At 40.8% G+C, this 72,089-nt stretch overlaps 2 protein-coding genes across 5 annotated transcripts in view; one reads left to right on the top strand and one right to left on the bottom strand.

Annotated features, from left to right (window-relative positions):
* Positions 1–222: 222 nt before the first annotated feature.
* Positions 223–29,580, bottom strand: gabra4 (gamma-aminobutyric acid type A receptor subunit alpha4). Of its 2 annotated transcripts, none has more exons than XM_031280204.2 (10): positions 29,461–29,580; positions 29,078–29,256; positions 28,802–28,920; positions 27,288–27,355; positions 25,919–26,139; positions 25,075–25,157; positions 20,129–20,272; positions 19,385–19,537; positions 6,427–6,683; positions 223–2,226 (listed from the first exon to the last, which is right to left on the bottom strand). In XM_031280204.2, exons 2-10 carry the CDS (start codon positions 29,164–29,166, stop codon positions 1,693–1,695), a joined length of 1,668 nt encoding a protein of 555 aa, XP_031136064.1. In that variant the 5' UTR covers positions 29,167–29,256; positions 29,461–29,580; the 3' UTR covers positions 223–1,692. The 2 variants fall into 2 exon arrangements, with proteins under 2 accessions (XP_031136064.1, XP_031136063.1); XM_031280203.2 differs by having other exon boundaries at positions 223–2,229.
* A 31,102-nt stretch (positions 29,581–60,682) lies between these two features.
* LOC116036481 (cilia- and flagella-associated protein 100) overlaps positions 60,683–72,089 on the top strand; it is a 14,893-nt gene continuing 3,486 nt past the window's right edge. Inside the window, exons 1-12 of one of the 3 annotated variants that reach the window (XM_036005731.1) lie at positions 60,757–60,838; positions 64,105–64,176; positions 64,296–64,328; positions 64,430–64,533; positions 66,553–66,793; positions 66,875–66,939; positions 68,279–68,442; positions 68,527–68,607; positions 68,783–68,967; positions 70,477–70,561; positions 71,420–71,462; positions 71,549–71,703. In XM_036005731.1, coding sequence (XP_035861624.1) covers positions 64,137–64,176; positions 64,296–64,328; positions 64,430–64,533; positions 66,553–66,793; positions 66,875–66,939; positions 68,279–68,442; positions 68,527–68,607; positions 68,783–68,967; positions 70,477–70,561; positions 71,420–71,462; positions 71,549–71,703 — 1,196 coding nt within the window. In that variant the 5' untranslated portion in view covers positions 60,757–60,838; positions 64,105–64,136. Of the gene's footprint in view, positions 60,839–64,104; positions 64,329–64,429; positions 64,534–66,552; positions 66,794–66,874; positions 66,940–68,278; positions 68,443–68,526; positions 68,608–68,782; positions 68,968–70,476; positions 70,562–71,419; positions 71,463–71,548; positions 71,704–72,089 lie in introns of those variants that run through there. The other 2 variants (XM_036005728.1, XM_036005733.1) reach the window with 2 other exon arrangements.

The raw sequence follows: 72,089 nt of genomic DNA on the forward strand, positions 1-72,089 counted from the left end.
ACTTCATTTTATACAGTATATGTAGTAGGGGGTCCCTGCTCTGACTCTCTTTTAGTTAAGGGGTCCTTGGCTTCAAAAACGTTGAACACCCCCTGATTTAGCATACAGATATGAGAGTGGTATCCATGTTCACATCTAACTCTCAGCAAAAATGGAAAAAAAACTGTATTTTCTAAAATGATGTCTTAAAGACGATCTGAACAGAGAGAGCAGGGCTGGAGGCAGTGCTGCACTCAGAGGTCTATTAGGGTTGTTTTTTTCTTGGTAATGTAGTGTAGCTACAGTTATCATCCCATTACCCTAATTCGAGCTGTAACAATTAACAGTAGCCGAATGAATGATTGAAAAACAAAACTCAACAGGCTGTCCTACTTTAGGCCTTTAACAAAAAGCCAGCCTTTTTCTTTTGCTTAACCTTAAAAATGGGGTGTGATCGGGGCTCCCCTGCAGCTTTATGAAACAACACTACTTGGGGCTCTGCTCCGTAGACCTTATCCAGTCACCCATGAGAATGTTACCATGATTAACACCATGAAATGCAGTGAAAATAATGTAATATGTGTTAAAACTGAAAGGGTATAGAACCACCTAAAGGAAGGATGACAGCAGTCAGCTCCTGAGCAGCTGTTGAACACTCACACAGTCACATCCCTTTATTGTACATGCCAACGTGTCCCTAAACAAGCAACCAACTCCCTATTTTATTGCTGCAGTGATCTGCTGACGAACAGCTTCCTCGATTTAGCTTCGTGCTATGACTGTATTTTAATCACTTGAACAATCTTTGTCTACTATTGGGCAACCCATTGTGGCAGGAAGATACGCTTAAATCCTACTGTTACATGAATTAATAACTTGTGTTTATTATTTTCTACCCGACTGATCCCCAAATTTCATCCTCGGTATTTCAATGTTTTCAGATTAGTTAATCCATCTCGTGTAAGAAAGTTGCTTAAGGGCTTTTCCAGGCTGATCGGTCCTGGCCAAAGCTCCTCTCAGCCTGGTTTGAGGACTATCTCATTTTAGTTTGTCCATCATCTGGCCTGTATTCAGTCATTTTCAGTCAAATTTGAAATTCAAGAAAAACAACAACGGAGCCCCTTTATTCTCTCATATAATTTGACTTTGCCTCATCTAGCCCGCTGGCACCAAAGCAACAAGTCCTAATATTCAAATGGAAGTACACTGTAATCATTAAATATATAAATCTGTTATCCTAATAAATTCATATATTTACATAGCGTTGGTGCAGTTCATTTCGGGACGTAGGTACACAGATCCGAAAAATCTTGCCAGGTGCAGGGATACAAAAATAGGAAAATGAAAAAATCCCATGCTTTATCTTGACAGAAGGCCAAAAGGGATCATGAGGCAGTTGAAGCCAATGCAGACTTTTACAGTCAGACATAGCCATTACAAAGAGGACCGTAGCATATTCCAGTGTGCAGGTGTTCCTTCTTATGTTGAGTCAGATATTTCTAATTTGGTTGATTTGTTCCCATGCTTGCTGTTGAGGAAGAAAAAAAAAACAACTGTGTTCTCCGAGATACGGAAGTGCTCGGCGAGCACATTTTCTTTATCTGTTTGGCGAGAACAATAGTTTCCTCTTATTGTTCCCAAAGTCCCATAATCCTTATTCGTTTCCCCATCTGTTGAAAGAAATGACTTCACTCTTCTCTGCCAGAGCAAAGCCTAGCCACCTTTAGCCACCACCGTGTCCTTCGTTAAGTAAACCACCCAGTAGACCATATTAAAAGCCCCGAAGGACACTGGGAACAGGATCCGCGCGTACTTGTCAATTTTGCTGGTTCCACCCATGCCAGCAGTGGTGGGCTGGGAGCAAGGTGTCTGCTTTAGCTCCGGTTTGATCCCCATCATCTGGATGCGCTCCAGCTTGGGCCCCAGCAGATGCTGCAGAGACGAGGAGCTGGCGTTCTGCTTGCACGGCGTCGCCGCCATCACGTCTGGTGTGGAAGCTGCAGCCTGGGGCGCAGTCTTCACCAGCTGGGCAGAGGAGGAGGCCACGCTCAGCAGGCTCTCAGATTTGGGGCTGGAGCGGGACAGGGTGGAGGAGCTGCCGTTGACGCCGCTGGCTAAAGGACGAAGCGCTCTCGCTCTCCCCACTCCCGAAATGTTGGTGGTGGACTGGGCTCTCCGGTGACTGATGGCCTCTTGTTGGGAAATATAATTCATCCGCTTTCTCAGGTTACCGTTGCTATCAGGATTCTGCTGAGACAGAAAAAAAACCAATAATGATATATCTATGTTGACCGATATTGGCATTTCTTTTTTAAAACATGTTCCTTGGATTTAAGCTCCGCCTCCTATAGATATTAAAGCTTTAGTGCGTAACATTTTTTTATAATAATGAACGTCTGTTACATTCAAGCCGTTGCCAAATGAGTTGATACAAAGTTAATTAAGACTATCAGCTCCACACAACTCTCTCTGTATTTCTCAGTATGGTTATGTTTAGAAAATGGTGTCACACGGCGACTTTCGCTTGTATCATGTGGACGCGCCGACAGTGTTGTTGTCATTACTTAGAATTGGGGGAGACAGAAACTACACACTATAGCTTTAAAATAGCCGCCCAAAATATTTAACAAGCTGATACATTTACCTTTTTACTAAGTGATACTATTATGCATATCAAGTTGAAGTTGTGGTCTGAGTTGAGTCATTAAATAGGTAAAGTTGTTTAGTTAAAATGTGGACCTACGTTTGGGAGAAAACGAGACCTATCTTAAAGTGCTCATATTATGCTTTTTGGCTTTTCCCCTTTCCTTTATTGTGTTATATATCTTTTTTGTGCATGTTATAGGTTTATAAAGTGAAAAAGCCCAAAGTCCACCCCAAAGGGACTTACCATCTCCAACAGAAAACACTGTTCACAAACTGCTCCAAACAGCTCTATTGTAGTCCAGCCTTTACTTCAGAGACAAACGTGGTCACTTTGGAACACACGTTATAATGCTCGCCTAGCTGGTAGCATGGCACGCCCTCATACTCTGCAACTGACAAGCTAGCAGTGCTTAACTAGCTACTGAGCATGTGCGACTCCCAACAAAGATGGAACAGAAGTGAGATGTCTCACTCTGTAGATAAAACAGAGAGCTCAACACACAGGGTGAAAAGAGGAGCTGCAGCAATGTGCAGTACAACAAAAATATGATGTTTTTTGAAAATTAAACCATGTAAACCTATTCTGATATAACCTCTAAATACAATCATGAACCTGAAAATGAGCATAATATGAGCACTTTAAAATTGCATTTTAGAAAGAAAAAAAAATGCATTTGAGTCCCATTTGATACTAAATTAAACTACGTAACTTGCGGCCAAATGTGGGAAACTGGGAGTAAAGTAACATGACAAATATCCATGATTTTAACCCAAACCACAATCGTTTTCTAAACTTAAGTAGTTTTGGTGCCTAAACCAAACTGTGAAACGACGTGTATAAAACCGCAACCAATACGTTCTGTGGTTTAGATACGAGGATGGAAAGCACTCCTGTGGGTCGTTTTAGAGGGCAGGAATAAACAACCTGTATCGTTGTATGGTTTGGAGAACTTGTTGGAAAAAACAGTATGAGGCTTCGTAGTGTGAATAATCACATTCCTCCTGTGTGCGTCACGTTTAAGGCGTTTGCAGGCAAGGCAAAGCTCACTTGCTTTTCCCTTCCTGAAAAGCGGGCCGGGCACAGTAAACCTTGTCATATTGATCTGATTACAGTCCTTCTGGCACAGATGGCCTTCATCTGGAAGCAGACGATTGAGTGCGTGCAATACAGATGTCACTTACCAAGGATTTCGCTCATTTCACACAAGCTTAAGACACAAAGTAGGTAGCACTTCATCGGGGCGGTAATGCAGTGTAGCTTCAAAGGAGCTTATCCTTTTAGAGTTGATGTTTTCAAGCAGGGAGACTGTGATGCTGGTACTAAGGCATTTGCAGGAATAATCCACCCCCCACCACCACCACCAACCCCCCCTTGAAACTGAAAGAATGCAGTGTTAGTGTGTCCCATGTGCAGCAGAGGAAGAGTGTGCGTGGATAGCGGGGTTTGATTTCCATCATGGCGGAGGTTAGGGGCCCGTGAACGCACCGTGCCCCTCATGCCAAGCCCTTTGGTTAGCGCCAACAGGATCTCCTCTCAAGGAAATGTGTATTCATTCTTTCCCCCAGTGCCAGAGCCTTTCTGAAACCTGTACAGATGTACCCGGGCTGCGTTGCCTTGGCAACCTACTAATCCACTGAAGTGCTGTTGTCACTATACCGCATTCAGGCATGATTACGCCACACTGGGATTTGGACTGGAGGGGGCAACTTAAAGTAGTTAGTGTAAAACTGACGTATGCATTGCTGGGTTATGTCAGCTCCAATGATCAGTTGAACTGAACAGAAGGCCTATATGTTAGCTCCTTAGAAGAACATCAAGTGTAAGAACGTATCCTTTCTTTTCACATCCCATCTGTAAAACAGTGTTTATACAGCACCGTAAATACATTGCTACCGTTACATGGACAGTGGTTTGTAACACATACTGTATGTCACATCTCACTAGGAGCTCTAAAATAGCTTGATGGCATATTCATGAATTCTGATTCAATCCATATGTCAGTTGCCATGGTGTCAATGTAATTTGTTTCAACTAGTGGTGCAGAAATAGGAGATTATGTCAATGTATTCATGTAGGATTTGTAAAATCAAGGTTCCACAGCAAACACCATCATTGAGAATCACCTCGATTAGCCATACAAATCTGTGCTGTGAAGCTGTTTCAGATCCTGTTTTCATTTTCCATTTTTCCATCTGCTTTCAAGTCTAAATTTAAGGTTGAATGAAAGCCACATTAGGTTGGTTTGGTGTAACGTAATGTATTAAGTGTGTCATTTTATTGTCCACCTCATTTAACAAGCAGTTGTTTCAACATTTCGAGCTGCGGTGGACAGAGCAATTATCTGTAAACAGGTAAAGAAACAGGTAGAATTCATGTTTTGACTTTTTCCAGAAACAGTGATAGTCCCAGACAAATTGTTGGGGGGTGGGGGAGGGAATTATTTTCTGAGAAAAACCCCAGAATTTCCTAGATGAAGGAACAAAACCTTGTATATTCTCTGTGATTAATGTCACAAATTTACAAGGAATGCGTCACTTTGCAACCTCATCACACCACAGACGCACATACAAGTTTGCCGTGTATTATGCCTTTAGTGTATGATCTGGCCTATTGTACGTCGTATTAACAAAAAAAATTTGACTTTATAGCCTCAGAGAATATACAACTTTTTCCTCGTAAATTTACAACTTTAATTTGGGAACAAAAAATGTCTCTGAATATTACCCCCTCCCCCTGGCTCCGTAATTATTTTCTTCTACCTAAAATGCATACACAAAAAAGTTTGGGATTTAAAGTGCTCATATTATGCTTTTTGGCTTTTTCCTTTTCCTTTATTGTGTTATATATCTTTTTGTGCACATTATAGGTTTATAAAGTGAAAAAGCCCAAAGTCCACCCCAAAGGGACTTACCATCTCCAACAGAAAACACTGTTCACAAACTGCTCCAAACAGCTCTATTGTAGTCCAGCCTTTAGTTCAGAGACAAACGTGGTCACTCTGTTACACGTTATAATGCTCGCCTAGCTGCTAGCGTGGCACGTCCTCATACTCTGCTTCTGACTGGCTAGTAGTCCTTACCTAGCTACTGCGCATGTGCGACTCCCAACAAAGATGGAACAGAAGTGAGATGTCTCACTCTGTAGCTAAAACAGAGAGCTCAACACACAGGGTGAAAAGAGGAGCTGCAGCAATGTGCAGTACAACAAAAAGATGGTGTTTTAAAAAAAAAAATTAAACCATGTAAACCTATTCTGATATAAGCTCTAAATACAATTATGAACCTGAAAATGAGCATAATATGAGCACTTTAAGTATAGAAGTTTCAGATTTGTGGTGCTTAAAATGATATTTAATTATGTGTTTTGTTAATGTATGTTTTGTGAAAGAGGGGCAGATTATATAAGATTAATCTTCTTTCTGCTCCTTTTCATTCAGGATTTGGGAATCTGGTATTTTCATTAAGTTGTCTATTTGTTTGATGGATGAAATAAACTTATATAAATCAAATAAATAAATAAATTAATATTTCATTTCATTTCAATTCAACTGGCAGATACAGAACAAGCAGGCTGTGGTGACATATGGAAGTCTAAACTCACATCCTGGGATCAGATTTCTCCTGTTTTTCTCTCTATTTCAGATCCCCATTGCAGGCCCACTCCTGGCCGTTCAAACGTCTAGGCTAAAGGCCAGGAGCAGTAAGCACATAATAGGGGACATGCTGTGTAAGTGCTCCTTGAAGTGAAGTGCTACCAGACTATTTGCCGCAGCCACTTTGAGGGGAAACAAAAAAAATCACCTGCAGCACTTCCTCTGTGTCCTTCACCTTGACAGGCGTGGTTTGGGGCACCGGAGGACATTTGGCCGGCTTCTTTTTGGCCCGCTCCATCTGCGCGTTGGTGAAGTAGTTCACAGCAGCGAACTCGATGAGGGCAGAGAAGACGAAGGCGAAGCAGACAGCGATGAACCAGTCCATCGCCGTGGCGTAGGAGACCTTGGGAAGGGAGTGGCGAGCGCTGATACTGAGTGTCGTCATGGTCAGGACAGTGGTGATGCCTTCAGTGGAATCAGAAAAACAGAACAATATCAAACATGTGGCCCAGTGAGATCTGTGTTGGAGCTCACTGCAGTTCCACTTAAAGTGCTCATATTATGCTCATTTTCAGGTTCATAATAGTATTTAGAGGTTGTACCAGAATAGGTTTATGTGGTTTAATTTTCAAAAAACACCATATTTTTGTTGTACTGCACTACTGCTAGGTAAGCACTACTAGCCAGTCAGAATTGGAGTATGAGGGCGTGCTACGCTAGCAGCTAGGCCAGCATTATTAGTTTGTCTCTGAAGTAAAGGCTGGACTACAACAGAGCTGTTTGGAGCAGTTTGTGAACAGTGTTTTCTGTTGGAGATGGTAATTCCCTTTGGGGGGGACTTTGGGCTTTTTCACTTTGTAAACCTATAACGTGCACAAAAAAGATATATAACACAATAAAGGAAAGGGGAAAAGCCAAAAAGCATGATATGAGCACTTTAAGTCCTAATATAACATATGTCATTTGTAATTAAATGATTTACAATTAAGACTACATATCTATCTGCCTATGAAACTCAGTGGTGGAATGTAACTAAGTACATTTACTCCAGTACTGTACTTAAGTACCAATATGAGGTACTTGTACTTTACTTGAGAATTTTCTTTTCATGCCACTTTCTACTTCTACTCCACTACATTTCAGAGAGAAATATTGTACTTCTTACTACATTCATCTGACATCTTTAGTTACTTTACAGTAAGTAATTACTAATATTGCACACAAAACACATGTAGTTTATAAAATATGTTTTATTATACATTGAGCTGCACAACAATATATAGGCCCATAAGTACATCTGAAATGATAAGCTGATTAAACACTTAGTTGATTGACAGAACTGTTTTGATCGTTTCCACTTTCTAAAATGTGAGGATTTTACTGCATTGATTACTTTCCTGATGACATACCTTTTATTTAAGTAACATTTTCAATGCAGGACTTTTACTTGTAATAGAGTATTTTTACAGTGTGGTATTAGTACTTTTACTTGAGTAAAGGATCTGAATACTTCTTCCACCACTACTGTTTTCCCCACAGATCAGAATGCATTGCATCAAACACAATCTCATTGTAGAAAACAGATTGAAACAGCCTTTTCTTCATGTCATTGCTAAATAAATGAGGATAGAGAAGAATCATGAAAATCATTTGCATAGTGTTCAATAGCCCATGTTGCTCTCCATCAGCATATTTCATTAGCTGAACGCGGGGGATAATGAACCAAATATAGTTGGCCCTTTGAAATGGGAGACATGTACAAAAAGAACCACAGTATAAATTTACACATGCATGAATAGGTTTTTTCTGGTCACTTGGGGGCAGCGCAACAAGCTGCAAACACAACACTAACATATTATCACCTTATAAAGTTGATATGCGTTAGGCTCCATGACATTACTGCAGATAGCTCCTCTCTTTTTTCTTGCCTCTTTAACTGGGATTCAGTTAAATGCATTTCATTTCCGTATAAAGGTCCAATGTGTGGGAATTTCTCCCATCTAGCGTTGAGATTATATTTCGCAATCAACTCTCTCGCGCCACACAGTTCAAAGTACGTATTACAGCTACAGTAGCCTTCATACTTTTTTCTGATGATGCCGGTCTCTTGCTCTTTTCAATATCCTTTTGCTTTTTCTGGGCGAAGAAGAAGAAGACTCCTGTTCCTGAAATTTGGATTTTGAATACATGTGGTCCTCCATGTTTCTAACTTGCCGGGGCCGGGAAGTGACGATACCCATTAGCAGCATTAGCATCACCTGTGAGTTTATCAAGTGACAGCGAAAACGCGAAAAGCGGAGCAGTATGTCCTGTATGTCCCTTACCTGCTAACGTATTTCAAGATGGTGCATGAATATGGAGCGTCTACTCCAGTTCATGCAAATGCAAATGTAAAATTTCAAGCCAATAGGAATACTTGTAATTGATGGTGGTGGTAGATATTCATGAAAAAGGACAAGTTTGTGAACAGGCAACACAGATTTTGATAATGAACAACTAAAAACGTTACACACTGGACCTTTAACTCCACCAATAGGATTATTTCTATTCTACAAGCTCTCCCTCCAAACGGTGTTTGTACAACTACAGTTCTGATGCGCATCAAAAGATATTACACCACCAAGAGAGCTTACAGTCGCCCTAATGTATACTGCATCTCCTACAACAGCAACCGTGGACTCTCTAACTTCCCTCTTGGCAGTACTAAGAGATATACCATGAAAATGGCCAGCACACAAGGTCTCACGTGTCACCTACAACAACAGAAGGTTACAGTATAAGCCTGTAGCACATCACTCGTCCTTGGTATTATTAACCAATAGCAATAATGTGATTTAGAGAAAATCCCCTTTACGTTGGAGACCTGGAACAATCTGTGCTGCAGAGTCCTTGCCCAACATAAATGCATGCATCCCCTGCGCCCGCACGTGACCGCCGTATAATTACCTGTCAATCAAATGCAGCAGGGTGACATTGACAGGTGAACTGCGGCTCGAGGCCACAGACTGAGGATATTGACCTCTGATATAACAAAAAAATGAGATGCTTCATCGATACACTGGAATATGTAAAAGCTTTCATGTCTTTTTCTTTTTCTTCAGTGCTGTATGTATCAATCAAATCACAGGAATTATATGGAAACCATCTTTTCACTGTATTTAAGCTAGAATTTGGGTGTAAAAGTTGAGTAAAAATGTCACTTTTACTGCCAGCATGTTGTTGACTGTAGTGCTACGGTTGAGATCTTTACACCAACTGTTTAATTTTCACCTCCGCACATTGACAGGGTTGCAGCCTGCAGCAGATATTTTGGTACTTTAGCTTCCTCTGAGAATAGAAAAAACAGATGCCAAATACCAGCTGCAGTTTAAAGGATACAAACACAAATCCAGTTCCTCCCATCTCTAAAATAAATATGTCAACATTTTGGGAAATACATACATTCAATTTCTTTCCAATATACAGTAGTTAGATGAGAATTTGATACGAATCTCATGTCTATACGTTAAGTACGGAGCTAGAGCCAGGAGGCGATTAGCTTAGCTTAGCATAAAGACTGGACACAGCATGAAACAGCTAACCTTACTAAATCCAAAGTTAGAAATATATCTCTACCGACACCTCTAAACAGCTCTTTATCCAGCCGATCAGTACCTCTGCAAAGTGTCTGATGTAATGCTGTTTTCATGGCAAGCTCAATGTGAAAACACAACTCTGGGAAGTCAATGCGCTTTGCTTTTGTTGGCCAAAATAGTAAGCTACAGCACATAAATCACAAATTGTCATTTTTATATAAGTGTATATATATATATATATATATATATATATATATATATATATATATATATATATATATATATATGCAGTTATATACTGTATAATATGTATATATATATATATATGTATATACAATACAAACTGGATACATTGTGTTAATTAGTATAGGGATGCACCGATATCACTTTTTTTAAGATCAAGTACAAGTACTTACATTTGGGTACTTGCCGATACAGAGTATCGATACAAGTACTTAAAGTGACCATATGCTCATTTTCAGGTTCATAATTGTAATTTGAGATTGTATCAGAATAGGTTTACATGGGTTAATTTTCAAAAAACACCATATTTTTGTTGTACTGCACATTGCTGCAGCTCCTCTTTTCACCCTGTGTTCAGGTCTCTGTTTTAGCTACAGAGTGAGACCTCTCAACTTCTGTAACCTCTTTGTTGTCAATCGCACATGCTCAGTAGCTAGGTAAGGATTACATGAGCTAGCTAGCTGTTTCTCCAACTTCGGCCTGTACAAGGCAGGATTAGCCGGGAGACTTCTTCTAAACAAGGGCGCACTACCAACTTTATACCTGCAGAACAGAGACATGTAAGTAGTTCTATACAATTTATTTTGTAGAGAAAAAGAAAAAATCCAAGGCACTCTTCTTCAAAATTACTTAAAAAGCCTTTATTTTACTGGCTATTTCATGATAGAAAATTTAAAAGACATTGGGAGAAGCAACCCACGCATAGCGGCACTGACAGCCTTCTTTTGTAGATTAGGGTGAATTTGTGTGTGTTGTAGCAGTGTTTTGCCATTGAGAACAAGCTAGCATGCTAGCCCTAGCATGCTAACTAGGCCCCTCGTTTTGGCTAGTGACGTAGAAAGAATTTTGACCAGCTCACCTGGAGACTGAAGGCAGGATACATTCAGAAACTGTATCTTACTCAAAACAGCATGGATGTTTTTTTTTTCAAAGTTTGTATGCGTGTGGAAGCACCAGAGACACAAAATAACACCCCAAATTCCAGAAAAAGTGATTTTTTCATAACATGGGCACTTTAATAATCCGTCTGGGGTCCGAGGGTGTTTTCAGACACACAGATGATTTTGGCCTTCTCTGATGTTGTTGTCAATTAGAACAAAGCAGTATTTTCAAAGTACCATGCCTTTTTTCTATTCAAAGCTCAGCGCCTGGGTCTAGATATTTCCCCGGGCTAGTGTCATAAATAAATCATATAATTCCTGATATCAAACTACTGAGTGAAGTTTAGAAAGAATAAATAACGCAAAGTCCGATGACGTCATTCACGTGCATATTAAGTACCCATGTGGATTTACTGATCCAGCGGAGAGGATGGTTTGTTTACGCCAGCAGCTAGGTTCACAAGATTTTGTCCAAATTTAAAGACTTGTGGCAAACTAGGGCTGGGCGATCAAAATCAGATATCACAATATCCTTGACCAAATACCTCAATATTGATATTGTGGCAATATTCTAGGTTTGACAATTGGTGCTTTAACAAAATATCTTCACACTTAGATTTTAGATAAATAATAATAAGTGGGTAAAGGCAAATAATAGAACAGCTAGAACAGTCTGGTAAGTTCAGAAAATGACATCACTTTATTGTAATGCAGCCTTTAAAACCAGGAAAAGACAACACTTATGTCATACAAGATATTACGATATCCAAACTCTGAGACAAAATCTAATCTCTTATCACGATATCAATATAATATCGATATATTGCCCAGCCCTATGGCAAACTATAACATTTAAAACAGTTAGACTACACACCGAGAACTTTTGTTTTAGCCTGTTTGTGAAAAAAAAAAACGCTATATACAGAGTAGCACTGTGGTTGTTAAAACAGCGCTGTGTAGAAACCGCATGCAGACAGAGCAGCTTGAAATATCGCGGGTTAGGTTTACGGGCAACAGGCTGCTGATGTGCTTTTTCTGTGATGCTGTGACGGATCTCTCGGCTCCAGTACACTGAGAAGACGTCGAAACCCAGTAAAGTAGGGCTGCACAACTAATCTCAATTTTATCGAAATTGCAATATGGACTAGTGCAATATCTAAATCGCAGGGGGGAAGCAATATTTGTTAAAGGCAAAATATGTGTCTAACCAATCTGGGCCTACAAATCCTATCCCACAGACTAAAGGAAAACATCTTTGTTTGGTACAGATTCTTGCAAAAATCACACTACATGACTATAGTACATTTTTATTTGTGTTTCAATAAAAATGAGAATGATAATCCAAAAAATTGATCATTCCCTCCAATATCGTGAACCATCACAACATCAGTCAAAATAGTCGCAATTTGACATTTTCCCCATATCGTGCAGCCCTATCGTCAATTGCAATCATGCATTGGACAAGAGCCTAGTTATTTTTTTACAGCCAAAAATCTCCAAGCGGCTGGCATTGCTCCTCTTCCGTCGCATATACCTGCTTGACGGAGAAGTTATTGTCACATTGCTATGAGCTGGTATCGGGTGTGGTAGTATTGGAGTAATTTTATGACTACAAGTATGAGTACATGCGCACGGTATCAGACAGATGCCCGATACTGGCATCGTTATCAGTGCATCCATAATTAGTATGCTTCAGAAGAGAGCCAGGGTAGCTGTTTCCCCTTGCTTCAAGACTTTATGCTAAGCTACACCAATCACGTTCCTGCTCCATTTATGTACTTAACACATGGATATGAGCGTGGTATCAGTCTTCTCATCTAACTTTCACAAGGAAAGCAAATAAGCGTATTTTGTAAAATGTTAAACTATTCCTATCAAGTGCCATTGGACGATTGGGAATTCAATTTTGTGACCTCCTTTACCATTAATGGCCACACTCGCACACTCATTCCAGACAAACAGTGCCTTGTCACATGTAAAAGACATAGAAACCCATGACCCATGCTTTGAATGAACTCGTTAAAAATGTGCTTTTTGCTCTGACCCCTCTATCTGAAGCCAAAAAGCTCCGTCTCTAATCGTCCCTCCACTCCTGTTTGTCTTCCTGACAAACTGCTTCATCCACGCTCACAGCAGGACACTGTGGTTGAGTCACACAGGCAGGAAGTCAAAACAGAGTGTGGCTGCAGGGAGGACGAGAAATCCAAACACTGACCGCCCTCCTCCCTTCCCACACCCACCTCACCCAACGCCGCCACACAAGCACATTTAAGCACAGCGGATAACAGCAGTTAGAGGCTTGACTGATACAACTATAGTTGTGCTGCTGTGATGCCTCTGTGGTGTTGGACAGATTGGGGCGGGGAAGGCGGGGGCAGTGCAGCTGGACTGTCAGATACATTGGTCACTGCGGGAGAGCAGCATTGATCCCCCAGTGCTTTAATACACTGCACGACACCGAGAGACATTTTTTTCTGAGGGTCACATAGTGTTTTCCTGCTCAGCAAAGACTCAAAACACAAACTGTACAGTCAACAGTAAAACACACTGTGTCAAATGTACACTGAATGGATACAGGTGACACTGCAGTGTGTGTGTGTGTGTGTGTGTGTGTGTGTGTGTGTGTGTGTGTGTGTGTGTGTGTGTGTGTGTGTGTGTGTGTGTGTGTGTGAGACCAGCAGCAAAACCATTAGGGAGGTTGGTTGTTTGGTCACCATTAGTGATTCAGTATGCTGTCACGGATTGACTAAATGCCGCTGCCAGAAAACAACAAGCCTGTTATAATACTTAAAGGAGAAATCCAGCGCAAAATGAACCTAGTGGTTAATAAGACATGGGTACGGAGCCGACCGTTCTCTGGGATATCTTTTCATGCTAATCGAATGTGACCAGTTTTAGCGCAAACCGCTAATTAGCTTATAACGCAAGTCGTCGGGGCACACGAAAGTAAAAAGAAATCGCTATTTCTATACCACTAACAAGGCTCAAAATAGCACCACACTTCAACGGTAGCATAATAAGGGTCCCTACATGTAAACCGAAGCATTGAGAACTTTGTAAGTGTACAGACAGTTTATTAAAAAGATAGTTTATAAAGACTGTACCGTTCACTATACAGGCAGGCGCCATCTTGGGAAACAGTCGCGATTAGTCAAACGACGAATGCTGTGCAACCAGTAACATAGCTCAAGCACGGCGTTCGTCGTTCGACTGATCATGACTGTCAGTGTCAGTTGGGGAGCTTACCAGACCTCAGGGGCCCACTCTTCATCACTGCTAGCGGTTTGAGGCTACATAAGCCGCTACTAGCATATCACACCCAAATCTCCACTGAAGTGGCTATTAATCCTACTATTGGGTAATAATGCAGTTATACATGTTAGTAAGCCATTAATATATATATATATATATATATATATATATATATATATATATATATATAAGTTAAAAGTTAATTAATGTATTTAGTGCAGATCCTCTACAGCCCTACATGGCAGTGACAGTTCAAACAGTCAAAGGGATTTTTCACAACCTAACAAATCAAAGTGTTAACTACTTACAACTGATCTATAAAGCATTAGTTGATGATTTACCGTATGAATAATTTATTGAGTGATTAGTTATAGTTACAGGTGTCATGGCTTTCCAAATCCACGATCAAATTTGACTTTGGATTTTAGGGTCACAATTCAATTACATTTTTGATTTAAATATTTTCTTTCAGACAGCTATATGCCATTATTAGACAATCAAGTCTGGATTCGTAAAGAAGAACAGAACATTGCTTTTATGCAATAAACAACTGTCATTTACATTACATACACATTCTTCTTTAAAAAGGTAGGCAACATGGCATTCGCGCCAGATGGTTTGTTACACAGAACCATCTGAGAAGCCGTCATTGGAAACTGTTTGACAGTTGATTGGATGAAGCATCTGTCTATCAAACTCTTGCCGAAGCCAGTCGGGAGAAGAGCGAAAACATCTTTTCCATCGAGAAAAGCCTTCAGCGCCGTTCTTTGCTCTTCTTTAAATAAATAAATACTCTGCAGTTCTGAATATAACTGATGCTATTGCAGTATCGACGCTAACCTCTTTAGGAGCCGCCATTGGGCACCTCTCCGTTTCGTCACACACACCTTAAACCACACCATTGGCTGCCAGTAGCTCCTCACAGGACGCTGATTGAGAGAAAAAGAGAGCCACTAGATGGCAGAAGGGTACTTTACAACAACAAAAAGAGAAAGAAAATGGGAGAATCGCCAATCCTGCATTAAGTCAATTGAAATTCAAAGTTCATTTTCAATCGATTTTCGATTTAGAATCAAAATCGTGACACCTCTAGTTATAATCATTAGATCACTTCATAAAGCGTGCCTTATTAGAAAGGAACTAAACATCTTATGCAAAACTGAAAATAAAACATTATATTTCACTAACAGACCACTTCCATTTTGTAACTCCACATACTTCTGGCAGCATAAACAGTCAACATGTCACAAAGCTGTTGGAGGAATCATTAATCACCACTGTTACTCATGTTTTTCTTTCTATTACTCAAATTAAAATAGCCTCTTGAAAACGATGCTCCAAAAGATAATCTATCAGAACTAACTTCAAAATGGAGGAGTGTCAGTGAAATTATCATCAAATGACTATCCATCAACCTAAGTGGAGGAACGTGGTCGACAAACTACCAGACTGAGACGGCCCTTAATAATAAAACAACAACAGCCAGCAACACTGGTCTAGTTTTAGCAGCTCTGTCTGTCGCCCGCCATCATCTCTGTCGACACACACTAATCAGTCTATTCTAGGACAGGGACCCGAATGTTCTATCAGGGGAGCCATGGCGAGCGCAACTGGGTCACAGGCCAAACACTGAAAGTTACCGATTATGTAGTTTGTAGAAAGGATGGATAATGCAACAACCTTTGAAAATCTGATCAAATATAATCACACTCTTTATAAGCAATGTAACAGTTGTAACTAATTTTAACTGTAACAATAGTATTGAGTAACACTGCAACAACTATGACGAATAAAAGTCACTTGACCTGCAAGCAGGTATCAACAGGGTCCAAGCCCGCCAGGCGCAAGTCTCCCCTGCGGACAGCAGAGGCGGCGCAAGGCAGACAAGCACGCCCAAGGACAGGATGCATGTTGCATGTTGAGAAAAGAGTATTTTTGAAAAGTAATTGTTGCATTTTTCATGATTTTGCAAAAAAACATTGGACTCACAGCCCACAACCTACACCTACTTACAACTTAGCCTGGCGTTAGGTCAATGTCTACCTTCATGCAGGCTATCATTTGTTGATGTCCATCTTACTTGCCTTTTGTTTTGGAACTCTGCACAACAGATTTTGAGGTCTCTTGATCTAATATTTCCTTGTTGGCATTTGAGGATATGTGTTTTTTTGACAAAGGTATAAAAAAAATAATTTTTGTTATAAAAAGACGAGATGTCTTTTTATCCACGTCTGGGACAAGACATGGAATACTCCATCGTCTAAGAGTGGGTTTTTTTATTGATTTTTAAATTTTTTTAAAGACACCTATACATAATCTCCTTAAAAAACAGACATTACCATGTTTCCATGAAAGGAAAGAAAATCAACTCGTACTCTGATCAGGCTGCTAGCTTGTTTGCTTACAGCAAAACCCAACTGCTAACCAGTGTTGGGCAACTTCCTTGAAAACTGTTATCAATTACTCATTTCACATTACTCATTGAAAAACTAAATACATTACTTTACTAATTACGCAGCAGCAACAGTAACACGTTACATTACTCTTTACTTTATCAGAACAGCTCCATCAAAGACCTTTAAACAACTCCATATCCACACATCACATTTTTGTGTACAAATAGAAAACAAGATATTGTGGTTTAACAAGCAGGAAGCCCTACCGTTTGGGGGGATTTACTGACCTAGCTAGCTTAGCCAATCTCAGCTGCGAGCTTCACACACATTGCAACTCTAAACAAAACTAGCATAGGTGACTGCTGAATAGGGTTGGGTATCGTTTGGATTTTTACGATTTCGATGCCGAACCGGTACTTTTAAAACGATTCCGATTCCTAAACTGATTCTTGTAAGTGTAATATGTTTATTAGCGATCACGTGCAATGAATGGTTAATATGATTTTACGTCTGTTTTGGTGAGCCCAGAGGGAAAATATGGCATTTTAAAAGTAGCCTACATCTACGGTAGCTAGCTAACAGTAGACTACAGAGAAAGTGTGATATTTTACGTCCGGTTCGGAGCAACAGAGGGAAAATATTTCAGTCGACACATTAAGTGGAACCGAAATGAGGAACCAAAATTTGCGTTCTAATCCAGTCCGATTCCTACCGGTTTCGGTACCCAACCCTACTGCTGAATGGCCAACGTTAGCATGCCAGCTAACGAGACACGACATGTGAATAATGCTGCTTTCAAATGTGGTCGTGTTTACCGTGTTCCTGATATGTGATATTCACAAAAGTGTAACATTACATTTTTTGAAAGCTCCGAGTTCACAAGTTGTGACCATAGACAGTATATAAGAATGGACCAACAGATCCCGTGTCTCTGGACGGAGACCAGTGAAGGATATTAGAAGCACTTTTCCGGTGATGGCCGAGCGTTACTGCGCAGCCTCCAACTGAGAGAGACGACGTAAATGTGACGTGAGCAGCCTGTCTGAAAGTTGTAAGTCTTCTGGTAGCTGTGCCAAGAGAAATCTCAATCATTCCCAATCTTGCAGAGACGGAGAGCGTAGGTATATGTAAGGAGATAACATAGGCACAGGCTAATTATTGATCACTAAAATGATAGTTAACATTAGTAATTACACTTAAACAGCTAATGTGAGACAAAACTGCCTGCGCGCTTCTCCTGTACTTTACGGTAATTTCTCTACTGTGCGACAGTAAGTCGCGTGGTTATGACACAATCGTTAGCCTATTTTTACAAGAACGTCTGCTACGGAGCCATAACGTGAGGTACAAGGTAATGGAGCCTTTTATACATTGTCGTGTTTCTTTAGAAATAAACAATGGACAAATAGAGTCTTTAAACACTTCAGATGTTAAGTTATTCGCTATCAAAGTAGCGCCAAAATGAATGACAGTCAATGGAATGCTAACGGGAGGTGATGGCTTGTTAGCATCAAAATGGCGCCATAGGAGCTACACGGTCCGAGGAGCAACACGTCACAACCCCCTTGGTTGTGACATGTTTGCTAACATTTTCAGAAATGGCGAAGGCCATGAAAGTTAATTTTGTAGTGTATGGCAAGTTAATGTATTGTAATTTTAGCCGTATAGAGTTTTTCTTCATAATTTTATAATGTCTGTAAAATATTGATATTCCTAACAACCTCATCTTTCTCCTCTGTCATTATGCTTTTGCGTTTCCTGCATTACATTACCCTCTTGCTAGCTTGCTAAGTTGTTAGCCTTGGTGGTTTTTAGCGAGTTCGATTTGAAGGCATCATAAAACAACTTTAATTATTACCAAGAGTGTCCTCATTTGGAAGAGGCTAACTACGTCAAGCTAACACATACCGGACCAGGGACCAAGCTTATATCAAACCACCATTAAACTCCCGGTAATACAGCGAACAAGCCGACCCTCAAAAGTCACATTAACAAAGCATTAACGTCACAGTGATTCGTAACTGTAATTACTGAATTTGATATGGTAATCCCTTTCACAATTGTTTACTAAAAAAAAAAAAATGGATTACTGTAATGTGTTAATGCCCAACACTGCTGTTACTGCACTACATTTTGTATTAAAAATAGAATAGTTTAGAAAAGAATAGAATAGTTTATTAAAATAATAAAGTTATTTTTTTCACAGACCTGTAAAATGTAGGGATAGTGATAAAAATGAAATATCATTTGTTATTTTTGTTTCATTTGAGGCCTTATCCCTTTAAAGCTTAATCTCATTAAAGTAGCACATGTTTTTTTGAATTAACTGCTCTTGGTTAGATGGCATTCTTTATGTAAAATTTTAAATCTGTGGAGACCTAAAATCTTAATTTCCTCCCAGGGCATCTTGCCTTAAACAATTGCTTTTAATCTTTCCCCATCAAGGTTTTATAACTCATTTAGACGGGTATTCATATTACATCTTGAGAGGATACAAAACCTTTTCTTAGACCCAAATTTTTGGTCTTTGCTTGAGGCAGCTTTGCTTCGGAGATGCATCAAAATGATTTTTCCTAATGCTGTCAGCTGTTCATTCTAGCATATCAAACCAGTCTTAAAATTAATAGCACCTGAATTTGCATTTCATGAGGCAATCTTAGGATAAAAAAAACAAAACAACAGCTCTTCATATTCGTCATAATCACCTCACATCACCTTGTTGTGCTGAGTGGAGAGACACACATGCAGGCATCGAGTCAAGTCAATAAACAGAGAGCCGAAAGGCTGTGCAGAATGAGGGATGTGTGAAGTCTACATACCGAAGACTGTGCGTGCTGGGACCGATTCTTTATTTATCCAGAAGGACACTTGGGAGAGGATTACTGTCATTATGCAGGGGATATACGTCTGAATCATGAAGTAGCCCATTTTACGTTTCAAGTGGAAGTAGACCGTCATCACCACATATTCACCTGGAGGATCAACAGAAAGGAATTACTTTGATTAACAAAGAATTTAAAGTCGCAGGGCGACACATTTCCCTTAGTGCAGCTTTAGGCAGATGTCATATTTGATTCTATTTGATCGTTTCTTCGTGGCTGTCTACATTTTAGTAACCCCTATCCATTTTCACCCAAATGGACACATGCCACCAAACTTTCTGCTGCTAAAACCTTTTTTTTGGATCCTTCAGTATTTATGTGAACTGAAAGGCCCTCTGAAATGCCTCAATTCATGATGTTGACAGGGTTGGATTTCAAGAGGCTGGTACTGTCTGCTGGCCATGGCTCAATGGAGTGACAAAGCTCCAAATCCTTTCAACCTTTTCTGCATTTGTACAGTATTTGTCCTGTCAGTCATGTGGAAAATACAGTGTAGACCTGGCAAATCTACCAGGTTTGACATAGTACAATACACAGAGACCGCTGGACATCTATTTTACACCCCTTTTTTTTTACAATAATGTGTTGAAAGAAAGAAAGCCATTTTGCGTGGAAGCAAATTCAATTACACGTACAATTCAGTTGATAAGTCAAAATGGTGTGAGGACGAGCAAGTCTCACCTGTGATGGATTTAATGGTTTCACTGGAGACCGTCTGGCCGATGAGATCATACTGAACGAGGCTGGAGGACTCGGGAGGGACCTCCACTGAATGCTCAGGCCCTTTGGTCCAAGTATAGATCATCTCTGTTATAGGATAGGCATCTGTGGGAAGATAGCAAAGCCAGCCTGATGTGAGTCACCTACTGTAAGTTGTGTACGGTGCAGTATAAAGACTAAGAATGATGTGTATGTATGTAATGTGTTGGTATACTGTAAACTGTCTTTCACAATGTACATACATGACTATAATATGATTTTATATTTAGCTGTTATTTGTATAAGTGTGTATATACATACACATTCTATAGGTACATTTGTGAAATGACTGCATTTAGATAATTTAATTTCTAATTCTAATTTATACTTTATTAATCCTGCAAGGGAAATGTTTTCACTCTGTTGTTATTATTATACACATTACACACAGGCCTGAATTACACACACATGCTCAGTACCTATACATGCACTAATGGAGAGATGTCAGAGTGAGGGGACTGCCCCTAGAAAGGTGCCCCGAGCAGTTGGGGGTTCGGTGCCGTGCCCAGGAGGTGAACTGGCACCTCTACAGCTACCAGTCCACCACCATTCTTTGGTCCGTATGGGGACTTGAACCAGCAACCCTCCGGTTCCCAACCCAACTCCGCGCCTTTCTACCTGGACAAAGTGCTTTACAATTTGCCTCTCATTCACACACACACACATTCATACACCGATGGTGGCGGGCTGCAATGCCAGTGCCCATCGGGCCACATATGTCAGAGAACCGAACGTCTAGGTTCATAACAAAATCTGGAGGCGCACACAGCACAGTGAATTTCGAATGTTTGGTGTGAACACACCATATGACATTTACATTTTCACTTAAATCTGCATCCATTGATTCTTTGGGCGCAACACGGTACAGCTGACAAAAACGTACAAAGTTGTAAATACGTTAGCAAATCAAGCAACATTAGCATACATTGGGAGTCGTGTTTCTGGCAATCTGATTAATGTAAGTCCAATATTTACTCTTCTTTAAGCTCTGAGTTTGTCTCCACAAACTCCTGGCTATCTGGCTCTTTAGCTGCTCAATGCTTCACTGTGTTCACCAGCTGGTCGCTAACATTGTCTGTCTGCTGTTTGGTGTTGGACAGGTAGTGTACAGTGGGTTTATCAGAACATTTTCACTGAAAACAGCTGTCTGCTGATGCTGGGGTTGAAGTTGATGAGAGCCGTAAGAGAACATTAAAGTTACTGGAGCTGAAAGACGCTTTAGCACTCCTTAGGGCTGAGGGGAACTGCAGTCAAGTGATAATACTTTATAATATATTTAATTTGATATCCTTAAATTTGGAGGTTTTCGGTCAAAAAAGTGTTGCAACGTTCAGATAAATTCCCCACTGTGTCTGACTTAGGGATACTTTAAATCATAACAAGTCCCAGAAGTCAAGAAGTTGGCCAGTCTGTGGATGCACAACAAAATGCCAGTTGTCTTTTCCTGCCACTCCCTGTGGGACTCCACATCGGCAGGATACATACTGTGCTACCAAAATGAAATGACTCTTGTGTGTCATGGAGTGGAACGCAATGCCGGCGCACACAAGTCCAGATGGAGAAACAGAAAAGGAGACGTATAGAGGGAGAAAGAAAGAGTGATGGAGGAAAGATAAAGGCAGGGCAGACAAAGAGAAAATGAGCACACGCACACGCATGCACGCACACACACACACACACACACACACACACACACACACACACACACACACACACACAAGCTATGGAAAATAGCTGTATAGGTCTGTGCTATCCTGAGGCAGAGGAAGGCATTCTGACCTTTCCTTTGCTTCAGGCCACATCAGATCCATAGTTGCTTCCTCCTGACTGGAGGCTAGCAGCAGCAGAGCAGGACGGTGAAAGGGAGGAGGACGAGGAGGGGAAGACGGATGACAATAACTGAGAAATGTGAATTTGTCCTTTGCAATGTCAATGCACTGGGTATTTGATGGTGGATTGGGATGAATGCAAAGGCAAACCCGTTGTCTTGTCCCTATTCTTTCCCTTGCAGATGTAATCTTCAAACTGCTGTTCTTCTCCGATAAGACGGAGCTGAGAAACACCTTCATTTCAGATAAGTAATTTCTGCTGACCAGTAGGCCTACTATAAACACTGATGCTGAGCTAGGGCTTCATTGTTCACAATGAAGTATGAAATGCTTCATTATTTAGAATAAGCATTCAGTCGCTTTGTGTCTCACAAAGTGCTCAGCTCCTCAGCACTCTTTTCAGTACAGAATCCATTTCAGCGCCGAGCAGACAACAGTCGTGTGATCAGACCAAGCCAGGACAAACTTTTGATTAGTGACAGACTTCCTTACCTCCAGAAACTCTTAAAGTGGCCATATTATGCTCATTTTCAGGTTCATAATTGTAATTTGAGATTGTATCAGAATAGGTTTACATGGTTTAATTTTCAAAAAACACCATATTTTTGTTGTACTGCACATTGCTGCAGCTCCTCTTTTCACCCTGTGTTCAGGTCTCTGTTTTAGCTACAGAGTGAGACCTCTCAACTTCTGTAACATCTTTGTTGTCAGTCGCACATGTGCAGTAGCTAGGTAAGGATTACATGAGCTAGCTAGCTGTTTCTCCAACTTTGGCCTGTACAAGGCAGGATTAGTGCGTCCAACTTCGCGTGGAATACCTGCAGAACAGGGAAATGTAAGTAGTTCTATACAATTTATTTTGTAGATTAGGGTGAATTCATGTGTGTTGTAGCAGTGTTTTGCCATTGAGAATGAGCTAGCATACTAGCGCTAGCATGCTAACGGTTAGCCCCCTAGGCCCCTCGTCTCGGCTAGTGACGTAGAAAGCCGTGCCGATTTTGAACAGCTCACCCAGAGACTGAAGGCAGGACACATTCAGAAACCGTATCTCACTCAAAACAGCATGGATGTTTTTTTTTCAAAGTTTGTATGCTTGTGGAAGCACCAGAGACACAAAATAACACCCCAAATCCCAGAAAAAGTGATTTTTTTTCATAACATGGGCACTTTAAAAAACCTTACCTAAAAGGCACTATATGTATCATTTGTAAATAGAAATATATATTCTAAAATAAATCATGAAACCCTGGCTAAAAAACTGTGGCTCAAGAGGTAGAGAAGCCATCTATCAATCACAAGGCCTGTGGTTTGATCCCTGGCTATAGTGCTAAAACGAGCTAAGACTAGAAAAGCGCTACATAAATGCAGTCCATTTACCATTACAGCCAGCTGCCAGATAGCTTAGCACAGATTCTGGAAACAGCTAGATCCTTGTTGTTTTTACACTTCAGTACAAACACCAGGTCTCACCAAAAGGCATGTATAACACGCACATTTCTTAAGTCATTTTGCATTTTATCACAAGACATTTTTGGGGTTTCACATGTAATTTCAGGCCATTTAGTCTCTACTGACTTATCGTGTGGTAATATAAAGAGCAAAAGTCCACGTTGAGAAGAGGATGGGGAGGATGGATGGGTCAAACAAACACAGGACTTTCACTTTTGCTGTCCCGTGTGAAAACAATGTTGACTACTTCACTTATGTAGGCTACTGTACGTAACTTAATTTACGTAAAAAACATACTTATTTTAACCCAAACCATGATTTTTTTCCTAAACCTAACCAAGCATTTTTGTTGCCTAAACCTAACCATATATATTTAATTTACAACTTTGACCACATCTTGAATGACAACAGGGTGTTGAATAACACGCAAATCTTAAAAAGTAATGACATGACACGCAAAATGTCCTTAAAGTGGCGAGCTATTGATACGCCTTCCCATGTGACAAAATATATATATATTTTAGAGGTGCTGGTAGGTAGCCTAGAAATCTAGACACACCCTAGCGGCAGCAAATGTTTATTGCAGCCAGGGGGTCTAGCAACTCTCCGTTGGCTTGCGAGCTGGAAATACCAAACTCTGGTCAGGCCAATCAGACAACCGTTTATCCCGCCCCTCGGATTGAGCCCTGTCAATGGTGAGTTCCCAGACCCAACATCTTGATGTGGGTCTGGCTTGTCAGGCTAGCTGGTAGGCAGATTTTGTTAATTTTGGCCAGAGGAAGCTAGCTGTTTCCCCATGTTTCCAGTCTGCTAAGTGTAAGCTTCATATTTACTGTACAGACATGAGAGCGGTATCAATCTTGTCATATAACTTACGGCAAGAAAGTGAACAAGTCAAACTAAACCTTTTGCGAATCTTAGTTGTTTTTTTGTTTCTGCCATGATTTCACATTGTGTGCTGACCACGTCTCTCTCCATAACTCTCTCCAGTTACTGCCATCAGCCCTTTGGCCAAGAAAAACACAAATACAAATACAAATACTCCTGCATTCCCACTGCCATTAACTTAAATAAAAAGTAATGACCCAAACACACACACTAACCTTGTCATTTTTATCCTGTGTAAATTATTTTTTATACATTTTTGTATTTTTAGTGAGTTTGTTATTGCATGTTTCTGCCATGACACAGACAATAAAATATCTCTGTTTCTACCTCTTCTATCACGAACACACACACACACACACACACACACACACACACACACACACACATACACATAGTGAAGACACACAGTGAAGGTCTGTGTGTGTGTGTGTGTGTGTGTGTGTGTGTGTGTGTGTGTGTGTGTGTGTGTGTGTGTGTGTGTGTCTGTGTGTGTGTGTGGCTCTGAAGGTGAAGTGTGGGTAAAATCTCGCAGGATAAACAAGATGTCTGGGTTCCACCACACTGGCTTTCCTGATTAGTTTTGAAGTGCATACAGTACAGTATAAACACACACACCCACAGACACACTCTCTCTCACACACCCACACACACACACACACACACACACACACACACACACACAAACACACACACAGGACTTACAGCTTCCAAACTTGAGTGGGCACGCATGTCCATCCATTGGGAAGTCCACAAGCTTCATGGGACACTCAGCACTAATAGTCAACCTGTTGCAGTACAGAGAAGAGTTGCTCAATAAAGGACTAAATACACACACTCACACACACACACACAAACACACACACACACACACACACACACACACACACATGCTTCAAGATTTTGTGCAAGAATCAGGGACAGTAAATAGTGTAAGTTACCATCCACTTAGCACTGTTTAGCATAGGAAGGTGGGTTTCACATATCATGTTAGCATGCACTGTTGTAAACTAGCAGTAGAGAAATCACAGAGATTGGTTGCACAGCCTATGGCTGATTCTTCTGATATAATACATATCAGTGATGTGATAGAGGGTTAACACTAGAAAAGGTCGGTGATTTACTTTTATACCATACTTTACACCAAACCATTTCCACTAAATAGGCAAAGGAGCTGTTACGTGACTGATATATTGAATTTAAGATTGAAAAGTTTGGCAGCCTCTGCACTGCCTCCGCACAGCTCTGCACTGTTTACACATTATGAGCCACTGGGTTTGATTTCAAATCTGCTCAATTCTATAAAATCAAACAAAGTCTGTTTGTTTTTTTGTTTTAATGAGCACAAACACCAAAATATAGAAAAGGAATTATGTGAAGAGTCCATTCCCACATTATAAATTAGCATATGTGAAAATAGTAGGAAACAGACACATAGTTTTAAACAAAACCATTTGATCAAGTTTAGGCTTTTAAATATAATTCATCAGGTGTTTAATGTCAATAGGTAATATATGGTGATGATGATGATATGGTGATACTGCAGTACCTCATGGTGTACAAAATGGTGCCGTTCTTCATGATGCGGAAAAGCTTGTTGGGGGCCGTCATGTTGTGAGCGACTGACTTCTTGCCATTCCTGAAGAAGGTGTCTGGTGTCCACACATTATTTACCATCAGGTTGTTCAGCCTCAAAATCTCTATCGGGCCCTCGTACCTCAACCTCCGGTCCACCCACGTCTGGCGAAAGAACACGTCCATTGTGTACTCCTGAGACAGGGATATTGGCAAACGCAAGACAAGCATCTGAGGTTAGGTAGGTTGGCAGGTGGGATGATATATTGCTTCATGATTATCAGCATTCAGCTGGAAGAAAGACATCTTGTCTTCCACCCACACGGGGGTTGGGGGAGGGGTGCTTCTGGGGCTCCAGCTTCCTGCATTTTTTCTTAGAAGCCCCAAATCTTTTAGGGTTTTAAAATAACTTCAACTGTTCTATGCTACTACTATTACTACAACTATGTCATTCCCTACAGAAATTGTATATAATTGAGTAACTGTTCTTTTGGGGAGCATTGATGTACAATTAGAGCAGTCTGGATTTTTATGGGATGGATTCAAATGTAGCAGATTTGTCAACCAAACATGCATTGTGTGAACTCTACTCCAGCATAGTATAACGAAAAGAGGTTTCAAGCTTAGTAATGTTGTTTATGCTAAATTTCTACCCTACCTGTTATGTAACTTGAAATTAGTAACATCCGCCAATTTTAGCCTCTTTTTATGTGGCAGGAGTGAAAATGAGTCATCCTCAACATTAGTTGTGTTCTGGTTTGAGAATAATGAAGACAGTTGGCGAACAATTAGATTTAAAAAAATAGGACATACATTGTTAGAAAGGTCTGTAGAAATGTGGGCTAATACACTGTGTTAATATTTTGGAATTTTCTGTTATGATATTTTCACAGGTGTTTTTCTGTATTTAGATTTTTGGATTACAGAAATGTCCATTTAAAGGCACAGAGGATATATTGTAAATCTACAGAATTTTCCGTAAACTTAACGGAACAGGTACTGGTAATTTTCTGCCAGGACATTATTGTTTTTTTACGGATTCTTTTCTTACAGTAATAGGCTCTACAGGATGATTCTTTTCCTTGGCAACTATCATGTTTTCCCAAATAATGTACAGATTTTTAGGCATTCTATCTGAAATGGCTTGAAAAATTGTGCATATAGCTGCTGTAAATGGGAATCAATGCCTGAGCCCTGAATGTTTACAACTTCTGGCTCCGCCCCTGCACCCACATATGAAGTAGTGTATATGCTCTTCTGTAATGACCAGTTTTGGACCGAAGTTAGGTGAGCTTAGTATTAACAGTGCAGTGTTTAACTCCATTTAACATGTTGGTACATACCATTTCAACATCTGAGACAGGCCCAAAACTTGTCACATAAATGTCAGTCTTGACTTCAGTCACAGGACCTATAGAGCCGATGAAACACAAACAAGCGTCACATATAATTTCCTGTGTTTCTATGTCAGTCCAGCCTCAGAGAGACACCAGTCTTATTCACACTTGTAAACTTTAAATCAGACCTACTACAGCCCATCAAACCCAAAAGACAGGCAATAGCTTATTCAGAGCTGTAGTGCCTTTGGATAATGAAAGTGGAAAAAAAAAGCTTTAAAGATGTACAAACATAATCCTGTTGGATTTGTTTTTCTCATTGAATGAATGTCGAGGCAGACTGTAAATGCGTTGTTTATAAGTGCAGGGATAAGCAAAGCTACAGGCTGTTGTGCACTGTGAACCAATTGGGACTCTATTTTAGAATGACGCTGCTTCTGAACATGTCGTGGTTTCAGACATGATGTACTGTGTACTTTTAGTACTGAACTTGTGCATTAAGCGTTTGTCCTGCAACGTACACACGGTTATATAACTGCATTTGCTTAAAAATATGAGTTTACAGGCCGGGCCTCTCTCCTGACGGCAAAACTACCAGGCTTACAGGATAAAGTCTGAAACGTTGCATGGGTTTGTGACACATGAAGCAACATGTTTAGGGCTGCAACTAACGATTATTTTCATAGTCGATTAATCTGTCGATTATTTTCTCGATTAATCGATTAGTTGTTTGATCTATAAAAATGTCAAAACATGGTGAAAAATGTGGATCAGTGTTTCCCAAAGCCTAAGAGGACGTCCTCAAATGTCTTGTTTTGTCCAAAACTCAAAGATATTCAGTTTACTGTCACAGAGGAGAGAAGAAACTAGAAGATATTCACATTTAACAAGCTGGAATCAGAGAAATCTGATTTTCTTTAATAAAAAAATGACTAAAACGATTAATCAATTATCAAAATAGTTGGCGATTAATTTAATAGTTGACAACTAATCAATTCATCAATTCATCGTTGCACCTCTAAACATGTTCTATATGATGCAAGTCTCCCACACAGAGAGAGGTAAAGATACAAGTTATGTTTCCATTACGATCCATCCACGACATACAGTATATTACATATCCCTCCTCTATTGCTACAAATAAAACTAACTTATAGGGTGTTTGGTGCTCAATAATGAGTTATCGAATTGCGCATAATGCTGTGTTTTAACCTCTTGTTGCATTAAAAAGTCAAATTTAAATCAAATTCAGTCTTTCCTTTTTTAATCAGGAGTATTAAGAGTGTTTCAGATGTGACATATAATCATATTGGCGAAACTGACTGTGTATTCGGTGCTTAACAGTGAGTTTACAGCTACCTTATTGCACTTAATGGTCTGTTTTAACCTCCCATAGCACAAAAAAAAGTCAAATAAAAGATACATTGCAGTGCTGTCGTGTTACAACATTATTAAAGGTAGTTTTCCTATGGAAAAGGCTTCCTGGTGCACAAAAAAATTGCTCTTTTTTTTCTACATACCCCCGAATCCTGGTCGCAGCCTGTTGTCATAGCCGTCCAGAAGTCGGTCTAAAATTCGAGTAAAATTCTCCGGATGGATCCTTTCATCCTTCTTTGTCTGTCCAGAGATTTTCTTTACACTAGAACGAAAATTTTAAAAAAAGAATCAGGGTACCATAACTTCAGTGCTTAAAAAAGAAAAGATAAAAAATGGATAAGCCTCATTAGTGTCATTAATGTTTGTGTGAGCCGAGCAGGAGGTTTCAGCACTGCGGACAGCGACACTGTGGGACTCACCAAGTCGCCAAACAGAAAAAGTAGAAGAGGGTCCGAATAAAAGCGGGGCACATCGCTGTCACCGTCTCCTTCTTCTTGGCAGTAACCATCTCTGCATGCCATACTTCAAGCCTCTTCACATCTCACCGCGCCAGACGCCTGTGTCCCGAGGAACAGGACTCCTCCGAGACGCGGCGGCACTGAGGGCAGAGCGGCGCAGAGAAGGAGCAAGTTCAGCCTCTCTCCCGATTCCTGCAGTCTCTCCAGACGCGCAACACGCACGCACGCACATGCATGCACGCACCCACACCCACACCCACACCCACACACACACACACACACACACACACACACACACACACACACACACACACACACAAACCTTCACCCCCAGCCCCGGTCACCTCTCGTCCGGATCCGAGTTGCTGCTGCTGCTGCTGCTACTGTTGCTGGTGCTGGTGCTGTTGCTGGTGCTTCTGGCATCCAGGGAAAGAAACAATCCTCCGTCTCTCTCCTTCACTCTATTTGCTTCTCTTTCTCACCCTCTGTCTCCCTCCCTCCCTCTCCCGCTCTCCCCAGTGTCTGTTTGCTTTCTCCTTTCTCCCTCTCACACACACCTGCTTTGGCCAGGACACAGATTAGACGTGCTTTGAATGACTTCAATAGAGTCACATCTCTGACATCCCCCCCACTCTGTCAGAACTGGGAAAAGGAGGATGCAGATGGGCCTGTTCTTCTCCTCAACAGCCGTCTGAGCATTAGGTGTTTCCTGACAGCATGACATCTCTTCAAAAGCACTCGTAAAACGACCCTTTTTTTCATCCAATTTGTTTGGCTTTAAAGACTTATTTTCCAAGCTGTGCTCCCTGCATGCCCTTTGACCCCCCCCCCCCCAGCATGCCCTTTGAGTCAGTCAGTGTTCGCCCCCGCGGCTGTGTGACAATGTTAGGCTACACACAGCCTAGCCTACATGTTGAACTAGTTTCAGGAATGCATTGGTGAGCGCCTGTATTACTGTAACATTCAAATGGGTCAGTCTTGTCGCAATACGCAATCACACACACACACACACACACACACACACACACACACACACACACACATACACACACACACACACACACACACACACACAGGTACTGTAGAGGAACTGGGACAAGCCACATGCTGCTTCACAGATTTCTCTGCACCTGGGACAAGCACAAGACCTTCACTGTGTGTGTGTGTGTGTGTGTGTGTGTGTGTGTGTGTGTGTGTGTGTGTGTGTGTGTGTGTGTGTGTGTGTGTGTGGCTCTGAAGGTGAAGAGCGGGTAAAATCTCGCAGGATAAACAAGATGTCTGGGTTCCACCACACTGGCTTTCCTGATTAGTTTTGAAGTGCATACAGTACAGTATAAACATACACACACACACACACACACACACAGGGCTGAAATCGCGGCCACTTAGTGCGTAGGGACGGTGAGGAAACATTATGCTGAAACGTTCCATGCAAGCTGAAGTCATGTTGTGTAGTTTTAAAATGCATCTCCCAATCCCCTGCACAGCCGCCCACCCCAGTCCTCCCACAATACACTAAAGCAGGGCGGCTCTGTGGGGGATGAGTAATATGCATGCTCTTTGTGTGGGGAAGGCTTTCGTCCAAGTGATTTTTTTTCTTCTTCTGTTTTTTTAGACATTTGATTACAATATGCTCTTTAATAATGGAGGCACTTTCACCATACTGTACAAAAAGGTTGTAATAATATTCAGTCAGCGGCAGTCAAATGGCTGGAAATGTCAGAAGTTACAGTTTTGAGAAAAGTCACATTAGCCTTTTTATGCCACGTTGACCTTTCCATGTAAGTCTGCCCTGTGTTTAAGTTACAGTACATGATGTATTATTTAGTTAACATGTGTGGCCTGAAGACACACACGCTGTGCACAGAGCACTAAAGAATTGTTCGAGGTTTCTAATTTAATTTCTGTTATTGTGCTCTTACGTGGCTTTATTGTGTCCTAAGATTCCTTGAAACAGGTTCTTCTGCTTTGTAAGCTATATGCCCTGCAGCAGAAATAACTGCTATGATAACCTAGTTTTTTATCAGTGTGAGGGCGTGAGTGAGTGTGTGTGTGTGTGTGTGTGTGTGTGTGTGTGTGTGTGTGTGTGTGTGTGTGTGTGTGTGTGTGTGTGTGTGTGTGAAGGTGGGAGGTAGACAAAGTGAGGCATAGCTCTGTGATGGCTGTGAGGGGTTGAGGGGCATGGCAGCAGAGGGTCATTACATTACCTCCTGAAGGATCCATGCGGGGCCTGATGACAGCCTTCCGAGAGTCCCAACCTGATGACACACACACACACACACACAAACATAAACGCACACACACACACACACACACACACACACACACACACCTACAGCTGCAGCAGCAGGGCTTGTTAGCTGGAGCTCAGCGCACATGAAAGACTGCTGTCACTACTGTGCGGCAGCTACAGCGAGGCCTTATTAACTTTGCAGACAACGATTTTTTACACTACCAGTCAAATCAGCGTTATTATTCTTTTGTTCACCGGTAAACACAAGTGGAAAGTAACGTTTACTCAAGCACAATTTTGAGGTACTCATACTTTATTTAAAGTGCTCATATTATGCTCATTTTCAGGTTCATAATTGTATTTAGAGGTTGTACCAGAATAGGTTTACATGGTTTAATTTTCAAAAAACACCATCCAGTATTTTTGTTGTACTGCACATTGCTGCAGCTCCTCTTTTCACCCTGTGTGTTGAGCTCTCTGTTTTACCTACAGAGTGAGACATCTCACTTCTGTTCCATCTTTGTTGGGAGTCGCACATGCTCAGTAGCTAGGTAAGGACTACTAGCCAGTCAGAAGCAGAGTATGAGGGCGTGCCACGCTAGCAGCTAGGCGAGCATTATAACGTGTGTTACAAAGTGACCACGTTTGTCTCTGAAGTAAAGGCTGGACTACAATAGAGCTGTTTGGAGCAGTTTGTGAACAGTGTTTTCTGTTGGAGATGGTAAGTCCCTTTGGGGTGGACTTTGGGCTTTTTCACTTTGTAAACCTATAATGTGCACAAAAAAAGATATATAACAAAATAAAGGAAAGGGAAAAAGCCAAAAAGCATGATATGAGCACTTTAAGTATTTAATTTCTATGAGATGGTAAATTACCTTAAATGTATCACTTTTTACTTAACAACAACATCTTTATACAAGATTTTGCATGCTAAACATATAATGATATAAAATATGATCCACAACCGGCACAACTATAAACACTTTTGCTTTCGGACATGGTTCATGTTCAACCATTCCGTACGAGCCAGTTCTTTTCTATTATAAGCCGGTCCTAAAACTGTGTCTACACCAAGCCCCCATGACGGAGCTGCTCTGTGAAGTAATTCTTGCGTAATGGTCACATGGGGTTATTGCAACTTCAGCTTTACAGTAATACATGTAATGTATAACTGGCCCAAAAAGAAAAAGGCTAGGTCGATTTTGGAACACGACACCCATTGGTTACTCGGTTTCTACGCAGCAAATACATCAAATTCTAACTGGCCCGTTTTGCTGGGAGGCGGTCTAGTTTTGAGGGGGTGGAGAAATGGCGGCAGTGAGCGATTTCACATTTTCACAGCCTATATGACACACAGAATCCCATAAAACCCATTTTCACCATATGGGACCTTTAAGTTAAGTTGAGTTAAGTTAAGTTAAGTTAAACTAAGTTAAACTATGTTAAGTGAGGTTAAGGCTATGTTCTGGCAGGTGGAGGCGATGGGGCTTTGGAAGCGTAGATATTTCAGCCAATTAAAAGTCTTGTTGGAGCACGTAAGGTAAACACTGTCCCATCTCTGCTTCCTCAGTATAAACTCCTCTGGCTACTGATCAGCAGGTTACTGCATCTCTTGCCTTGCTGTGTTGGAGCTTTGTAAAACCACACAGCTCAAATCTGCAGCCCACACTGTTTGTGCATGAATGAAACATGTGCCTACATGAAATACCAAAATGTGCTCTCCTGTCTGATTTAGCAATCAATAGCATACATGAGTGAATCACTGTCAAATTACTCTCACTTTTGACAGCATTTATCAAAGATGTTTGTGTCATTTATTTCCCTGCTTCGAGCCGAAACACTCTGTTTCTAGGCTGTGTTGTTAAAAAAAAAGAGAGCCATAATGGCCAGGTAGGGAGAAAGCAGCTCGTTTGCGCTGGGGGTTACGATTGATAAGGCTCATTGTGGCAGTGCAGGAAGCTAATGAGTCAGAACCACGAGTCAAGCTGTCGGGAAATCACACCGCCCCCAAAAAAAGCCCAACATGACATTTTCAACACCAAACAAATGCAGAGGGAGAGACACATGAAAATGAGACACAAGAGAGCAGAGCTTATGTCACTTCTTTACTTCAACTGTAATTCATTTCTTTCACAGGCATTTAGCTTAACCATGCACACACAAACTACAGTCTGAAAGTGAATGTCAGCACATTTACACATATAACAGTAAGAAACACTTGATGGCAAAGATGCAAACAAAAGCACAAAAAGAGTTCCTCTTTCTTAATTTACTTTACTTTAATTAACAGTTAAAGCAAAAATAAACCCACCGCCGCACTTTCGCCGCATAAATTGTCGATTTCCGCGCAAAATATGCGGGGCTTGCATGATTTCATAATCCCCGCATTTTCGGTGCAAAAAAGTCACATATATCTTAGCAGAAAGTTGAAAAATGGTGCGTTTACTTCACACAAGAGCAGCCATTTTCCCCTGTTGCCATGGGAACGTTATGAAGTGACGTAATCACGCGACGTGAACATCATCAAAAAGCTGCAAACCCCGCGATGAATCCATGATGAAACCGCAGTTTTTGCAAGTTCCCGCAATTTCATCGCATGAAATTGCATAAATATCTCGCATATTCCATCGCATTTTTTAAGAAAACGTGCCGCATAATCAAGGGTTTTTGCCCGCAACAATCACAAAAAAATGATGAATCAGGGACAAGACTAATGGACTTCACTTGTTAGTGCCACATTAGACCACCTTTGCCTCCCACAAAACATGGCACTGCAACAAAAAATGTAGACCTGTAGCATCCCCCTGTTAAAGTGGTAGGTAGGATTGTGAAGATCCAGGACTTCTCAGTCCCTCCCCCCTTTCCGCTAAAGCCCAAAACGGTCTCCTAAGCCCCTCCCCCCACAAGGGAGAATGAATGTGTGTGCATGAGCAGTGATTGACACACAGTTAGACACCCCCCCTGGCCCTGATTGGTGCATCTGAACAGGGAGCTGTGGATTTTTGCAAATCTCACTACAGGCTGTAGGTGGTGCCAGAGGAGCCGGATTGTTTTTTTAATGACCTGCTTCATGTAGTTCTACTGGAACATAGGGTCAGTTTCAGCAAATATGGCAGAAAGTTAGTTTTATAAGTCTTACCTACTGCACCTTTAACTATATCAGTGCTTTGTGCAGCTTCCCATTAGTTTGATTGGTAAATGCTCCACATTTAAAGCTGCATTCATTGTTTTTTTTTGGCCACTGGGGGCAGCAGAACAAGCTGTGTAATAGAGCGCGGATCGAGCCGCATTTTTCTGTCCGAGTCCGGCCCAAGCCCGACAGGCATTAAAATATTTATGTCCGAGCCCGACCCGAGCCCAACACAGTTCAAATCTCATACTAATGACACACGCACATTTGTTTGTGTGGAAAGCCCGCTTTTATTAAGCAACTGTAGGAAGGCATTTGGAAATGTCAACAGATGAGCGCATCAGCGCACACGGGGGAACAAGCGCACGTTAACACAGGCGCGCACCTACATAATAAGCTTTTTTAAATTTAAAATGTTCAATGCCTTATCGCGCTGATGTGACCGAGCCCGACCCGAACCCGAACATCATTTCTAAATATCTGTCCGAACCCGGCCCGGCCCGTCGGGTACCGCCGGATCCCGCCAGATCCCACCGGATCCCGACGGGCTTGGTTCGGGTATCCATCCTCTACTGTGCAAGGAATTCTCCTGAACGGGGTCCTATGATATTGTACAAAAAGTTATGCACAATTTGTATGATATCCTATACGAAATAGGCGACCGCCGGCTGGTCACATGATGACTGGTCACATGAGAGTTAAGTCTTTACAGTTACATTTAGCCAAGAAAAGGTTACTGGGAGCCGGATACGGGTCACCGTGAGGGGCCGGTCATTTTAGAGGCCGATGCATTTGAGTTTAGCCAACAAAAAGTTACCGTCATGCGGCGACAACAGTTAAGTTTAGGCACCAAAACAACTAGTTAGGATTATAAAAAAGATCATGGTTAGTAGTACTCCCGGGATACGAACGCACCCATCCATTCCGACCAACTCAATAAGGCGGTGCTTCGCGCTCTTATACACCAGCAGTCAATGTGCTGCTTACAGCAATAAATACTTTACATACGAATTATAGGGCATTTTTTCGAAGCAATTTCTTACGAATGGTTCATGAGAACAGCCTGAGCAGTCAAACTCAAGATCCCTAGAGGATAAGTTTTAATAATTTTAGTGAGCCTCTTACTTTTCATCCAGCGCCATCATCAGGTCATAATTTCAATGTGTCCACTAGTTCTGTTTATGACCGAATACCTGCTAAACTGACGCACCTTTTTTAAAGCCTCTGGGATTTATTTAGTCATACGCTTACTTGTGGAAGTAGAGCTGCTGATGCATTCAACTCTTTCTGTAGCAGCATCTGTATATGCAAATAAAGGAAGATCTTCTTCTAAGGTGTATTGGTTTCATTTTGCTGCAATTTGTTACAACTTGCCCTGCATATTCAGCCAGGGTTTGGATAATACTAATGCTGCAGTGGGGAATGAAATTCATTTTTGGAACTCTAAAGTTGTTCTGCCTACTGCAGTTTCACTTATCCAATAAGACCACATATGCCTTTAGAGCAATATAGCACTGCCTCTGAAAAATATTTGTCAAACCAAACCTCCATAACTGCTAGTTAATCCATTTGCCTCATGTTAAACTTTGGCTCACATCCACCAAGGGTGCATTTATTCACTGAGGCTACACTTCCATGCCTCACTTAGCAGTTGGAGAAGCCAGCTTGATTTTATACGTGCTGAGGCAAACATGAGCAGGAGGATCGTCCTTCAGCTGGAGGACAGGGAAGGCTTTTTTTTTGTAGCTGGCCATGACGTCTGACCTCCAGGTAAAAGCGGAGGTGGAGCCAAAAGGAAGAATCTCCCCTCAGGGTTAAAACAGCATAAAGAAAAAAACCTTCCCTGACATACAAGTCTATAAAAATAACATCAAACTCCACTCATCCGTGTTCAGAAGGAAAATATTGACATGAATCCTTTCCTTCGGGGGTTGTAGTTACCACCTTACAGCCCACGTCGCTGTCGGCCAGGTCCTACCTTTATTATGACTTTGTGGAAGCAGTGGGAAGATGTGACTACAACAGATGGACGTCTTGACACAGAGGGTATAACCAGAGTATGATTGACATTCCAAATTTGGTTAACACTTTCTATGATGCCCATGTCTATAATGCATTATAAACACACTAATAATGCATTGTAATTGGCTTACAGCACTGTATAATTATAGTTATAAGCACTCGTAAATATTTATAATGTTTTATAACAATAATCATGACACATTACAAAGCATTTAATAATGAATTCTAAGCTCAGTTATCATAATACTTCATAATTGCTGGTCACTCACTGACAATTTTTGCAAGGATTCTCATAGTTGTAATACATTGTATTATCTATATTTTGAGTCAATTGAGTCGTTAGAGTGAGTTTTTTGGGGAAACATTACATGAGTGAATTGTAAATGCCCATCATTCCAGACTGATCTCATGAAATGGCGTATGTATGACACGCCAATTCGTATGCCATTATTGCCGTGTTATCAAGACGCATACTCGTTTTTTAGCGCGTTTATCAACGCCATTTGGCCTCCATAGACTTATATTACCTTGCGATTGCGTGTGAATTGATGCCGTAATGAGTAGTATGAAAGGGCGAACACAGGACTTTCACCCAGGAGAGCGGGGATTGTGTCCTGTGCATGACCACGTGTGTCATGTTTCCTTTCCACGTTTTTTGGTTTTCCTAAACCCAACCCCGTTCTTCTTTTCCTAATCCCAACCGTTTATTATTTTCCTAAACCCAACCCGCGTTTCGTTAACTGTCTATGCGTGTGACGTTTCCTAACCCCAATTGTAGCCTCGCGATTACACGCCATGTGGCTTTAGAAAGTGCCACGTGGTGTGTATGTTTACACTGTGGCATTGCAGACTGCCGTCTGCTGTATACAGCGTAGACATACACGTGGATAGCTTATAATGCGTACAGATAACACGCCACTTGGCTTTAGGAAAGTGGCGTGTATGTTTACGCGAAGTCATGATATCACGTTGATCATTCAGTTGTTCATCATCAAAACATGTCAATTTGGTCTGATATGTGCCGTTAAACAAATAACTTAATTTGACAACGCTTCGTGTTGTTCAGGCATGGATTTAATATTTATTTCATTTTACTCAAAGCAAACAATGACCACTTATCATGACTTATAACCAGCTTATTATGTCATTAGTTTACTTAAAATGCATTATAATGTGATTATAAGTTACTCTTAGTGGTCATTGGGTGCTTTAACAGTGTCTATAATGTATTACTATTGAAATTCTAACGCTAAATTATGATCCTTGCAAAAATTATTGTCAGTGAGTGACCAACAATTATGAAGTAGGTACTATATTTATGTGTGCCTATAACTATAATTATACAGTCCAATAAACAGATTATAACGCATTATAAGTATGTTTATAATGTATTATAGACATGGGCGTCATAGAAAGTGTTACCCAAATTTGTTCCTGGTCTGAAGGCTTTTCAATTGCCGAAAGGATTAAAAGTGATATTTTAGTAGTGAGGAGTTCTCCTAGAAAATTATATTTTCAGAAAAGCATTCAGAAAATGTACTTTTTCTTCTGTGCTGTTGCTGCCCACAATCATGAGAAATGAAGTTGTTCCATCAAAAGGAAGCATCATCCTGAACCATTATCCACTTGTGAATCTGATTGGGACTCATTTATGCTCTGCATTGCCCTAGTGGCCTCTCATCGACTTCGGTAAGCCTGACCACCCATTACACCTAAGTACTTACCAACACTTGAGTGCACTATAATGTACAGATGACAAATTCCCCTCTTTCTAGACCATTATGTTACTCTTACATGAAGTTATACACGAAGCACTGAGCTCATCTTCATTTTGAATCACACTGTTTGATCACCTCAAAACTCTTTAATTAAAGGTGCAGTAGGTAAGACTTATAAAACTAACTTTCTGTCATATTTGCTGAAACTGACCCTATGTTCGAGTAGAACTACATGAAGCAGCTCATTAAAAAAAAGCCAGGGGGGGTGTCTAACTGCGTGTCAATAGGCTCGTTCGAGATGCCTTTCTGCACAGAATCGATCACCGGTGATCGCCGCCCAATGCTGTTAGATTTGTGTCGACTTGATCCCGACTTGCTCTGACGTCATGCACACGTGGACAACGATAACCTCACAAGATCAAGGCGGCCGCAGGTTTGAGCGCAGGCAATGCAGTTGCTTTTCACTGACTGCAAGACCCAGGCGTACCCAGGGCATGCTGGGAAACGCCTGCCTCTCAGCTGATCTAACAGCTGATTGGTTCAGACTCGACTCAACATGATGACGATTTATATAAACTTTTTATTGATTTTGAATTGGAGGGATTTTATCTGCTATTTGTCTGATTTAAAGACTTATTCTGTATAAACCACATGTCGTGTGGCAGGTAGTTACGTTTAGAAGTCAGAGAGACTAAATCTGATCAGATTACAGATCATGTACAGTGTGTTGTTTATTAAAATCAGTAACAGATCACATGTAGAGCATTTTGACAGCTACTCTGTCATAATAAACACTGTGTGCTGGAGACTGTGTACAAGCTGATATTTGGGTCTGATAACATTTTATTAAATCGGAATCGGACCTAACAGGATGTGAGTGTATTTGTGATTTCCTGTTCAGCCTGAAGGCTGCTGGAAACAGCTGTAAACTGTCCTACTTGACAACAGATTTTTGACACCGCCCCCGGCTGCTGCCGCCTGCTCTCGTCCACTTTACAGGCGAGGTGCAGTTCATCTCGAACGAGCCTATTCACTGCCCACACACACACATTCATTCTCCCTTGTGGGGGGAGGGGCTTAGGAGACCGTTTTGGGCTTTAGCGGAAAGGGGGGAGGGACTGAGAAGTTGTTGATGTTCAACTTTTTTGGCTAAGTCGTGGATCTTCCCAATCCTACCTACGGCACCTTTAAAGGTAAAACTTTAACTTTATTTTATTTTCCCTTGTGTGGTCAGTCAAGTCAATAAAGTGTCCATAATGTGAAGTGTCCACTAAATTACCTCAATGTCCCAGCCCTGCTTTTGTCTGACCCCCCCGGCTTCTAAGTATAGGCACGTGCCCTAATTTTAAGGGATAGTTTGGTTTTGGGGGAATTGTGCTATCTTTTCCATCTGGAGTGAAACTCATGCATGTCTTTTTATATCTCCGTGAGAAGGTACAGTGTGCTGAACAGTAAGATCAGCATGTCTCAGCTCAGTTATTGGAAACGTGTAAATACACCTCCAATGGATAGGGTTTAATGTTGTTTGATACAATGTTTGATACAATGACATTTATTTTATTTTATTTTACAATTAAAGTTATTGGTGACACTCCATAAACACTTAACACATCTATGGTAGTTTAACCAGCCATTTATTTTTTAGTATAGTATACATATACTTCTGAGTCCCATAGGAAATATACTGTGTGTACTAATGTGTACTGAATGATAATTGAAAAGTGCATTTTGGGAATATTTGAGACAATCCTACCCCAAAAATGACCCCATAGGTCATTATTACGACCCATATTTACATTTATTTTAGCGGCGACCTCTAGTGGTCATAGTAATTATGTCAAAGCAGGAAGTCAGGTGCATCGGGAGGATGACAGGGTGGATGGATGGGTCAAACAAACACACGACTTTAATCCAGGAAACTACTGTTCATGTCCTATGTGAAACCAAAAGTCATACATACTATTTTAAGTGATGTCATGTAGGTAATTACGTCACGTAGTTACAATGTAACAAATGTCCTTATTTTAACCCAAACTATGATCTTTTGCTTAAAGTGTAACTCTCGCCAAAATGCAACCTAGGGTCTTTTTGTGAATGTACACAAGTCAAACTTTTGTTTAAAAGCATAATTAGGACGGAAGCGCCATTTTTAAGATTGACTGTATTTTCGTTTTCGGTCAAATGGCCTTTTGAATGGGAGAGCTTAGGGGCACTACTATGATCGCATCAAAATCATTATTTTTAAAACACTAAGAAGGCTCGACACAACATGAAACTTTGCTCGAAGTATCACCGGGGACTCTACACATGAACTCAGCATTGAGAACATTGTTTGTGTACACGGAGTTTACTAAAAAAGGTTTTCAACAACTCACTTTAGCAATTGTTGTTTACGCTATCCGCCATCTTGTCAGTCAAAAAGAGTTGATCTCCGAATGCAACATAACCAAGGGGGTAAGACAGCTTCCACAAAGTATACCTCCTATGGCGCCATTTTGATGCTACCTAGCACTCACCCCCTGTTAGCATTTCATTGACTGCCATTCATTCTGACGTCACTTTGACAGCGAATAACTTTACATCTGAAGCGTTTAAAGACTTTATTTGTCCATTGTTTATTTCTAAAGAAACACGACAATGTATAAAAGGCTCCATTACCTTGTATCTCACGTTATGGCTCCGTAGCAGACGTTTTTGTAAAAATAGGCTAACGATTGTGTCATAACCACAGGACTTACTGTCGCATAGTAGAGGAATTACCGTATAGTACAGGAGAAGCGCGCAGGCAGTTTCGACTTACATTAGCTGTTTAAGTTTAATTGCTAATGTTAACTAGCATTTTAGTTAGCAATAATTAGCCTGTGTCCATGTTATCTCCTCACATATACCTGTGCTCTCCGTCTCTGTAAGATTGGGAATGATTGAGATTTCGTCTCTCTCAGTTGGAGGCTGCACAGCAACGCTCAGCCCTCACCGGAAAAGTGCTTCTAATAGACTTCACTGGTCTCCGTTGAAATCTACAGCGTCATGTTGTCCATTTCTTTTACTGTCTATGAACATAACAGGGTGGAGAGTAAAGATGGAAAGCTCCTAAATCTTAGTTCCATATAAATGCACAGATAATTCGTTGTTTTGTCGTTAGTGAAACACACATGTAGCTCAGCGTAAATTCTGTCAGGGAGACTTCAATTACGTTGTCTCTCTTCTCTTTAACTGATCAGCTGGTAGGTGGGTGTTACGTTTCTGTATACCAATCAGAATCGGGCACGTACGTTCAAGCCAATCACAGCATGACTACCTTGTTTTAAATCTGTTCTCTCTCTCCTGCTTCTGTCAGTTGTATTTTCAGACGAGAGTGCGACCCGCCTCCTCCCCTTCTACCTCCAGGCATATTCGGCACGATGTTCTCGGTCTTCTCCCGGCTGACGGCTCGTTTTGCCTATACGGATTTTTTTTTTTGTTTTTTTTTTGTTTTTTTCACCACCACCACCAGTGTCTAGATTCCATTGGGGATATGTTTTGGTTTTCCTAAACCTTAGAATTGTATATATACCCCGTATACAATGGAGTCTAATCTCCAAAGTTATGTATGTAATTACTTTGTGATATCTTACTAATAAATGTTTGCATATCTGCAATAAGTCTCTCCTGAAAAGGAGCCTCATATAAGAATGACATTTGCTCCTATGGAGTTTGCTCATTCGCATTCGGAGATCGACACTTTTTGACTGACAAGATGGTGGCGAGCGGAAAAACCAACTGCTAAAGTGAGTTTTTGTTCGAAAACGAAAATACGGTCAATCTTAAAAATGGCGCTTCCGTCCTAATTATGCTTTTAAACGAAAGTTTGACTCGGGTACATTCACAAAAAGACCCTAGGATGCATTTTGGCGAGAGTTACGCTTTAACCTAGCCAAGCTGGCATGCATTGTCAGATTGTGATTGTGTTAGTGAGCACAACGTTTGGTTTGGTCCTTGTATAGGCATAAAGATAAGACACCTGGCAACCTCAGTGTGATAACAAAACTTGATTCACTCACTGCCCCCGGCTGTTGTTTTTAAAGAAATAACTTCTACAAAACTCATCATAAAACCACAAATTGCCTGTTTGTGTATAGATTAAACAAATTAGACGCAACATAATAAATAGGGATAGTGTTTGGTAGGCATATTCTGTCAGTTTGGACAGAGCCAGGGTAGCTATTAACCCTTGCTTTCCAGTGTTAATGCTATGCTAGGCTAATTATCTCCTGGCTGTAGCTCTCCACTTAACACACAAACATGAGAGTGGTATTGATGTCACATTCGCAAAGAAAGTAAATAAGTGTTTCCCAAAATGTAGAACTATTCCTTTTAATTAAACAGATACATTATTCTATCTGTGTGAGTTTCTCAGCTCTCTCTGCTTTTCAGCTTCAACTTTCTCTGTACATTTTAATGTTCCAATAAGTTTTGCCGAATTATATTTTTGACCAAGGGATCCCCAGTTAGAAAAGAGTACTGACCGTGTGGGTGTCTAAAACTTAAAGAGATCTAATTACTCTAAACCTTGTGCATTAGCGTAAAAGCGCTCACAAAAATGCTCAAATGTGGCACGAAAACAGACACGAAAACATACAGGATCCAGCTTGCAGAGGAGCACAGCTGTTGTAGGCGGGAGATTTTCTTTCTTTCTTTTTTTCTTAAACATAGGCGAAAATGAGCCGTTCACACATTTATAGATCATTTCTGATGATGATTTTGAATCCGTCTGTAGGGGACGTGGCCGGTGGGAGATGCAAGAAGAGGCGTAAATGTTGGTGGGAGAATGTTTGCCCTGCAGCAAATGGTGTGTGAATGCATGTGCGAGTGTGTATGTGTGTGTGTGTGTGTGTGTGTGTGTGTGTGTGTGTGTGTGTGTGTGGTTTTTCATGAATAAATGACTGCATTAGAAACAGTCTTTGCATCAAAGTTTTGAAGCAAAATCATAAAAGTAAAGAAACAATGATGGCAGCCAGATGTGAGGAGGAAAAAACATGATAAACATTCTAAAATGGATAATCAACTATTTACAAAGATAATAGTGAAACAAGTCAGAGTAAACTAATTATACTACGGGGACCTTTTATCCATTTGTATATAGAAAATCGAATACCTAATAATTGGTTTGAATCCCTTTAATGAAATCTTACCCTCTGCGCAAACAAAAAATGAATAAATCCTGTCGTCGGGATGAGGCTCACAGCGTTTCTTGGTCAAAGACGGTTCCCAGTTTGCTCCTGCTCCGCTTCCTCAGTCTTCTCCACAGCAGCTCGGGCCCCCCCACCGGCAGCAGCAGATGTAGCCACAACACGTTACTGAGCCGTTTTGCTGAGCCATGACAATTGCGACAAAAACAGGGTGACACAATATAACCTTGGTATCATTGGCACACAACACACACACACACACACACACACACACACACACACAAACACACACACACAACAGACTTGGCATGTAACTATATGGCAACTGTGTCATTATTTTAATCTCTGCAGGCAACATGTAGTCATTGGACCCATTTTGGATGCCAATTTGTGTGTGTTTTAGTTGATAGTGACATTATAGGCGTTTACAAAAGTCTAAAAAAATCCCTATTTACAGAATATAATACGTTCTTGCTTAAAGTCTCTTTAAAAGGACATTTATAGCAGTTGTGATTAGAAACACAAAGCAGACTGTTCCAGCGCACCCCAGGCATTTCAGCAGCAGTAGCCTGGAGCACACATATTATCCAGCTGTTCGGCGGGGGGGTGCTCCAAACTCAGAATATTAGGCTAATGAATTCAGTTACTGTGAAGGGATCATGCCTCTAATTTGCAAGTTTCAATTTTAAGCCAGCATCCGTTTCTCTGATGTTTTCCATATTAACAGGATGAGAACAAGTTTACATTGTTATTGTTGCAAACAAAATGTATGTGAAAGAAGTCAACATGATTTAACATCTGCATAATATTACAAACTATTCTGAATGTGAGACTTTAAAAAAAAAAAAAAAAGGAAAAGGGAAAAGGGGGACTGAGCATACAGGGGCGTCATGTGATGAGAACCCACAAAGATACTAGAATATACAGCCGTGGATGTGGGAAGGGCCCATAGAGAAAGCCTAAGTACAGGGTCCAGAATGTTGTGCTACGACCCTGCTTTTAGTTCACTCCATTTATGAATAGCAAGTTATTTAAAAAAATGATGTGATGTTATTATTTCTTTTTTTCTTATATGGAACACTTCTGTGCTTTATTGTTGCCCAAATTGGGCACTTAAGCTCCCCTGTTGTAATTCTGTCAAAACCTTTGGGACAAAATGTACCCTAAGTCCCCGTATGAAAGTGGTGTCCCTTTTTCATTTCCGCCCCTCTCCCTCAGAGAGTCTGTGCATGCCACTGTCACTGAGATATTACTTATACACCAGATAAACACTTCCTATATAACATAAAATAATCATGATATTCTTTCTATATATCCACCCAAAATTGTCTTTGGGTGAGACCAAAGACAACTTTCCTGCCCCGGCTTGACAATAAAGTTAATTCTATTTTAATCTTTCTACTACAAAATATGCTGAGAAATTTATGGTAGTTAAGTTTAGACTACCTGAGGATCCTTACTACTACCAAGGTAAGGTGTGCATGTTAACAAGCAAAGTCAATGCTGAACGCATCATTACTAGGGGTGTACTGTGCATCTCTCGTTTATAAGACGATCCGATATGTATCTAGATACATGGGCTATGATACGGTTCAGAGACGATACATTTTAATATGGAACGATTCAGTTTGATTCCATGTTGAATCGATTCGGTGCCATTCGATGAGATACGATTCAATCTGATCAATACAGTTAACATTTGTAAAATTTAAATGTTGTTGTTAAAAATTAAAACAAGCCCATTCTAACAAATAAGCATTGCTTACCTTCAAATAAATATATATTTTGCAAAGGGGGACCAAGACATAGCAAAGCTAGGACATGCTAATAGTACTTTAAAGCCCATGTTGCAGGGTTTATTTTCTAATGAATTTGTGCAATTTGCTTGTTGGTAATAAACATTTAAACTGTTACCCAACAACATCAAATACAATGGATATCACAAAACGGAATAAAATACGAAAAAGTAGTACTATTTTACAGCGGTTTGCAATGATTCTCTTTTCCCCCACAATGCATTGCACTACGTCACGTTGGGGAGACGACAGACGAAAGCCCCGTCTCTGTTCACTGTCTATGTGCCACTGGTGTTGCAAAATATGGCTTTTGGTCTAGACCGAGTCCATGTGTCTTTATTATGTGTATAATAATATTGGAGGGAAAGTGAAACACAACTTGAACGGGGATACTGTTCGGCTTTTCACAAGTTTAGACAGCTAGCTACGCCGACGTTTGCTAACGTTAGCGCAACAGCGTTAGCCTAGACTGCTAGCTAGGTAAATATTACGACTGCCTTCGGAGTTTCCTATATCTGCGTCCACGTTGTCAACATAAGACATGTGGCGTTAGTGCTCCTTTTGTACCATCATTTTATTGAATGAAATGTTAAGCTTCGCTCCTACGAGATGGGTGGGTTTTTGTTAGCTACATACAAAGCTAACTGGCTATAGTTAGCCTGTATGCTAGCGGAATTAGCTAACGTTGCGTAACCAGCCAGCAACTTCGGCAATCGGTAGTAGTTTCGGTAAGCTAACCACGACAGTATTGTCACCCACAATCAACCTCTGCTGCTAAAAGCAGTCAATCTGCAGTGATGTTTGAAATAGAGACGCTTGTGGATGTGTTAGCTGTCGTGGTTAGCTCGCCGGAACTACTGCCGAAGCTGCTGGCTGGCTACGCAACGTTAGCTAATTCCGCTAGCACAGGCTAACTATAGCCAGTTAACTTTGTGTGTAACGTAGCTAACAGAAACCCACCCATCTCGTAGGAGCGAAGCTTAACAGTTCTTTCAATACAATTATGGTACAAAAGGAGCACTAACGCCACATGTCTTATGTTGACAACGTGGACACAGATATAGGAAACAACGAAGGCAGTCGTAATATTTATCTAGCCGTCTAGGCTAACGCTGTTGCGCTAACGTTAGCAAAACGTCGGCGTAGCTTTAGCTAGCTGTCTAAACTTGTGAAAAGCCGAACAGCATCCTCATCCAAGTAATAAATGAACACTAGGAAAATATGTTGTTACTGGAGCTAGTAGGGTCCATCAAAACGTGAGATATCTAATCGAAAATGTGTTTACAACGTCGGGGGATTTCACAGGTAGGACTGACTGGCAAGTTAGCCCATAGCTAGCATGATGCCTTCTATTTCTAGATCTAGCTAGATTACCAGTACTTATCTGAACTAGCTAACGACATGATCACTGTCACTAAATATAAAGAAAACATTGACTTTCACTCGGTGCTATTCACTGACAGTAAAAACACCTCTTCCTCATCCCAGTCAGTCACCATAGTTCTAGTACTAGGCTGAGGCACGTCTCCCCAACGTGACGTCATCACCGAATTGCGTTAAAAAACCCACTAAACGACTAAAACGGCGAAAACTGGCCTTTAACACTATTTGGTGACATTTTTAACAATGATATACATATGTTGAGTACTTTATGTACCCATTAATCAACAGTGGTGGTTAACCTGCAACATGGGCTTTAACTTAATTAGCTAGCTACTTAACTAATAACATCCACGTTGCTGTAATCTCAGAGACAGTAACTCAAACACAGGTCCTTGTTACACAGCCATTGTGAGCACTTAAGTAAAAGTACTACTACCACACTGCAAAAAGTATTCTGTTAAAAGTATAAGTCCTGCTTTGAAAATGTCACTTAAGTAAAAGTATGTAAGTACATCAGGAAAATGTACTTAAAGTATTAAAAGTAAAAGTACTCAATGCAGAAAAATCCTCACATTTTAGAAACTGGAAACGATCTAAACAGTTCTGTCAATCAACTAAGTGTTTAACTGGCTAGTCATCTCAGCTGGACTTGTATATTGTTGGGTAGTTTAATTTATAGTAAAACATGGTATTTTCTAAACATGTGCTTTGTGTGCAAAAATCTTAATTTGTAAAGTAACTAGTAACTAGAGCTATCAGATTATTGTAGCGGAGTAGAAGTAGAAAGTGGCATGAAAAGAAAAGACTCAAGTAAAGTACAAGTATCTCAACATTTGTACTTAAGTACAGTACTTGAGTAAATGTACTTAAATACATTCCACCACTGGTATTACATGAGTACAGATGAGCACAATAATACTGTTGTAAACGTGAACTTTTATGCTTATGTGGTATATTATAACTGAACATCTTAGAACATATAAACGTCAATATAAACTTAACACACCCAAATACATATATACAGTTATACCAGTCTACTCACATGTTTATGAACACACACATGGATGGAGGACTCACAGACCACAGATAGTACAATTTACAATATCCACAATGTATTCCTCTCACTGCTATCTACAGAAACAAAATCTAGTCGGCACATTTTTTTTCTGCAAACCCAAACAAAGGTACTGATCCCTGCCACCCCGAACACGACTGGCCAAGTTCCCCCCTTATTGGCCGGATGTTCGTTACCTTGGGCTTTCTTTCTTTTAAACTTTTGGATTTATGAGGACTACTGTATGGTTAACTGCTCCTCAGATCTCTGCAGGGTAAATCCAGACAGCTAGCTAGACTATCTGTCCAATCTGAGTTTTTGTTGCACGACTAAAACAACTTCTGAACGTACACATGTTCCGCCAAAACAAGTTCCTTCCCGAGGCTATTTTGCAGAGCGCCGCCCAAGAGGATTGTGATTGGTTTAAAGAAATGCTAATAAACCAGAGCACGTTTTTCTCCCATCTCAGAATGCTGTGTGGACTAGCCAGACCTTCCTCCGCAGCGCTGTGGAGGAAGGTCTGGCAATGAGAGACTATTACACCCCTAATCATCATTACCTATAATACCACTTGCAGTCTGGTGCTAAGCTGGGGTTTTCCATACAAACCATGTAATGTTGCATCGATTATGTTGATTTTGGGAGCTGTTGCAATGGTGGGATACGTTTACATGTCTCAAAGTGAAAATGGGATTTTGATCTATCGAAGCCCTCAGTTTCCTGGCCTGATTGCTGGGAAGATCTTGCTTCATTTCGCCTCTCTACTGTATTGAGGCAGGCTCTGTATTAATAGACAGACTGGAAATAGACCCTCACTCTCAGAGGAGCCTCTCAGGAGAGGGCCTGGACCAATGGCCAGATTTCCAACACTGAGATATAGGCCATCCATTACAGACATCTGGACTGTAATGATGTTTTGTGGAATCCCTTTCACATTTTGAGAAGTAGTTGTAAACAGTAGTTTAAAATATTTTGAATCGGCGTATCTCCAGATTTAACTTTGATGCACTCAAAAATATTTTTTCCTCCTGCAGCTAAACACATTTATTCATTTATTATCCATTTACTCTATTAATGCCTCATTTACTGTGTGCCATAATGTCCTCAGCAGTTATCCTCAACAGTGTGTGCAGGTCTGTTTACTTGTTCTTCTCCATCCCTGCTATGAATAATGTTGTCACAATTATGTTGTACATGAACGGACATGTTTTCCCCAAAAGACTTCCATGTTCCTCACGCGCTAATGAATGATCATCTCACAATATCTTTCTGTTAGGTGTCTGACTCCTGGGTATAACTTTTAATTTGATTTGATTTATTTTTGTTTAGGCCTGACAAGGCCTGGTTTAATGGCATTTCTTTAAACCAATCAGAATCGTCATGCGCGGCGCTAAACTCCACACAGAGCCGCTGCAAAATAGTCGTGCGAGAGAAAACTCAGATTGGACAGATAGTCTAGCTAGCTGTCTGGATTTACCCTGCAGAGATCTGAGGAGTAGTTAGTCCTCAGAAATCTACCGCATTTTAAATTCCAACACAAAGAAAGCGGAAGGAAACGGAAAAGACATGCATCCGGTGGAGTTTCCTGCAGCACCGGAGCAATCCCAGAAGTGGAACGCCGAGGATATAGAATACTGTCAGAGTAATATACAGTAAGAAGATTATTTGCCTTACTACAATATAGGCTTTGATTCAGAGTTAGCTATTCATTAATTAAACAGTTCTTGACTTGTATGATAATATGTCAAATGTTACTTACATTTTACATTTATGTAAAATTTTACAAGGGTAGTAAATACATCCAAAATTGAACAATTTTATGCAACTTTAAAATTGTTTTTATCCAGGTAACCTCAGTCAAGACATAGGTAGTCATGCATTGCCAGACCTATTTCCAAAGCGGTCTGGCCTTTTCACGCAACAGTTTTGGATAGGAGCAAAACGTGCTCTGGTTTACTGGCATTTCTTTAAACCAATCACAATCGTCTTGGGCGGCGCTAAGCTCCGCACACAGCAAGCGTGGCTCTTCGAAATGGTCTTCGAAGGAACTTGTTTAGGTGGAACATTTGCACCCTGCAAAAGAAAACGCTGCATACAATATTAAATAAAGTTAACTGTTCACACAATACAGTAACATGAGCTATTTAAATTAGCTGGATACATGGATACATGATATTGTATTCTTTGTAAATCTTTACAATCATTCCCAGAACGAACCAAGCAGGCCGGCCTTGTCGCACGATGCACTTTTCTTCAAAACTTGCCATTTTCAGTGTGTAACGTTGCTCAGAGGTTCCGGTTAATATTGCTCAATCCGACCGAAGTTTAAAGTTAGCTCAAAGAGAGTGTAAAGCAAGGGGCATCCGACGGAACTTCAGGCGGCATCAGAACTATTCCGTAAATTGACTGTTGACGATATAGACTAAGACATAGGTATCTAATATAATTCAGTACTTTAGCAGCCTTGGGAGGGATTATATCTCCAACCTGGCCTGGGAGTGCCTCGGGATCCCCCAGTCGGAGCTGGTTAATGTGGCTCGGGAAAGGGAAGTTTGGGGTCCCCTGCTGGAGCTGCTGCCCACGCGACCCGACCCCGGATAAGCGGACGAAGATGGATGAATGGAAGCATCAGACTTTTTATGGATCTAGAAGGAAAAAAGGCAGCCAAAAATAGATCCGTAAATCATTTTCCACTCAGAGCGTATGGACATTGTGACTGCAAAAATGTATTGGCAGATGGGTTTGGAAATAGCGAAATGTACTCATGTGCACTTGATGAGTCCGAGTCCAAAAACTGTGATGAGACACTGACAGGGTGTGACCACATCTGCTTTGAGTTATTATGTCATATTTGCACCAGTATTTTTGCCCCTGTCAGATCACGGCATGGGGACTGATCATCATGTCAGATTCAGTTATGATAGTCCAGAAACACCACACACACACACACACACACACACACACACACACACACACACACACACACACACACACACACACACACACACACACAGAAGGGGCTGATTCTGATAGTGGAGGGCCTTTGGATATAGCCTTTGACTTTTTAAAATGGTCCTTTTATGCTGCATTTGCCAAATAATAAAATTGTTGTTAATAATGAATGGGGTAGTTCTAGCAGTGACTGGAGTAGCTATGGTGTCATGCTGGCAGAAGGAGATAGAGACGGAGATGGAGAGAAAAAACACAGGAAAGTCTCAGAGGAGTAAAATGGCTGCCGAAAGGAATCTAACCCAAATCTCCTTCATTTTCTGTCCCTTGAGTGGCACAGCACTTCAAGGGAAAATGATTTGCATGCAATTGTCTTCTGATTATCTGTCTTTTACGTTAACTGAGGACTTTCACCACCAGTCCAGACAATTGAGGTCCCTTAGCATATGGAAGCATTTAGAGGACTATATTAAAATGACAATGTCATTTCACAATACATGGGTGTTGGAAGCAAAAAATAATGTGGGCAGGTCCTCCCTTGCTAGTCAATTAAGATAGTCATACAGTAGCACCTTGGCTTTAATATCAACACAGCACTGGTACAACAACTAGTTTCTCTCATTGACCAGGATTAAAGAGCTGCTAACACTGGTTGATTGATGTTAACATTACTGTAGCTAGCTAGCTAGCTAGCCTAGCAACAACGTCAGATAACTGTTAACTTTATAACAACATGTAAAGTGTAAGTGTACTTTAATTCAATGCTACAACAAAGACTACATGATGCCTTTAAAAGCAACAAGTCAACATTGAATGACCATTTACATAAATACCAGCTTATTTAGGGACAGTATGTGAACACACAGCCAGACGCGTCTGAGCAGCAGATATGCTAAGGCTGGCTTCACACTGCCTGCGTGGCGTGAGCGTGTCAGCTGCGTGGCGTATCCGTTTTTATTTCGGCTCCCATGTTAACAGGTTAGAGCTTTCACACTGCCTGCGTGACACGCACGTCTCGAGCCGCACCAAAAACGCGTGCACGCTAGAAATAGGACCGACGCCTATTTTTCACGCGACAAGCAAGCATGTTGGAAGCTAGGCAAAAGAATACGAAAAGATGTTTATATGTCATTTTGATAAGAATACAAATTCATAAATGACATCTTGATATTTGAAAGTCTCTAGGTTTTGACATGAATGTAGATATAAATGTAATTTTTAAAAATAATAAATAATTATCGATTTTCAAATATTGCACCTGTCAATACAGAACAAAATATTCTGTAGCCTATTTTGCCGTCAATACTGCCGACGTTGTCTTTTCTGTAATCAAATCAGTATATATTTATGTTTAACATGAAGTATACTACTGCTTGAGTGCAGTAATCAATGGGAAACATACATGTGTACAGACAAGGCTAGCAGCGTCAGCGCCACGTCAGACACGTTTCTGGTGTGAAAAGACATAGAAAATGCCACGCAGCCGCCACGCAACTGACACGCAACAGAAACGCCACGCTCACGCCACGCAGGCAGTGTGAAGTCGGCCTAAGATGCTTTGTTTACCTTGCTGTGTCGCAGGCGCTAGTAGAGAAATCACAGTATGGAGTTTAATTTATATGGATTCTGAATGAGCCAAGTGGAATGTATTTGAGGAAGCAGCAGCGTGGAACTCAACGCTGTAGCTACAACGCGGAATGGAGTTTGATTGATTGATTGATTGATTTTATTTTATTTTGAATATGTAAAGACTAGAACAGCAGACAAGAAATAAAAACAAAACAAATCAATAACAACATAGAACAAGACAATAAATGAATAATAATAACAACTTCTGAACACTGAAAAGGAGTGGGAAGAAGTATAAACTTATTCAATCCCACCCCGATAAATTTATTATGGCATTCCTCAAGTGAAATGGATTTGACTGACGGCACTCTGAAAAGTAAACAGACAGATGCGCTGTATTAGAGACAGTAAAAGCGAGTGGGTCCGATATCATTGGTCCCACCCACATACAATGGTTCCGAGGCCCATGTCACAATAGCATTTTTGTTCCCCCCTCATATGTGCATTAACTTGGCCAAAATCAGGTTATGGAATAGGAATATTGTCAACCATAATCAGAATCAGAAATCAAAATCAGTAAAGGATTTATTGTAAGTATAACACTTACAAGGAATTTGCCTTGGCGGTTGCATACATAAACATATTAAACATTAATATGAAATAAACAATACATACAAAAAACAAATATGTACAATATAGAAGAATGTGCATAATGTAAATTGCATTTTAATTTTCAAATTTGAATTCAAATTTGAATATTGTCAACCCCAAAGTGGAGTTGATTTTTGAAAATTAAACATTATAATATTGTCAGAGAATGGCCATGCTAGTCTTTAAAATGCAAATTCAAATTGCATTATTGGATTTTAATTTGATATTTGAACCAATTAAAGCATATGTAAGTGGGAAATGAAAATGTGAGATGACATTTACATTTTAATTTAGTCCAACCATTCAGCCATTACAAACTGGAGGTTAGCACAACTTATTTGACAATGAAATCGGGGGTGGGGGGGTCTTACACTCAGGTGCTAAATTGGGTCAGTTATTAATTGTAGGGTTGGTGGTTTAATCCCCAGCTCCACATGTCAAGGTGTCCTTGAGAAAGACACTGATTGCCAAATTTCCTACCAAATGTAAGTCACAGGACTGTTACACTCCTTTTTACTGTCGTGTGGTGACAAAACTTAACTCTGGACACAAGCAATTGAGATAGTGGGTGGTAAATTAAGTTAAATGTCCAGAGGACGGCTATTTACAACCCCACATTATCAAAGTCAATCACATTACCTCTTTAATCCCACCGGAAAGGAAACAAATATTAAAGTGTTGATGAAAGCATTAAACACTATTATTATCCTCCCAGAGTAAATGAATCCAGATTTGAGACGATTACTGGGTTTAAATTAAGTAAAGTTGTGGGCCAAGGTGAAAGAGCTCATTATCCTTCGTCATTAGTGGTTTAGTCCACTAGAATTAAGGTGGATCCCATAATTCTCAGCAGTCTCAATGGCAATTAACTTTCCCGGGGTACAATCCATGTAGTCATGTAAAACATCAGAAGCTAAAGTACTTACTATGGTAAACTCAAGATGCTAATAGAAAGGAACTGTTGATCAGGCAGTGGCAAAAACCAATAGTATATACTATGGGCATACTGTAGGCCAGAGTGAAATCACTAACCCTAACCCCTAACCATATAGCCATAACTCTAACCCTAGTCTCACATTGCCAGGCCTATCTCCACAGCGCTGCGAAGAAAGGTCTGGCGCAGAGCAGACACTCCTGGATAGGAGAAAAAACTCTCTGGGTTTTTTGCATTTCTTTAAACCAATCACGATCGTCTTGGGTGGCGCTAAGCTCCAATCGCAGCGAGCATGGCTCTGTAAAATAGTCTCGGGAAGGGACTTGTTTTGGTGGAACATTTGCATCCCGCAAAAAAGACGTCACATACAATGTTAAAGGAAATTAACTGTTCACACAATACAGTAACGGGAGCTATATAAATTAGCTGGATACATGGTTAAACCATAGACTGTATAAGGGTTAAATTAATTTGCTCTTACCAGTGTATCGCCGTGTGCCCATAGCAAATCCCCACCTATCAGTCCCCAAACGTCCCAGTTAGAGAGTAAACAAACCTGATCATGATCCAAGCAGAAAGTGAATGGCACCCGGCAAATGAACTGTCGTCGATCCAGACTACTCTAACCCTAACCTTAACCCCTAATCCACTCAAGAGGAGTAGTGCCCACACTGCCAGATGGAATACAAAACTCTATTTCATTTCATAAGTTCAATCTTTTCCCCTTTAAGATGTCCTTTTTCTGCCAAATAGTCACTCGAGTATCATAATACAGACAGCATTTTCTCCAGAAAAGACCAGGCGTCTGTCTGCTAACGAGTTTTTAATTATATGAGGATTAATTCTGCTGGGATCAAAGCCGACAGGCATGGACGGATCCCCCAAACATGCAGATGTAGCTACATTCCCACAGCCAGAAGTTGCCTACCTCAATTTGCAAATAGAATGTAAACAAGAAAGTATGAATTCATTACAGCTAACAGGACTAACAAGAAATGCAATATTTATTTAGCCACTTTGGGACAGAAGGACTCCAAAAGAACCTGACGGACACACAGCCCTGACATATTCTCCTCTTATAAAGCTGTTATGGTCTGTGTTGGGCAAGTTACTTGAATATTGAATCAACCGCTCATCGTTGAAAATGTACACTTCTTTACTAAGTACTCACCAACAAAAGTATTAGTTAGATTACATGATTCATTTCTTTCGTTACCAAGCCCAGCTCGGTCAAAGAAGCCTTTCAAAATCTCCAAAGACTCCACACCCACAAGTCACATATTCTGTATTTAACACAAAACAAGACATTGTGGTTTAGCAAGCAGCTTACTGACTATCAACAGCTAGCTTAGCATTAGCTGTGGTGACTGCATGCAGCACTCCAGAAGTCCTGTCCTCACTGTGAAGCCACAGGTTCACTCTCCCTCCATCTCTGAACAAATGTGATTCTAGAACTAATTACTCATGGCTAACGTTAGCAAGCTAGCTATGAAGATATAATGTACATAAGACAACTTTTTGTTACCAGGAAGTGCATGTCTCTTTTGGCAGAGGCTAACCTCCTCCACACACCTCCACCTCCTGCACCAAGCTATCCTCCACCCGTCTGTCCACTGAAGGCACAGAGCTGAAATTGATATCAACCCTTCTATCAAACTCCCAGTTACACAGTGAACAGAGCGTTACTGAGATAAGTAACTGTAATGTAATTACTGAATTTCAAAGTGTAATCCCTTACACTACTCATTCCTGAAAAAAGCGATCACTTACTGTAACACGTTAAAAAGTAATGTGTGTTGAACCAACACAAAACATGTACTCACATTTGTTAGTTTTCAAGGTGCTGTATATAATACCTATTGACTCTGGGAATAAAGTTATATAGTTATGGTAATACATTATATTTATAAATTCATCATATAATTTGTATGTGAAATCTTAAAGGCCCTGCACACCCATAGTCCACCCACACAGGTGTTTTCACTTATGTTGCCTGATTAGTGCTGTGCTTGATTGGTATCTCCCTCATCGTCATGTTGGTTTTGTTGTAATTGCTAGGAGGGGGAAACTGGAAATTGGAAACACCTGTGTGGCTGTGTAGGGCCTTTATGCTGCGTTCCAGGCAACACGTAACCCATTTTTTTCACAAACTTCTACCCGTGAAAGTGCCCTGGAACGGCAGTCAAACCCGTAACTTACTACCTGTGAACTCGTACCAGATCGTTGTACTCCCAGTTACAGTTTTTTGACGTCACGCACACATAAACAACAATGACAACCCCTGTTGATGCTGTACAGACGCCGGTGATTAAGGGTGAGAAATAGAAATAAATATACATAAATAGGCAATGTAAAGTAATTCCGCACATTGTAATCAAAACAATACTCATACGATTGTGTACAACTACAGGTTATGTTTATTAAATGAAGCCCAAAATATGTCGCAGACTAGAAATTGCTAGTATCAGCTAGCGCCAGCTAATGTCAACGTTAGGTAGCCGCTAGCTAACGTTAATGTTAGGAAGCCTAACCTGAACCCTGCCAATGGCACAATGTTTAGCAAGCCAGCTTTGATGGTGTGCCAATTTTTTATCATCATTTTTATCATCAGATGCACAAATCTGCTGTACATAAACGTAACTAAACCGACTTTCACTCAATCACAGTTTATCTGGATGATGACATGCGTGACTTTGCCAGGAACGCTCCCAAGTTGTGAGTCTTGACTTGAAGTCGTAACTTACGGGCTAAAAATTGTGTCTGGAATGCAGCATTAATTTGCAAAGTAACTATTAACTATCTGTAAAAGTAACAAGGTGGTTTGATTTCAAATGCTGCACAGTGGCCTGACTCTAGAAGAGTTGTCTTGGTAAGATTTCAGTTTAATTTCCCTTCCAGGCTTAGTGCATTGAGCATGTGTATAAAACTAAATTTTGTTCATATTGATTTAAATTTAGACTATGTCCTCTTTGAAGACTCCTCATCAAATATTTTTTATACAGGGAAATAAAAATGTTAATACGCTTAGACCTTTTCGGAGGACCTTCTTTGCATGAAACACAAATGAACTGAGCTGGCTCTGCTGATCGACAGACATTTGGAGGATTTGAATAATGTCTCAATTCCTGTGCTTTATGTCAAGCTGAAGATTCACTCACAGTTCCCAGTAAATAATTATTCAGTGTAAAGTGGCATTAGACATGCTTCTGAGTGTCCTATATTTAGAAAATGTCTTTCCAAATTCCCAATTGAGAGTGCAATAATTCATTCAATTAAACAGAACAGGAAAAGGAATATCACAATGCCAAATATAATCAATTGAGCATATTCATTACATTTTGAGGCTTAGCTAAATCACGGCCCCTCAATATTAATTTAATATTTACGGTATAACTGGCATGATTATTATTTGAAATAGGCTGCTTGACAAATATACAGTACATGTAATAGACAGAAAGTGAAGTATTTTCCAGCTGAGGAAAAGCGGTGACACAAATGCAGAGGCCTCCTACATTGAGCTGCAGTTCTTTGGTACCAAGCCAAAGTTAGTGACAACACAACACAGTACTATGACTGGATGTTACAAGATATTAGAGCTGTTGCACTGCTAATACAAATCAAATGAGCACAAACGAACAGATGTGACTCTGCTGGCTGTGTGGGGAAATGACAGGTTGTCAGAAGTCACACAGATAATTCAGTTTCCACAATGTTGTTTTAATAAATTGAAATGTTATTGGTTTGGTGACATGTTGGCGTTCACAACAGGACAGGGACAGCATGACAGGGGTTCATATTTTCCGAGCTACATTTACGGGTCCCCATAATCCCTGGCTGTCTTGTGAAGTCACGAAGAAAGTATTTAGTCCCATGATTTGTAATCAAGAGGCAATTAACATTTAATAAGGATTCATATATGTTGGATAACATATCTACTGTAAACTTCAGTTCATCATTTGTGCTATCTAGAACCTGTATATAATGCCTATTCATTCTTGGAAGATTGTAATAAAGTATAGTGAACAAAGTTGCACCAGACATGTAGAACAGCCTAACTTTATAAAATGCGGTCTCAGTTTGGAGCCCTGCAGCCCAGTCACATGGACCTGAGCTCAGCCTGCATCTTACAGCCGCCTCAACAGTTGCCTGCCAGTGTGGCAGCTCCAACTTTGCTCTGATGTTTGTTTCATGACAGGAGGTCAGTGCTGTTTTTTCACTCGGCCACTTAAACTCACTGCAAGACATGAGGGAGAGAATACTTTTTATTAATCACTTCATCTCACATGTATTACTGAATTAGAAAACTTAAAATAAATATGTTGCTCAAGAAATGCTTTCTGTTCTGAGTTTTTTTCTGTGTATATTAGTGCTCGGTACCGAATTCAATAGGTGGTAGATACAAAAACTCTACATTACACAGAGACGGCTCACGTAGTAGGAGCTAAAAAATAAATAAATAAATTTGTGCCATAATGTTGTAATTTCTTTTTGTTTTATAAAATTGTTATCGAAAAAGTATCATTTAGGAACCGGTATTGAAGTCATGGTGTTGGTATCAGTACCGGTGTCAAATATTTTTGAACTATACCCAGCCCTAGTGTATATTCATTTATTTGGTCATATATGGATGTGCAGATTTTCCCGTATTTTGTGCACATTGAAGGTGGCAGTGTTAATTATGTTTAAAGAAAAGCTGTCAATGTCATTATCCATAGAAGGCTGAATGGTCACCTCTTATATAATTCCAGATATCCACTGTCTTTGGGCTACAAAGCAGAGGAGGCGGAGGCAATCTGTAATGCTCAAACAACCCATGCAACACTGCAAGAAAACCAGCTGATCTACATTGTAAGACACTGATACTGTATGCAGAACAACTTTCTGGCAAATTGTACAAAAGGACTGGCTTTAGGAACCATATTTTAATTAAACTTGAAAACGGTTGGGCCACAAATTTTGTGAAGATGTGACAAAACAATTGTAGGCTATGGAAAATTGGAAATGCTTTTTATGTTTCCTTTCCCTCCCTGACAAGCATCAAACTGTTCCTTCAACTTTTGAATACACCATTCCTCTTTCCTAACACAATGTGCCCTTTTCTGTTGTGAGAGTCAACACTCCCTCATGTGTGCATTACTTTAACCTGACAATCTGACACTGGGATTTCCTACAAGCAAGTGTAGCGCGTGGGCTGCTTTGTTGAGCTGAGATGTGCAGGGTCATGTGTGGATGTGTGGGAGGAAATGTACAGTATTAAGTTCTAAGAAAATTCACTGGTACACACCATGACCTAAAAGAAGTGTTGGCAGCCAGGTCAACTTAACTTAGGAAGAAAGTATCACTCACATAGATGCACTATTCAAATACAAACATGTCTAAGTGTCTTTTAACAGGATCTCTTATTATAGTCCTGAAATCTGGGTTTCTCTTCTTAAGAAGGCAACCCAACACAAGAAATATTCCACATTAGACAAATTGCATGATCTGTCTATGCCATCTAGTGGAGAATTAATATGACTGGTCTACAGAGGCTAAGTGATGAGCAGGCTGCCCTTCATGGAACTCTGACCTGTAGTCACATAAAGGGGTGGGGCTGGCATGGGGTGTGGTGGGACAGTGTGGGGGAGGGGTTGGTTGTGATGGGTGGGTGCGGGGGGTACAGGTAGATGTGTCTTGCATGTTTACTGTTTGTTTTTATGTTTAAAGTGCCCATATTATGAAAAAATTACTTTTTTCTGGGATTTGAGGTGTTATTTTGTGTCTCTGGTGCTTCCACACGCATACAAACTTGGAAAAAAAAAACATCCATGCTGTTTTGAGTGAGATATGGGTTTCTGAATGTATCCTGCCTTCAGTCTCCGGGTGAGCTGGCCAAAATCTGCACGGCTTTTTACGTCACTAGCCAAAACGAGGGGGCTAAACCATGCTATGCTAGCGCTAGCATGCTAGCTGTTAGCCCCCTCGTTCTCAATGGCAAAACACTGCTACAACACACACAAGTTCACCATAATCTACAGAAGAACTACTTCCATGTCCCTGTTCTGCAGGTATTCCACGCAAAGTTGGAAGTGCGCCCTCGTTTAGAAGAAGTCTCCCGGCTAATCCTGCCTTGTACTGACTGAAGTTGGAGAAACAGCTAGCTAGCTGATGTGATCCTTACCTAGCTACTGAGCATGTGCGAATCCCAACAAAGATGGAACAGAAGTGAGATGTCTCACTCTTCAGCTAAAATAGAGACCTGAACACAGTGTGAAAAGAGGAGCTGCAGCAATGTGCAGTACAACAAAAATATGGTGTTTTTTGAAAATTAAACCACATAAACCTATTCTGGTACAACCATAAAATACAATTATGAACCTGAAAATGAGCATAATATGGGCACTTTAAAAGCCCTTCTAGGGACAGGCATTGGAAACTAGCAATAGCTATAAATGTTGTGATGCTGTACATTGGGAGATTTGTTGCACAAATGTCTATGTCTAGCATCTGTTCCTATTCAAATGAACATGAAATGAAAAAAAAATTGCCAAATGTTAGTTCTGCAGCCATCAAACCAAAGTAAAATAACGAAAGTAAAGTAAGTAAAATGTTATTTTACAAGCCTTCTGTTAATCTTGTTTGATGTATTTTTTAATATAGTCACCAAATAATCAATGAATACAATTTTCATCAATGTTATAAAAATATATAAATTATAACAATGACGTAAGCTGTAATATCGAAGATTTTAATTTAAATAAATATCTGTTTTGGTAGGTACTATCTATCACTGAAGGAGGTAACGATAACACAATGGTAATTGGCCTATGGCTCACTGATGAAAGTATTGCAATATATATATTTATTTGCAGTATTACGAACTAGGTGTCTAATAATAATAACAAAGTATGCACACAATTCTGCAGACATTTTTAGGGTACAAACCTTACTGTCTATGTTACACACATGGATGTATAATAGGGTACAATAGGGTACAATGCATACAAGCTATGGATGCCAAATTAAAACAGAGCATTACTAGGAGACCGTGAAGGCAACAGTTACCAAGACAACAGTAGACAAACGAAAAAACAGTCCAGCCTGAAGAGCGAAGTTGTGTGCTTACAGCATTGGCGGTAGGTTGAATTCATTATTAAAAGAAGAGTGTTACAGTTACAGTTACCTTAATGCTAACCTGTACAGCAGCTATAGACCCAGTTTGTTTATCATGAAGCAAGTTAACAGTCTAGTGTGAACTTTAACGTTACTTCCAACATAGTCTCGCGTTGCCAAACCTAGCTAACGCTATCTCCACAGCGCTGTGGGGTAGCTAAAGTTAGCTAGCTAGTTACTTCCAGCATAAAAATGTCTAACTGTGATGTAACGCTAGATAAAATTCGCAGAAGCTCATTTAAAGGAGTTCAAAGAGACTAATAAAACAGTTTTTTTCTAAACTGATACTGCGTCTTACAACCAGGGTTAGTTATCTTTCAAAAACGAATGGCCGTATTAGCTAATTTCCTATGGTTCCTTGGGTAAAAAAAAATCGCTATGTGGGTTCTTCTTGTCAACCTCCCTCTCTCTCTCTCTCTCTCTCTCTCTCTCTCTCTCTCTCTCTCTCTCTCTCTCTCTCTCATGTTGCCTTCAAGTACCAACACCATACACAGCAAATTAGGCATGGCAGCTTCATTATAGACCATTTCACAGTTAAAACGTAAACGTTATAGTTTCCTTGGTTGCAGTCTATGTAAACGACATCAGCTGAGAGGAAGTAAACATGGACCCAACCTGTTGCCTGGCAATGTCATTCCAGTGAAACTGTCTAATACTTTGCCTAAAAATCACTTCTCACATGCTGGAATACTACTGGTCCCCATAAAATTAATGTTGGGGAATATGCACCATTTAAGCACAATATAAATTGAAATAAAAATGTATTACATTTAAACTAGAGTCTGACATTGTGTCCCTCTGCAAGATAGTTTAGAGGGTCCAAACATAATATAGAATAAGATCATTAAGATAGTTTCATAAATTAAAAGCTCTATACACCAACGGTCCAACCCACAGGTGTTTGGGTGTGCACTGTCCAAAGTCTTTAATAATAAAATACATTTTAAACATGAAAACTGCCAGTTTGGAGGTTGTAAACAATATAACATTCTCTGTGTAGAGATATGGCTCTTGAAGTTGATAATGATGCGAAAAGCAGGCAAACGTTACAAAGCTCAGGAGCCTTGACGTCAAATAGTCGGTCATCTTTACGCCGGCTACACACTGGCTGCGTGGCGTGAGCGTGGCGTTTCAGCTGCGTGGCGGCTGCGTTTTTTCTATGTCTTTGCACACCAGAAACGTGTCTGCTGCTACTAGCCTTGTCTGTACACGTGTATGCACTGCACTCAAGCAGTAGTATACTTCATGTTAAACATAAATATATACTGATTTGATTACAGAAAAGACAACGTCGGCAATATTGACGGCAAAATAGGCTACAGAATATTTCGTTCTGTGTTGACAGGTGCAATATTTGAAAATTTTATTTTTTTAAATTACATTTACATCTGCATTTATGTCAAAACCTAGAGACTTTCAAACATCAAAATATCATGTATTAAATGTATTTGTGTCAAAATGACATATACACATCTTTTCCTATTCTATTTTGCCTGGAAACGCTTCCAACATGCATGCGTTTTGCGTGAAAAATAGGCGTCGGCCCTATTTCTAGCGTGCACACGTTTTCTGCGCGGCTCGAGCAGCGCCTGAGACGTGTGTGTCACGCAAGCAGTGTGCAAGCTCTAACCTGTTACCATGGGAGCCGAAATAAAAACGGACACGCCACGCAGCTGACACGCTCACGCTAGGAATAGAACCAACACCTATTTTTCACGCGACACGCAAGCGTGTTGGAAGCGTTTTCAGGCAAAATAGAATAGGAAAAGATGTTTATATGTCATTTTGACACGAATACATATTAATAAATGACATGTTGATGTTTGAAAGTCTCTAGGTTTTGACATAAATGCAGATATAAATGTAATAAAAAAAAAATTATTTTCAAATATTGCACCTGTCAACACAGAACGAAATATTCTGTAGCCTATTTTGCCGCCAATACTGCCGACGTTGTCTTTGCTGTAATCAAATCAGAATATATTCATGTTTAACATGTAACAGTTTATCAATGGGAAAACATCCATGTGTACAGACAAGGCTAGCAGCAGCGCCGCGTCAGACACGTTTCTGGTGTGAAAAGATAGAAAAATCCACGCAGCCGCCACGCAACTGACACGCAACAGAAACGCCGAAGGACGCCAGGCTGCAATCTGGGTCATAAGGGGTTAAAGGTTTCGAAATGTAGCTAGACCCAGATGCATTGAATGACTTTAATCAGTGGTGTCAAACTCATTTTAGTTCATGGGCCACATACCCCTAATTTGATCTCAAGTGGGCCAGAACAGTAAACCTCTCCAGAAAGATCAGAAACGTTATCTGTCACAGAGTTTCTTCTCAGCTTGATGTTGGCAAACGCAAGTTGCTTCTGCTACGACAGCGTTCTAAGGCCGTTGTAGGGAAAAAATTCAGTTACGGACCCGGGAGAGAGGGGTAATATTCCGAGAAAAAACTCATATTATGCTTCCCTTTCCTTTATTGTGTAATATATCTTTTTTGTGCACGTTATAGGTTTACAAAGTGAAAAAGCCCAAAGTCCACCTCAAAGGGACTTACCATCTCCAACAGAAAACACTGTTCACAAACTGCTCCAAACAGCTCTATTGTAGTCCAGCCTTTACTTCAGAGACAAACGTGGTCACTTTGTAACACGTTATAATGCTCGCCTAGCTGCTAGCGTGGCACGCCCTCATACTCTGCTCATGACTGGCTAGTAGTCCTTACCTAGCTACTGAGCATGTGCGACTCCCAACAGAGATGGAACAGAAGTGAGATGTCTCACTCTGTAGCTAAAACAGAGAGCTCAACACACAGGGGGAAAAGAGGAGCTGCAGCAATGTGCAGTACAACAAAAAGATGGTGTTTTTTGAAATTTAAACCATGTAAACCTATTCTGCTATAACCTCTAAATACAATTATGAACCTGAAAATGAGCATAATATGAGCACTTTAAGATTAAAATTGTAAATTTACGGAAAAAAGAACTCGGATATTCTCTGAGATTAAAGTGGTACATTTGGAATTGGAATTAATTACTTCTCTGCAATTTTCACACTTTGCAAAGTCATTCAGTGGGCCTGATTGGACCCTTTGGCGGGCCGGTTCTGGCCCACAGGCCATATGTTTGACACCCCTGACTTAAATAGTTTTAAAATCGACAATTTGGGGTTCATGCTGTTTGTCATCCACCAAAAGGCTTTCATATGATTTGTTTTTCTGTAACCTGCAGCCAAATGAAATGCTGAGCCTGTGCGGTGCCAGATGCCAGAAGTAACCTCAGAGATGTCTTCACCACATCCCAGTAAATATTTGTTATAATGCCATGTGTCATACATAAGACACGTTGTAAATACACTCAGTGATTGATCATGTTTCCAACAAAACGACCAGAGATTTCTTCAGGCAGCATTGTTGTTTCAGAGACTGATGGTGCTGCCAAATCACGTAAACCAGGTACAGTGGGCAATGACAGATCTGTGAAATAGAAACAGTGAGAATGTAAATTGTGTACAGTTTTTTTTTTAAACGCATTTTCTTCATTGCATTGTATGCAGACATGAAGAAGAGGAGGAGGAAGACTCGACAGAGCCCATTCAAATTGCCAGATAGTAACAGCATTTTCCTACAGAGTCTAAATGAAAGCGAGGACCGAAAAGAGGTTGGTGTGTGTGTTTGAATACAACTGTATAAATATAAGAGATGAGATAAGATAGATTTTATTATCCCAAAGGAAATTTGTCTTGGCCAGACAAACAATATCTGCTGTTTAAAGAATTCAACACAACATAGTGCATACATACATATAGTACACAGACACAGACTGCTGCATCACTCTGCATGGACAATGCTCATGTTGCATGCAGAGACTGCCACCAGCCAACAAAATTGCACACTGCCCGTTGTACAACACATCATAATAGTCGTAATATGTGCAGTAAGGGTAAGCCGCCTTATCAACATAAAATTCTGATAAAAAGAAAAGAAAAAAATTACGTGTTTAAGATAAAAAAAACAGCATTTCAGGGGTTAGGCTGGCTTGCTTATGAATACGTTCTTTTACATGCACTGCATGATACTTGTGTGACACAGTAGCTGTGTTCTAAACCGTTCCCTCATTCACTCACTCACTCTTCCCTATATGGTGTTTATTAAATAGTGAACTATATAGGGGACGACCAAAAAAGATTTCGGACACTAAAGCGGGCGCGGGCGCGGCCCGCATCATGTAAACAAACCGAAAGAAAAATACTTCTAAGACCTCCCTGAAACAAAACCGAGCACTCAGGAGGATAGTCAAAGGTTGTATATATGTTGCATGTTAAATTTCCAATGTTTATAACTGAAAGCCTGGTTCATTTTTCCTTTTCAGTTTCAACAACCGCGTTGCATTGTGGTTATATGGGAGCAAAATGTTAACCTGACTCCACCAGATGGATTTGCTCGGCATATCCATTGAACTTTCCATTGGAGAACTTTTGGGAAGGGGCGAAAATACTGGTGAGCTGATTGGATAAACCATCTGTCTATCACCACCTATGTTGGTGATAGACGGGCCAAATCAACCAATCAGTCAGTCGGGAGAAGAGCAAAAACATCTTTTCCTCCGAGAAAAGCCTCCAGTGCCGTTTTTTGCTCTTCTTTCAATGAAGGAATACTTTCTAATTCGGATAAAACTTGCGCGATAGCTACGCTCATCGCATCCGTGGAAGCTGCCACGTTGTTTAGACGGAACAGTCGGTTCTCGTTGCGTCACACCTAAACCCGCCTCAAAACCAACGCTGATTGGTCGGTCATTTGGCGAACGGCTCCAAATTTTGTCCAGACTGATCTGCGAGTGGAAAACTGGAGCTCGCGAGATCAGGACGGTCTCACAAGGCTAGCAAAATGTAGGGTACATCGTATGTACACTCAAATTAACTGTGCATATAGTGGCCTATATAGAGAATTCAAACACTACTTCAAACTGGCGAACACTAGCCTGGATGCCAGCCGAACTTAGCCCCGCCCACAACATTTGAGGTCAGGAAGTTCGGTCTGGACTTGATCCGCTGTGGAGCAACTATGTTCGAACCAGAGCTGTTCGGACCAATCAAATTGTTAGGGCGGGCTTTATACAATGATGGACATATGCTCAATAGTAACGTAATTAACCGCGTCACCAAAGAGTGCTTGGGTTGAATTCGTTTACAACAAAGATGGCTCCCGCTGGAGAATTGAGACGTGTAGATTCCTCCGTCGCGTCTGTTATAGAAGATATCGACAGCGCATTCATTTTAAAAGAGGAGCAGAGAACCGCGATCACGTATGTAAACACATTGCCACTCCGGTCCACACGACACGGAAACTGCTGCCTCTGCCTTTGCTCTGCTGAAGCCTGCCTTTGACTTGCAGCTTCTGTGACGTCTGTCTCCGTTGCTCTGATTGGTTGTAGGTCTATCCAATTGAGTGCAGAGGCATTTTCTTTCCTGGTTCGGTTGAAACAGCCCCATAATCACAGCCCAGTGGAGCAGTATCAGACTCATTCTGACTAGAATCTGAGTATGACGACGTCAGGCTAGGCGAACACACTCTATAGTGCACTATTTCTGTGATAGGGAACGGTCTCAAACACAGCTAATTTCTGCACACAAAAAAAACGATCGCATGATAAAGTGGTGCTGCTGTTCTTTATGCACAGGAGATGCGTAAATTCCTTGCTTTGCCAATTGATGAGAAGACGACCCACGCTGCTCGAATGATGGCCAAGCTGAGGAAAGAACTGCAAGAACACGTGGAGGAGGAAGAGGAGGAGGAGGAGGAGGAAAAAAAAGTAGAAGAAAGGGAGAAGATGAAGAATCTGAAAGAAATCAAGAGTAGGACAGTTGTCCCCAAACAAACACCTGGCAGACATGAGCTGAAGATGGCCATGATGAAACGAGGTGAGTGGAGAGAGAGCAGAGTGCACGCCATGGCGAACTTGCTAACGTGAATGTTAACTGTCGTCTGTCCTCTGTCTCTAGAAAACGTTACAAAAGACAGCAAACATGACTTCATCTCCATGGAACGGCAGAAGGCAGTGTTGGAGGTAAATGATTTCAAGAGTTGCTAAGAGCTTAATAAAGGAGGTGCCACGTCTCATCTGGATTCAGTTTCTAAGGCTGCTGTGACTGGTGCTTTTTGAATGTCTGCTTTTTGTAAGATGTCGGATGCTGTCAGTCGCCTCGGACCACATCCATGATCTATTTAGGAAACAATAAAACTCTATGTTTGTTTATGTGAAACAAAAAGGGGAACTCCACCGGTTTTTCACATCAAAGTCTGTTTACAGGTCTTGTGGAGTACTACTGCATATTGGAAAATGTGTATAAAACATTATGTGGCTGTGTGAAAGCGGATCAATTGCAAAGGAATAGAAAGAAGTTACCTTACCAGACCTCTGTAGCTCGCTCCTCTTCTCTGCTTAATGGTATCAAGGCTATATAAGCCACTACTAGTATAGTCTTTATCAACGACGTTTCATTTACGGGATTGCTCCGGTGCTGCCAGAAATTCTGCCGGATGTCCATCACCTTCCGCTTTCTTTGTGTTGGCATTCTAAACTCAGGCCAATTTATGAGGACTATGGTTAAAGCTCTAGTGCGTAACTTTTTGATATTAATGAACGTCCGTTACATTGAAGCCATTGCCAAATGAGTTGCTACAAAGCTAATTAAGACTATCAGCTCCACACAACTCTCTCTGTATTTCTCAGTATGACTATGTTCAGAAGATTGTGGTGTCCGGTGACTTTCCCGCGCAACTCAAGTGAAGATAATTACCTCTTCTGAAGAGTCCATCATGTTTTTTTAATCCTCCGTGTCCTCCTTGGCTACTAGCAACTGTGTAGAGGAGGGGTGGGGGTGAAGCGCGATCATGGAAGGCTTGTATTATGTGGACGCACCGACAGTTTTGTTGTCATTACTTAGAATTCCTCATGAGGGAGACAGAAACTACGCACTATAGCTTTAACTGCTCCTCAGATCTCTGCAGGGTAAATCCAGACAGCTAGCTAGACTATCTGTCCAATCTGAGTTTTCTGTTGCACGACTAAAACAACCTTTGAACGTACACGTTCCACTAAAAACAAGTTCCTTCTGGAGGCTGTTTTGCAGAGGCACTGTTGCTCCGTCCGGCGCTAAGTGCCGCCCAAGACGATTGTAATTGGTTTAAAGAAATACCAATAAACCAGAGCACGTTTTTCTCCCATCTCGGAATGCTGTGTGAGGAAGGTCTGGCAATGCGAGACTACTACTAGCATAACACACCCAAATCTCTGACAAGTTGCATCGTGGGTGGAGTTGCCGCCAGGAGGAAGAATGTGTGAAATAAATAAAAACTCTAGCTTGGCCCTCTTGCTTCATTTGCCCCCTCTCTCCCTTCCTCAGTTATCTCTGATGACGAAGAGGGCCGAGATTTTGAGGATGGACAAAGCCATTGCAAAAGAGGAGGGACAGCTGAGACAGCTCGAAAAGATCATCGAGAGAGACAACCTCACCTTCGAAGAGTTCCTCAGGGAGAACGAGAAGAAGTCCGTGGAGGCCAGAACATTGTAAGAAGCATCATGATATGACTATGATTATGAGTGTTGTTTAAAGAGTCACATTGCAAACGGTTGTCCTGTCTCTGATGTCAGTTTTGAACACGAGGCCAAGTCCAAACAGGAGAAGAACGCTCAGATCAAGAGACTGACTGCTGAAATTGGGACCGTGAAAAGGTAGCAGTCTGATCATTTTGTAAAATGAACATGTATGAGTGCGGACATTACCCATGTTTAAGTGCATAGAAGTGTTAACCCAAAAGGTACACTGAGGGGAACTATATGGGGGAATAAATTGGGCGGGACAGTTATGTCATGTGGAATTCCATTAATATCTGTTTGTTTTTCATAGTGAACTCGGCAAGTTTGAAGAAATCCTGATCGACTACAAAAGATACGAGAAGCTTCTGTTTGAGTTGTCTCCTCCAGAGTGGCAGGAGGCCCAGAAGACCAAGGGTTTCAAAGCTGATGTCCTAACTGATGGAGACGTTTTGGACGAGCAGAACAGGGAGCCCGAGGAGTCAGCTATTAGGAACGGCAAGTATGGAAGTAAGGATTATGAGGACCAGGGTACAACAGGTTAAAGGGATACTTTGGAATTTTATAAGTGGGGTTGCATAAGGTACTACTATCCATAGTGTATGCAGTAGATGGTGGTCGTCACAACTCCAGTTTGGAGGATCAGACAGGAGTACCGACTCAGAAGCTGAGCAATGTACTGCTGTGGAGGGGGGCAGCAGCTAAACGTATTTTAACCACCTAAAAAGGAGACCCACCTATGAAAAAACAATATCAGTTTAAGTGTAGGCTATGTTTAGAATACTTCCACCACTTTACCTTGCAGTCAGACAGCCCTGTTAAAGTTTACACAGGGGGAACTGAAGCCGGTCTATGCTCTCGTCTAAACCAGACTCCTTTGACTCATTTTACCTCGCAGAAAACGGGAGTTTTTGGTCTACCGCTGCCACGATCGGTTAGTTTGTTTCTGTTATTGTGTTATTTGGTGTTTTAAAAGGGTTAGCGTAGCCTGACAAGCCAGACCTACATCACAATGTTGGGTCTGGGAACTCACCATTGGCAGGGCTCAATCCAAGGGGCCGGATAAACGGTTGTCTTTCCAATTCCCTCTGGGATAGCGCTACAACCAACCAGAGCAACGCTAATTGATAGATTAAACGTATCCGGTCAGCAAAACTCCGAACACATCTTCCTTTTTTAAGAATGACTTCAGTGCCGTTCTTTGTTCTTTTCTCAAAGAAAAGCTTCACTCCAAGTCTTCCAGAGTCGCGGCCAAAGCCGATTCCAAAGACCGCTGTTCGCCAGCAGCAGCAGCAGCAGCCATCTTCTTTGTTTTCAGTAGCAGGGAATTCACGCGGAACCGTCATAACTCTGCCGTCATTATGTTAAGCCCACCCACCGACTCTATACACGATGTGATTGGCCAGGCTAGAGTTTGGCTTATCCAGCTCGCAAGCCAACGGAGAGTTAATAGACCCCCAAGGCTGCAAATTACATTTGCTGCCGATAGGGTGCTTCTAGATTTCTAGGCTAGGGTTAGCCAGCAGTTAACCAGCAAATACCCTTATCTGAAAGGTAAAAATACCGTTTTCAATGGAGTCTGGTGGCTTTGACAAGAGTATTGAACAATGCTATTTGATGGCAAGGTAAAGCTTTGAAAATATTCTAAATAAAGCGTACACTTAAACTAATAATGATTTGTTTGTATACTTGTTTAGTTGGCCAAAATACATTTAGCAGCTGCCCATATTGCCCCCGTCCTCAGCAGTACATCGCTTAACTTCTGTTTCTGTCCTCCTGTCTGCTTCTCCAAACTGGGGGTGTGTCGACCGCCATCTACTGTAGATACACTGACTATGGATTAGTACCTACCCCATTACAACCCCACTTTAAAAAAAAAAAAACTATCCCTTTAATATCCTGATATTGTTGTTTTTAAATCTAACTCAAACTTGGTCTAAGGAGTGCTTTGTTACAGTGAGTATGGATAGTGCTTGTAGTGTGATTGGAATGATAACATGCACACAGGTTTGGAGGAAAAGGTTTCCAGTCCAGGTGGAGAGCTGCCTTCCATCAGAGAGACCAGGCTGTCCTCAGCCCACAGCGACACACTGTGAGGAAACACAAACACACACACCTCCATCACAACACTGAGGGCTGTTTTGCTGCACATCCAGTAGTTATCCTTTGCATTCATACACACTGATGCGGTGCTAAACAAGGTGGGCCATGACTTCCATTAAAGGTCCCATATTGTAAAAAGTGAAATTTCCATTTATTTTTTGATAATAAAGTAGGTTGAGGTGTTATATAAACACTGTGAAAGTATCAAAACGCACAATCCACAGAGAAATGCACACAGCCTGTATTCAGAAACTGTAACTTTAAACGAGCCGTCAGGACTTCCGTACAGTGCTGTTACAGTCATTCCCCGGCTGCAATGATGGTGCAAAGACTCAGAGACTGCAAATGCGGAAGACCCAGAAATGTTGACCAATCAGAGGGGACTGGCTTTTTTGGGAGGGGGACTTGAAGAGACTGAAGCTAAAACGGAGCGTTTGAGACAGAGGGTGAATACAGTTATATTCAGACAGACAGTATGAGAAAAATAATGTTTTTTTTTAAGATTATAGCATGTAATCATGTTCTAGTAGAAACCCAAAATACAAGTATGAACCTGAAAATGAGTATAATATGGACCTTTAAGTGTTCAGCATAAGGCCAAATATAGATTTAAAAACATAGCTTTTAAATTTGTTTTTACCTTTTAAAGACATATAAAGTGTATATTTTTTGTGTGGATACATTATGATCATTTACACATACTTTCACAATTCATAATCCCTCTGTTGTAGCAAACAGTTGGTGTTATTTTGAACTTAACACTTTTAAATGAATTTAAAATTCATTTTCTACACGCTGCTGCTAAAAACATTCTCCTAACCCCAAACTCTTTCTTTTTTCCTTCCAGGATCACAACTTCTAAACTGGATAGTGACAGCTCAGAATATGAGGTCAGTCAATCTATTTTTCTGACTTAACATCTCTCTTCATCTTGGTATAGCCTACTTATCTCACCTTATCTTCGTCACTGCTGCAGCATGAGCCAGAGCTGTACTTCACCGAGCCTCAGCAGCTTCTGGATCTGGTGACAGAGCTGACAGAGCAGAACTTGTCCCTGATTCAGAACACTACAAGGGTTGAAGAGACGCTGGAAGAGCTCAGACAGTCCACAGAGGCAACCAGGAAGAAGATGTAAGCATCATGGCTCAAGGCTCTGTGAATGAATTTTGTCTGTTGCGTTGCTTTAAAATGAGCAGACTCATTTGCTCTCCTGAAATCTGCAGATGTCTTACTTTTTTACTTGGAATTTCATACCTATTATAATCCTTTTTTTCCTGTACACTGTTTACTCCCTTATAGAGATGCACCGAATCCAGATTTTTGGGGTTCGGCCAAATACCGAATCCACTGGTTAAGATTCTGCCGAATCCAAAACCGAATACCAAATCCTACTCCCATCCTCAGTCCTTTTACACAGTAAACACGTTAATGAAGTAAACAACGTCCTCAGTTTTTAGCTGTGACTGTCCTTCCTTTGCCGTACCTGAAGTTGCTGCATTTTGGCTGCTGTCTGTAGA

Source organism: Sander lucioperca, chromosome 1 (assembly GCF_008315115.2).
Source record: "Sander lucioperca isolate FBNREF2018 chromosome 1, SLUC_FBN_1.2, whole genome shotgun sequence".
NCBI classification, from domain to species: domain Eukaryota; kingdom Metazoa; phylum Chordata; class Actinopteri; order Perciformes; family Percidae; genus Sander; species Sander lucioperca.

Bases quoted from the DNA above. Each gene is read 5' to 3' on its own strand.
- gabra4 (XM_031280203.2), bottom strand. From the start codon at position 29,166: ATGGTTACTGCCAAGAAGAAGGAGACGGTGACAGCGATGTGCCCCGCT. The intron at 26,140-27,287 runs GTATGTACCAAC...TCCCTGTCTCAG, and splicing joins CTGTCTCAGATGTTGAAATG to GAGTACACAATGGACGTGTT. The intron at 20,273-25,074 runs GTAAGTCCTGTG...ATCTTCCCACAG, and splicing joins CCCACTCAAGTTTGGAAGCT to ATGCCTATCCTATAACAGAG.